This window comes from Chenopodium album, chromosome 12 (assembly GCF_948465745.1).
Source record: "Chenopodium album chromosome 12, dcCheAlbu1.1, whole genome shotgun sequence".
In the NCBI taxonomy this organism is placed as follows: domain Eukaryota; kingdom Viridiplantae; phylum Streptophyta; class Magnoliopsida; order Caryophyllales; family Amaranthaceae; genus Chenopodium; species Chenopodium album.
The window spans coordinates 13077872-13149960 of NC_137845.1; the positions used below are offsets into that span (position 1 = coordinate 13077872).

General features: G+C 32.4%; 6 protein-coding genes across 6 annotated transcripts in view; 4 read left to right on the forward strand and 2 right to left on the reverse strand.

The window, feature by feature from the left end:
- Positions 1-4588: 4588 nt before the first annotated feature.
- Positions 4589-18530, reverse strand: LOC145570898 (uncharacterized). The gene is made up of 5 exons (XM_081630021.1): positions 17768-18530; positions 11237-12102; positions 9129-9786; positions 8184-8668; positions 4589-5623 (listed from the first exon to the last, which is right to left on the reverse strand). The coding sequence occupies exons 1-5, from the start codon at positions 18528-18530 to the stop codon at positions 5039-5041; spliced, it is 3357 nt and encodes a 1118-aa protein (XP_081486147.1). The 3' UTR covers positions 4589-5038.
- A 3748-nt stretch (positions 18531-22278) lies between these two features.
- Positions 22279-26014, reverse strand: LOC145572042 (protein DETOXIFICATION 19-like). Its single transcript, XM_081631061.1, has 7 exons — positions 25522-26014; positions 23957-24501; positions 23749-23835; positions 23599-23655; positions 23245-23483; positions 22991-23109; positions 22279-22667 (listed from the first exon to the last, which is right to left on the reverse strand). Exons 1-7 carry the CDS (start codon positions 25789-25791, stop codon positions 22539-22541), a joined length of 1446 nt encoding a protein of 481 aa, XP_081487187.1. The 5' UTR covers positions 25792-26014; the 3' UTR covers positions 22279-22538.
- An 831-nt stretch (positions 26015-26845) lies between these two features.
- LOC145570899 (uncharacterized) lies at positions 26846-27694 on the forward strand. Its single transcript, XM_081630022.1, has one exon. It carries the CDS (start codon positions 26846-26848, stop codon positions 27692-27694), a length of 849 nt encoding a protein of 282 aa, XP_081486148.1.
- Positions 27695-40779: 13085 nt separating this feature from the next.
- Positions 40780-47774, forward strand: LOC145572043 (phenylacetaldehyde synthase-like). The gene is made up of 14 exons (XM_081631062.1): positions 40780-40934; positions 41141-41264; positions 43996-44068; positions 44157-44387; positions 44577-44740; positions 45256-45396; positions 45497-45556; positions 45705-45869; positions 45982-46038; positions 46273-46337; positions 46557-46680; positions 47035-47172; positions 47318-47465; positions 47582-47774. Coding segments are annotated over exons 1-14 (1503 nt in total). The 5' UTR covers positions 40780-40932; the 3' UTR covers positions 47593-47774.
- Positions 47775-49159: 1385 nt separating this feature from the next.
- Positions 49160-52298, forward strand: LOC145572045 (serine/threonine receptor-like kinase NFP). Its single transcript, XM_081631063.1, has 2 exons — positions 49160-50326; positions 51515-52298. The coding sequence occupies exons 1-2, from the start codon at positions 49160-49162 to the stop codon at positions 52247-52249; spliced, it is 1902 nt and encodes a 633-aa protein (XP_081487189.1). The 3' UTR covers positions 52250-52298.
- Positions 52299-71911: 19613 nt separating this feature from the next.
- Positions 71912-72089, forward strand: part of LOC145570901 (protein FAR1-RELATED SEQUENCE 5-like) — a 4061-nt gene continuing 3883 nt past the window's right edge. Inside the window, exon 1 of the mRNA XM_081630023.1 lies at positions 71912-72089. This exon is cut by the window's right edge and continues 286 nt beyond it. Within this exon, the coding sequence (XP_081486149.1) occupies positions 71912-72089 (178 nt within the window).

Sequence of the window (72089 nt, forward strand, 5' to 3'; positions counted from 1 at the left end):
GGTGTGGACTGTGATGAAACATTTAGTCCTGTGGTGAAACCGGCGACTATTCGCACTGTTTTGAGTATTGCTTTGGGTAGGGACTGGCCTATTCATCAATTAGATGTCAAAAATGCGGTTCTTCATGGTGACTTAAAAGAGACCGTTTATATGCATCAACCATCGAGATTTGTAAATCCCGAGGCTCCCACACATGTTTGCCGGCTTAATAAATCTCTCTATGGTCTGAAACAGGCTCCTCGAGCTTGGTACCAAAGATTTGCTAACTATCTTTTGCAGATTGGCTTTGTTTGCAGCAAAAGTGATAATTCCCTCTTTATTTTGCGACATGGTGCTACTGTTGCATATCTCTTGCTCTATGTTGATGACATTGTTCTTACAGCTTCTTCCGAACAACTCAAGTGTGATATTATTGCTCTTCTTAAGTCTGAATTTTCCATGACTGATCTAGGGAAGTTGAGTTATTTTTTGGGAGTTTCTGTAACCAGAACAAAGGACTCTATGATCCTTTGTCAGAGTAAGTATGCTGAGGAAATTATTCACAGGGCAAAAATGGACAATTGCAAGCCGGTTGTCACTCCAGTCGACACTAAGTCAAAACTTAGTGCTCATGATGGTGAGCTAATGAAGGATCCCTCTCTTTACAGGAGTCTTGCAGGTGCTCTACAGTACCTTACTTTTACCAGACCTGACATTGCTTATGCTGTCCAGCAGATCTGTCTGTTTATGCATGCTCCCAGGGAACCTCATTTTAACGCTCTTAAGCGTATTATCAGATATATTAAAGGCACTTATGATCATGGTCTACATTTGTACCGTTCTGCACCCACGAGACTTACGTCGTACACAGATGCTGATTGGGCAGGATGCCCGGACACTCGACGCTCCACTTCAGGGTATTGTGTTTATTTAGGTGACAATCTGGTCTCTTGGTCAGCAAAACGACATGTAATTTAGGCTTTCTCATTAATTGAATATATATAGGATTTACAACCTAATTATGAGATAACCTAAATTACACAAAGATATATTTTACAGAATATTCACAAGATAATATAAACATATTATCTAACAAGAAGAAAAAGGGACGGAAGGAATATCATTTTAGAATCCGATCTTTTGAAATCATCTTCATTTTAATTTGTTTGAACATAGCAGAAATTATTTTACAGGAATTAACTTATTTTGATAAATTTTGATTAAAATTTATTTTTACCACTGACTCTAATTTTAACCGTGTAAACTTATTTTATCCTAGCTATTTCTTTTATTTCCATCTTTGAAGCTTTTGATTTTTATTGATTCTAAATGATTCTTATTTGACGTAATCAAGCTATATATGTTTACAGTACTAATTAATTAAAACTTTTTATTTTGCTTGTGTTAACTTATACAAGTAATAACTTCGTAAAATTAATTCTATTTAATATGTTACGGAGTATTATGCTTTAGTTGAAAAAAAACAAAGTCTTGCATGATATGTATGCCATGTGTGAACAGTAGTACATACCGTCACCATACCCTGGTTTCCCATTTAAAGTCCTTGCTTAAATCAAAGCCTTAAACCACTATAAATACGTCTACGTATTCTCAAGCTGTTATATCATTAACTCATCATCAAATAAACCCACAACCAAAAACAAAAAAAAATCAACAATGTTAGTATTAAAACTAATAATCGCCATGATACTAACTTTAGGAGTCACAAATCAGCCATTTGTGAATTCTTGGGGTTTTTTCCTTCCAGTAGATTATTGGGTGGTAATACAAAATGAATTAAGTTTCGATGTCATGGATGTACAATGCGCTGGAGGTGGTAAGAAATTTCAAGATTTAGGGCTTCAACATGTTCCAATAAAGGGTAATTTCATGTTTACATTCAAAAGTGAAACGTGGAAAGTGGTTACCTATACATGTAACATGACAAGCCCTAGAAAGGGTGGGATAAGTATCGTAGCATTTGAAGATGATCAATCTTTTGTCGATAAATATTGTGGTGGGCGTCATTGTATCTGGAAAGGGGCCGAGGATGGAATATCCTTGTATCATGATAAGAAGAAGAGATACAGGTTTATGTGGCCATGGCAAAACCATACTATTGTTTAAAATCGTCTTGTCTATTTGATGGGTACGTAATTTACATGCCCAAAATCAGTAGACATGCAGCAATAATAAGTGGTAACCTATTGTCAAAAAAAAAAAAAAAAAAAAAAAAAAAAAAAAAAAAAAGTGGTAACCAACTCAACAACTCTATTTCTATTTTGCCAAAAAATTATTCTAATAAATAAAAATCGATAATGTAAGCAACTAATCGAATTTATTTCGAAGTAATAACTCTGGAATAGTCATATCCTTCTCCTTGAGTTTAATTTAGTATTTTGCTATGGTTTCTAGTGGTCTTTTAATCGATCTAATATAAATAAACTGAAGTATTTTCTAATTAAGATGTAGATCATGATGTGGTTCGATTTTACTATGATGCCAATAATGTAAACGCTAATGAAGATTTTCTTAATTAGAAATTCTGATCCTTTTGTAGTACTACCTTTTTCTTTTCTACTAACTCATTATGTTCTCTTATGTTAATGAGGATTTTCTTAATTAGAAATTCTGATCCTTTTGTAGTACTACCTTTTTCTTTTTTGACAACAACTTTGCAGTATCTCCATATATGAACACCTTATATGAACTCAGGGTATTTGGTCAAATAACTGAACAATTTAAGTAGCATTTAATTGCAAGCGATTGGTACTTTATTATTTTTAGTGTTATAATTTAATCAGTATATAGTTTCAGGCAAATTAATTGACTTAAATATAAAAAGATGTAGGGGGATATTAGGAGAGGTTGTTATATACATCCGGGTGTACAGTACACCTATGAGTAATTGTTCTCATTTTGATGATAGTTTTATTTTCATTTTATCATTGAACAAAGAACAAAAACTAACCTTAGGTGAACTACTACTAGATAGTGAGTTAATATTTTATTAAAGAATACTCATGGAATGTGAGATGAAATGGAATAATAAAAACTACTACTAGGAAATTTTGCATATAACCACCTTTTAAATCTTTTTTTTTTTTTTTGCAAAAAACCACCTTTTAAAAAAAATGTTCCTTTAACCCGTTTTACAATAAATAAACGTACACTCGTTGTATACAAGTCTTTGTCAAATTCGCATGCCAATTTATATATAGATAATAATAGTTTTTGATATAAAAGAAGGGTAATACTATATATTTATTTTTGTTTGTCTCGTATTTATTTATTTATTTATTTATTTATTTTTTTTAAAGATTTAGCTTGTTCATTAAAATTTTCAACTTATAGCAGTGACGATTCCAAGAATTGCTCGTTATGTGTTCGGACTCTCCAAACAAATACCGGATATCAAATAGTATCTTATAATTCAAAATAAAATTTGCATTTGCTAATTCGGGTGTGCACAATATATGTCATGTACAACAACAATAAAAAAAACACAAAAAAAAAATAAAAAAAAACTAAATTACAATTAAACTCGACTTTCTACGATTTTTGCGATTTTGATACACGTTCTTTCCAAAAATACTCTAATCCTTTCATCTCCAAACTATAAAACACAATGCCAGAATATATACACATTAACATTCTACTTTGTACTTCACGAAATCTGATTTCACAGTTTCACAATTCACATCATTTACCCAAATACCCATTTATTAATTAACAACTTTACAATTCCAATCAACACAACTTCAAATCTTCAATTAACAGTATAATTAAAAATATAATTATATAACAATTTTTGATTCAATTAACAATTTAAAACTTAAAAATAAAAATAAAAATTAAAAGCTAAACTTGAATTGAAGAACAGATACATGACTCCAAGATATGAAGAGAAGCCCACGAATTGAAGGGTGTTAGGGTGATGCTTCGTATAATTGGGATTTGGGGGGAATTGGAGATAAGTTTATTTAAAAAAAAAAAACAAAAAAAAAAAACGAATTCTGGGGTTAGTGGGTTTCGAACCCCTGACTTTTCTCCTTAAAAGTAATGCTCTGACCAGCAGTCCACATGTTTTATGTATTGAATAAATGCGCAAAGTTTAATATTTAACCCTTTATTTAATTAATTTTTTTAACAAAACCTATTCTTTTTTTTTCCGGATCCAGTATGGATTCAGCTGAACCCACTGAACCCATACTGAAATCGCCACTGACTTATAGCCCACTTGTGCTCTCCCTCTACTTTCTCATCAACTCCAAAAGGCACTCCATAATTAATATGGCCGGTTATTAAATTTTTTTTTTAAAAAAATCAATATCACGTCTTTCAAGGTGTATTTGCCGGAAGTTGTATTGAGGTGGGTGAAAAAAAGGGATCAGATCATGAGGATATAATTAAGAGTAAATTGCTGAACAACAACAACGAAAAAGAGTAAGCGGAAGAAGGCAATGTAATCGTAATATCAAGCCATCTAACATTTTGATTACAACCAACAATTCAATAATGTTGTATAAGTAACATAAATACAATACCTTTACAAACAACAAACTTATTACTCCCTCCGTTTTAAAATAGTTGCTCCATTCCTCCCTGCGTTGAGTTTTAGGAAAGATTGTATAAAGTAATAAAATATGGAGGTAGTGGGGTAGGTGGAAGAATATAAAATTGTAAAAAGCAAAAGTAGTGGAGAGAATTGAAGGAGAGAGAATATGAAATTAATAAAATATTATTCATGTTAGGTCCACTAGTGAGATAAATGAAATAAATATTGTAAAATCTTTCCAAATAAGAAAATAGAGCAAGTATTTAAAAACGGCCGAAAAAGAAAAGTGGAGCAAGTATTTAAAAACGGAGGGAGTATATGCTAAAAAGTAGTGTCGAGCAATACAAACTTATACAATCCCAAATAAAAACAAGTGTTATGTATGTACATACTATCAACTTACATATATATAGGACCGAATTGTCTGACTGGTCAATCGCGATGAGGGGTTGGCACAGAGGTGTTAGAGGCATGACAAACCACATCTTTCACTTTCTTACACTATTTAAGATCACGAAGATATCGAAAATACTTACGAGCGGTAGATGTCACAATTGGACCAATAGGTGCAAGATACCTGATGATAACATATTTTTGCATGAGCAGCATCAACGAAGAGCACATTACCAAAGTGTATATAGCAATCCAGGGCTTAACACGGATGGTTGTAGCATACACTCCTGCCATGAAAGCCAAAAGAGTTGTGTAGAATGAAATTAAGAGCATTAAGATGCTAAAATCCATTAATATCACCGATGTGCGTTTATTTTTAGTAGCGAAGATCCAAAGAAGACAAAATAAGACCATAGTTGAGAGGCACATTGTCAATATGTCAAAGAACATAAAAGTTTGGAAAGCTACCGCCTTTATAAGAAGTGGAGTCCCTACAACATGTTTATCTTTGACATCATTATCATCTTGGACTGCTCCACCTGGAACAGTGAATGCTGCTGTGAAAGTTATTGTTGTCAAAAGTGCTGCTATTACGCCCATAGTGTTCACATAGTCTTTCATCTCTACCGTAGAAACATACAAACTTCGAAAACCCATCATTTCTACAGGATTCTCTTTTAGAAGAATTTCCAACTACATCAAATGAAATTGATACATGTTATTTTTAAATTATCGAAGTAATAAGTATATATCTATTAAACTGTATATAAGTGAAGGGAAAGATTATGGTATCCACCTAAAAAGACATAAACACCCCTTTCTTTTATATATATAGAAGAGATAACTTAAAAAATAAATCAATCAATCAACAAAAATATAAAGGAAAATTTGTTCAAAGAGACCACTTAAGTGGTCTCTTTTGTTCAAAAGGACCAATTAAACCAAAAGTTGTTCAAAAGGACCAAATAACACAGTTTGGGTTGTTGAGTGGGTCCACGTTCTATTTCAGGCTACCGGCGTTGACAGTCACATGCTTTGCACGTAACTCATTTAGTTGGGTCAAAAAAAAAATTCTTTTTTTCCCCCTCATTTCCACGAATTCCACCACGAATTCCCAATTACCCCCCTTTTATCCCATTTCTTCTTCTTTCTCTCTCCTCGCATAAACCCTAGATTGATCGAATCCAATTGCACCCTCTTTCTCATATCAAAATCATCCTGAGTTTAATTTAGGACAAGTCGCACAAGGTAAGGTAAACATTGAATTTGTTTTCAATTTCTCAATTTTTGGGTATCTTGGTTGTTGTGGTTTGTTTTTGTGCTTTCTACAAAATTGGAATTGTAGCAAATTGAATCTGAGCAAAATGAAGAGAACTAAGTGCAATTGTGGGATTCCATTGGCGCAAAGGACATCTTGGACCCATGACAACCCTGAAGACGATTTAGAAGTTGTAAATTTTACAACTTTGAAACTGGGCAAAGGGGTTGCGACTTCTTCGAATGGATTGATGAAGACATGGTGGAAAGATGTGACTTCTTCGAATGCTCTAATCTCTCCAACAATGGCAGAGCAAACTATATGCCATGAACAGTCATTCGAGGAGAGAGGAAGAAGAAGAATTAGAAAAATTGGGGGAAAAGGTGAATTTTGGGGGAAATTCATGAAGATTAATGAGAAAAAAGGAAAAAAAATAAAATTTTTTGACCCAAATTAATGAGTCACGTGACTAGCACGTGATGGTCAATGCCGGACCGACGTTGACTTGCCTGAAAATGTGACATGGTCCCACTCAATAACCCAAAGTGTGTTTTGTGGTCCTTTTGAGCAACTTTTGGCTTAATTGGTCTTTTTGAACAAAAGGGACACCTTTCTTGGTCTTTTTGAACAAATTTTCCAAATATAAATAAAACATCATTAATAATCAGCAAAGAGTACGTTCATCATCAATAAATGTAGCATGCAATCAATTACTTAATTATGTCAATAAATAATAAACAGATTTATTTTAATTATGTCAATTTATACAATCAATCAATTAGTACCAGAAAAATAAGTTTTCAATCAATCAAATTCATGCTCTTTGTTTAAAATTGAGTCCAAAAATTTTGTTTCATTGAAACTACAATCATTTGCTACCATTGTTAGTTTAGATACCAAGCTCAACTACCTTTCTCCACCCTTTTATATTTGCAAATTAATATATTTATTTTCAATTAAAATTTATACTAGTATATGTAATAAAATTATATCAGACAGATGAAATAATTATATTTTCAATCATATCGATTGCACACCACAGGTGCATATAGTTATTTTTCTTTAAAACCACGTGCTTATAGTTATAGTAACAAAGAAATAAAGATATAGATAATTGCAAGTATTATGCATGATTTCATGGACAATTTTGCTGCAATGACTATAGTAATTTTGTGGCGATTATTAGGTTTAAATCATCATCGTACATTTGTCGGTATTAATTCCGATCCACGTCTTCCATATTGAGTTGAGTCCGTTGACTTGAAAATTGCATTACCTCCCTCCTTTCCATACTCCGATCCTCATATTACATTTGTAAATTACTCAATTGATTGTCTACCATGAATTCATTGTCTTCATAGGTTACCATACACAGTAGAACAAAACTAAAAAACATTACATTTGTCAAAATTCCACAGTTGATCATTTCTTCTATACCTTAATCCATTTTTGTATTCTAATGCTAATGTGAATCAATCTAATGATATTTCATCATATAATTTTAATTCTTAATGATTATATTATACGAGTATATGTGTGGAAATTGATTCTCAATCTTCCATCAATGGAGGAATGGTTATACCTTGTTAAATAAATCGATGGAGTTTTATTGATTTTTTAATTAATTGGTAAAATCAGATTTTATTTTATTTTTGGATTAAAAAAAGTTATGGTTAAATAAATGAATGGATAAGGTCTCCTCTAAATATTGAAGTGTCTAAATCAAAAAGTAATATATAAAGTGGCCACAATTTTAATATATCTATTCTATAGTCTTTCTGATTTCATACATTTTTTTTTTTTACGGGACAATGTAGAATGCTCTTAACACACAAGGCCGTCTAAAATAGTACGAGCAATGTTAGTTCTATAGGTACTGTAGTAAATTAGATTGAACTTCTTTGGATACCATACCACCCTTGAATGAATCAAAATCAAAGTAAACTAGTTGATCACACCAATATGCTAAAAACAACATAGTATAGAGTTACTTACATCTTGCGGAAGATCTGGAATAGATGCTAATAGATCACCGGAAGTGATACCATCTCCGTCTTTTATTTGTAGAAGTTTCTTCGTCCATTTCAATTTTTCTGCAGATGACCATTCATCAAATGAACACTCAAGAAAAAGACGTGCATGGGTAGAGCGTCGAGATTCAAGCGCCAGATGTAATGGCGTTTTCCCCTCCTTGTCTTGGATTTTTAACAGATCTATCAAATGCTGTTTTTTTCCAATATCATCAACGAATTTCTCTGTCTTGGATGATGGTTGATTCACCAAAATGTGCCAGAGTGTCTGGCCATTATTGTCAAGAATATTCGACGCTTCTGGGTTAAGATCATCCAATGTCTTAACAGTATCTATGTGACCAACTCGAACCGCTCTCATGACCGGGGTTAGACCATCCTGGTCTTTGCTGTTTGCCGCCTCAACATTATTATCATGTATTTCCTTTATCACATCACGCGGCCACTCCACTGAATCCATCGTGTTTGATTAAATGATTAGGCCCCAAATACAAAATAATAAACATATACTCTAATTAATTAATGAAAAAGAAGTAAATAAATCATATAAAAATTTTAATATGTAATGGAGGCATTTTTGAAATATTTTAGAGCATAAAACCATCAACTTTTAGCCAATAAAATAAACAAGGTTTTCGAGAGTTTAATTTAAATTAATAAAGAATAAAAAAAAATATAAATGATTCTAAAGATTTCATCTATATATCTTTTTATTTTGAAAATTTAATCTAAATATCTAACAATGAAACCACAAAAAATATACAAATTGAAACCATAGTAAAAAAATGTTAATCATCATCCGTCTATCATAAAATACATAATCATTAAAATATTATGTAGTCATATTTCAAACAACCATTATTTAAAAAATATAAATGGGTGAAAGATTGCTTAGAATATATATACTTACTCAAGGAACTTCCTACGAGAAGATGGAGAAGTGTTTCTTTACGTTTGTTACTCAATCCAAAAGCTTTTTTGTTATCCATCGGAAGATAATATTTTATAAATAATAAAGCAGGTAGAACATGATTTGCTTTGAGTGCTTCATGAATGGGTGTATTTCCTTCCATGTTCTGTATCACCATTGGTGAATCATACTTCAAATGACAACTCTCTTCCTTTGTTTTCCTGATATTGGCATAATATTGATCTCTAAAAAAAGAATACATACATGTTACTAGTAGCTCATATGGAAGAGAGAATTTAGTCAATAATGTATATGTAACATCAGAATTTAAGGATTGGATAGTCCTACGACGACAAATCTTTGTATCATCAGAATTTTGCATGAGAATATGAATTGGAGTGTCTCCGTTAATGTCTGTTTGAGCAATAAGAATCGGATGTGTATTGACAACTTGTATGATGAAATCCAAATATTCATCATATTCGATAGGAGTTCTCCGTTCTAACCGCATCAAGTTATGAAGCACATTTCTTTTCTTGGAATCTCGGGATGACAAAAAATTTATTCCAAACTTGGATATTTTCTCCCTTATAGATTGGATATTTACCCCCTCCATTACTCCATATTCTTCCAATGTCCTCTTCTTTTTTATTTTCATCTGCATTGTACAAGTCATCACCATTCCATGAAATTTCAATTTAGACTAATAATCCACAAATGATATATGGTGCATAAAAATAAAAATAAAAAAAATAAAAAAAAAACTTGAATTTATTTTTAGGAAATTTTTACATTTGCTACCGGTTTAAATTTTTTTTTTTTTACTTTGCTACCACCTAAATCAGAGTTTGTTAAAAATCACCACCACTTATCTTACACCGTTAGTATTTTCGTTACCACCACCCAACCACCATCCAGCCACCCAAACAACTCCCCTACTCCTTCTTCCTTTCCAAACAGCCCCAAAACACCTTCTCCGCCAATCAGCAGGCGCACCTCCAACCAAGACTCACAGTACCACCATCATAACCAGCCACAATTAACCACCACTTCGCATAGCCGCTCAAACCACCATCAACAACCGCCAATCAGCAGCAGAACCACAACGAACCACCATCAATAACCAACCCTTTCGATGCCCCTTTCCCCTGTTCCCTCGCATCACCACCAATCGGCACCAACAGCCACCATAACCAATCCCAGCCACCGCCAGCCGTCGCACACAGCAGCAACGCTGCCAACTCCGCAACCAATCAGAGAAGCCGCATCAATCGAACCCAAATTCGCAACCTCCAACGAAAGTGTCGGCGCCGGCGTCGCGATCCCAGTTCCGTTCGCAACCCCCTGCCCTCAAAAACCCGCCTCAATCCCAGCCAAAAACCCCAATTGAGCAAATCTCAAACCCCAATTGAGCAAATCGCAAAGCTAAATTCCGCTAAAACCCACCTTCAATCCAGTTTTTGTGGAGTTTTCCGGCAGCTGGGTGGAGGACCATGGGGAGGGTGATGAGGGAGTTGAGAGAGGTGAGCATGGTGCTGAGTTGGGTGGTGAGGGAGTTGAGAGAGGTGTGCATGGTGCTGAGTTGGGTGGTGGTTGCGGTGGGTTTGATGTTGAACAAGATGATGTGTTCGATGGTGTTGGTGGTGGTGGATATTGTGGTGCGGGTGTAGGAGAGAGAATGACGGCGAAGGTGAGGGTGGAGTCGGCAGGGGGAGGGGGAAGGTGGCTAACGAGAGAAGCAAGGTGTTTTAAGGGTGGCTTGTTTTTGTTTTTGTTTTTTTTTAATTTTTTTTTTAATAAACTTAACGGAATCCGTTTCCGTTAAGTGGTAGTGATTTTTAACAAACTATGATTTAGGTGGTAGCAAAGTAAAAAAAAAAAATTAAAACGATAGCAAATGTGAAGCGAGGTGTTTTCCCTGGTAGTAAATGTAAAAATTTCCTTATTTTTATCTGGAGGAAAAAAGGGGAGTATTTGCAATGTTGAGATTGTAAAAAAATATAAAAATAAAAAAATAAATAAAAATAAATAAAAAAAGAAAGAAAAGAAATAAAAAAATTGCAACGTTGAAATAATAATAATACGAGTACTTGGTAAAGCTAGCTAACCTGATCAAAATGAATGAGTTGCTGCGCGTGAGATGTTGAAGTAGAGAAATTATATAGAAGTCGCGCCATTTTAAAGTTAGACATCCAGGCTAAATCTAACGGTGTGTTTCCTTGATTATCCTTGACGTCCTTAAGGGGACCAATTTCTGGAATTTGCATCAGCTCTTTGCCTTGTTGGTAGCTATATACCCTATTTATCATAAAATGTAAGATGGTTTTGCCAGAATTTCTATCAGCCACCTTTGCAGACTCCGGGCAGCATTCAAGTATCGTTTGAATGACACTCATATAAATAGAAATGTCGAGGGAAGCAGCTCTATGCAGCGGGGTCAAACCTCCTTCATCATGCCAACATGCCACACTACTGTCTTTTTCTACCAGCATTTTTATCAATCCCATATCAATATACGAATATACCATCATAAAATATAGCAGGTCAAGCTTGGTATTTAAAATAGCAACCTGATAGGGCAAGTTGCCATCTGAATTTCTGACATTCCAATTCCCACTTTCATCAAATTCACGGAGCAGCTTGAAAATGCGGATGTTGCCAACCCCAGCTGCAACATGAAAAAGGGTGTCACCGTGGTTGTTCCTCTGATTTATCAGCATATCAATTATTGATCTTGGCAACAACTTCTTTGTGACTTGTTCTATAAATTCATAATGCTCTGATCTGATAGCAATGTGAAGGATATTGTCTCCACTAGAGTCGTTTTGCCCCACAAAATATTTGCCATTTTCAATTTCTTTGATTCGTGCTTCCATAAGGATCCCTACTTCTCCCTTCTCTGCGGCATTTTTAAGGTGCGCCTCCAAGGAGTATTTTGAATTGTTCTCGTCTTGCGGTTTTAGTATTTTTTGCCCTTACAAAAAAAAAAGGGTTAAAAATCAACTATAATTACTCAAAAAATATTAATTTTATGTTGGATTAAAATTTTCAAAAATTTTATTTGCATTGTAGATATTTAAGGGCAAATTTTATCCATATTATAATACGAAAAAATAAATCAATCATATTGTTTATCATTAAAATAATATGGTAGTCTCCTTCAAAAAAAAATAATACTCATAATAATAATAATAATATGGTAGTCAGATTTCATAGGACTGCTGTAAAAACATTCGAAAAAAAAAATATGTCAAATAAATAGATACGACTGATACAACCTATGAATAGAAACTTATCGAGTAATACTAAGAGTCTGTTTCAATTTACTGAAAACAACTGAACTAAACTGATTGAGGCTGAATTGAACTAAACTGAACTGAATAGCTACTGAAATGAATAGTTTATGAGAGAAGGAAATTAGGAACTTAACTGAACTTAATTGAACTGAAATTAAGCTCAACAAAATAGGCCCTATAATCATATGATCATATCACTTCACTAATAAATAAAGCCAGTCTCCCAGTCAGGCCACGAGACAGCAACACTTGTAATTTCAGGTTTCCGCCAAGTGTCGTTCCATATAGGCGACAAATAGTTATTATTGTCACCACTGGCGCATCCACCTTGACGCCCGGGGCAGGCGCTACCCCCACAAAAAAAAATGTTTTTGCTGAAAAAAGCGTCCTTTATATTTATATAAATATTATAATCTGTATTTATATTAAATATGTTCAGCATTGCTTCAGTGGTAAGGGAGATGGATGGGTGAATTGTGTTTTCAAGAAGATCAGGGTTCGAGCTGAGACCCTTTAACATCAATTTTTTTGCTTTTAACCCAAATGAATTTCCACTTTCCTCCTATTTATTAACACAAGGATAAGCTATTACTATCTTTTCATGATAAATTTCTTTTTTCCGTTTTCACACTTTTTATAAACAATCCTTATTAATATGAAATAGTCTCTCCGTTATATTTTATGACATTCTTCTCATTTTCATTACATAATATTTATTGCAGTTATTTGGCCATTATTAAATCTTGTTTATAATAGTATGAAAATTTATATTGAAATGAATATATAAAAAGATCATACTCCATCTGTGTTTAAATAAATGAAACGTTTTGACTTAGGGCCTGTTCTCATTGACTGAAATGAGTTGAACTGAACTGAACTGAACTTATTAGAGCTGAACTAAAATGAACTGAACTGAACTTATTAGAACTGAACTGAACTGAACTAAATTGAAATGAATATTTTATAAGAGAAGGAAATTAGGAGCTGAACTGAACTGAACTTATTAGAGCTGAGCTGAACTAAACTGAACTGGACTTATTATAGCTGAACTGAACTGAAAATAATCGTATGAGGAACAGGCCCTTTTTGCACAATTCATCTAATTCACTTTAGCTAATATTTGTGATTTATACATAACAATAAATATAGTCATGTGGGTACTTGTTGGAATCGTCAAATTTATTAATATTAAATTGTTATAAGTTTAATTATTAAAGATATTTTATTTAAGTCAAAGTTTTATGTTAGCATATGTGCACAAGGAAAAATTTATATACCAAAGTTTTCAGTATAAATTCATATGCAACTTTGACAAAATAAAAAATAAATAGGTGGAAGGTTTATAATAGTATAATCGATATCTACAATATAATTAAATTATTTGAAAAAAAAAACTTGTCAATATAAATGTTTGAATTTGATTGTTAATTATTATACGACTACACAATACATTAGATCCATGTTTGGCTAATTATATTATGTTACGTTGCAACAATGTTATACTTTTTCTTTTTATTATTGTCTAGTGCTACCCCTAGTTCGGATTCCTGGATCCGCCACTGATTGTGACACGTGTGATGCTAAGTAAGCGATTTTTTGATAGATTTTGTAAGAAAATATTTTATAAATTTTGTTATCGATATACTTCTAATGTTTTATATACTCCATTCATGTTTTAATAAGCGTTACACTACCAAATCCGAACGTGTTTTAATAATAAGTGATACATTTCCTTTTTGGGAAAAAACTGCAATTTAATATTATACTACCTCCGTTTCTTTTTAGTTGACACGTATTCCTTTTTAGGAAGTTTTTTTTAGTTGACACGTTTCCTTGAGGTGTAAATTTTTTACCTTGCATTTACAAACTACCCCACTTGCTTTTTCATTCTCTCTCACTCTCTCTTCTCTCCTTAATATATGTGCCTAAATCAAACGTGTCAACTAAATAGAAACGGAGGAAGTATCTCTCTCCTCTCATGGCCCCCACCCAAACCCACAACTACCTTTTTTTTTATTACTTCCTTCCTCTCACATCCATTAATTTTCATTAAACTATTAAGGAAAAATTGCACACAATAATCCCACCTTTAGAGCGTCCGCTAAAAATAATCCCACCTTTGGGGTTTTTTTTAAATAATCCGACCTTTATACACAATCCGCTCAAAATGATCCCAATCGGTCATGTAACCTGTTATAACAAGTTATCTAACACGTGGCGGTAAATGATTGGTCAAAAAAATAAAAATAAAATAAAATTTATAAAAAAAAATGAATAATAAAAAAATTAAAAAAACCACCCACCACACACCAGCTTGCCAAGCCACCGCCACTATGCCTGAGCCCAATCCCCTGCCCCGCGGCTCCGACCACTCAACCCCCCTCCACATCACCGACTATGGCGTCGCAACCAACCCCCTCCCCTCAAAACCCCTTTCCCATCCCGATCCCAGCCCCTTCCCCTTAAAAACCCTAGGAGAAGATACAAAAATGGCAGGATTGAAGAAGATGATTTCTAAAGCTTCACCTTCCTTCATTAATGGTGGTACTACTCTTTCTCCTTCTTTTTCTTATTTTCCTTTTTATTCTCGATTTTTTTCCTGTACCAAATAATTCCTAACTAATAAAAAATGATAATAAACTTAAAAATAAAACTTATAAATCTCAAAATTTAAGGAAGAGACCAACATAATTATATATGTGGACTATATATAATATCTGTTGACATAATATTAGTAGACCTATCAATCGGTGGTATAACGATGACGTGGGTTTTATAGATGCAATTAGTGTGTGTCGATATAATTGGTGTAGTAGGAGGTGATGAGTGTGAATTTGAGCAAGAGTTATATGAGATATGAAATGAGAAAGAGATGAAATGAATGTCCGATGGTAGATAAATAATCAAACTTACTCAATACAAATTATTTTTAATTCAAATAAATATATTTGTTAAAAAAACCCATAAATTAAAACCGGGCCTACAGGTTGGATTTGGGTTCGGGTTAGGGTTGACCCACAAATCGAAGGGTTCAACAGAATCAAATTTAATCAGGTTACGAGTCAAAAAACTTTGTTCAATTTGAATGTTGGGTCAAAAATTGATAGGTCTAATATGGAGTATTAATTAATCATTAAATCTACCTAGAAAATTTAAATAACCACCCCTTAAAACACTTTATTAGAACAAACTAATAACCATCTTTTTGTACGAATTGAAATTATAAAATACCACCCCTTATTTTTAAAATAAGGAGTGAATCTATTTTTATGCTAAAATTTTCCCTATTATGTTTCGTACGGTCATTTTATAGTTCTTTGGGATCAATTTAAAAGAGATTAGAATTTGAAATTTTTTTATCCAAAATGCCTCATTTTGTATTTTTAATGAAAGACGATGTAATTATTAGCACTTAAGATGCTCTAATTATTAAGGGTAGTTCCCTGTTTCTCTTCTTGATAAACATAAAATGTATTTCATAGGGTAATATTTGTCTTTTTTAACTAATAAAACTAGGATAAAAATGTAATTTTCTATTTTTCTTTTTCTTTTGCACAAATTACTGTACTTTCTGGTTGTACTATTGAAGCAGCTTCTCTCCTCCGTTGAAGCACCTTTCTCTCCTTCATTGAAGCAGCTTTGAGGTTAAATTAAAAAAAACAAAAACACCTGCCATCTAGGGTTAACAATGCCCTTTATTTCTCTACTTTTTCTTAGGGTTTTCAACTTTTCGTAGAATTCGGCGGCGAAGCCGTTGGAAACTACTGGAAATGGCTGTCGGGATGGTGGGTTAGGGTTGGTCTATGCAGTGGTGTTGGGTTGTTGTCTAAAATCTTGGTAAAGATTCCACCATTGCTATGTTAAGAAGCCATGGGAAGCTAGAAAAAGGAAGTAGGCAGGAGAAAAAAGGGAAGGAGAGAAAGGGGTGAGTCAGCATCCAAAAACTAAATAAAATATTGATTAAGTTGCTTTTATTTACATTTCTTGCCATTTGAGAAACGCTAAATGTTTCTCAAGAAGAGAAACTGGGGCTCAGCCAATTATTAACACGTAAAACGAGACATTTTTGATAACTTTTTTCCAATTCTAACCTCAAATCAAACTTAAAGGACCAAAATGGCTCTAAACATTGTGTTTTGAAGAGCGGTTATTTACAAATTTCCAAGAAATTAATATGTAATACAAATTATTGAAATTAGTATAGTGCACCCGGGTGCATCGGGAAAGAACATTAGACATATTCTAAAGAACATGGGCGAAAAAAAAAGAACATTCTAGTGTTTGAAAAAAAATACATGTGTTTGACAAAAGAAGATGTTTGTGTTTGACAAAAGAAAATGTTTGTGTTTGACAAAGAACATGACGTTACAAAAAACATAAAGTCCTTATAAAAAGAACATGTTTTTTTTTCATGATTACTCAGGTGGTTGAATGTGTTTGAAAATGAACCATATCTTTGTTAAAAAATGGCATTACAAAGAACATAAAGTCTTAGAGGTGATCATTGGGCCAGCCGAGCTGTGTTTAGGTCGGGCCTAGAGCAAAAAGTTAGCCCAAGTCTCTGGCTGGGTTGGGCCAAGATTCGGGTTGGAATTTTTGTGCCCAAACCCACCCAAAACAGCGGAGCCATGAGGGCTTTTGGGTCATTTTCGGGTTTAGCCAAAAAAAATCAATTAAAAATGCATAAAAAACATTCCTAAACCCGTCCCAAAAATTTATAATTTTTACCGGGCCATGCCCGACTCGAGTTCGAGCCAAAATAAATCTGCCCAAAATCGGGCCAGGCTAAGTATAATCAGGCCTATAAAGTCCTTACAAAAAGGACATGAAAATAAATTTTAAAAAAACATGTTCTTTTTTTATGGTTACTCAGGTGGTTGATTTTTTATTTTTTTTTTATTATTTTTTTTTGGTACATACATTACAGAATATATTGTATAATGTAAGAACATATAATTCAAACTTAAAGAACATATTTCGCTCATGTTCTTTTTGTTAGTTATTAGTGCTCCAAAATAGTGGAACTAGTTGTATATTATTTTCCTAAATACCAGTTTATTAGAACGTTATTCATAGTACTTGGGTTAGTGGTCTGAGTGCTTGTTACTCACTTGTTTATTAGTTCCTACTTTATAGCTTTGTAAGTTTCTAGAGTTGTAAGCCTATTTATATGGGCCTAATATCTCTATTTTAAGTTAGTTAATGCAAATAGATTAATCAAATATATATCTCTCTTCTCTCTCTTTTAAATATATCTAATGTTCTTTCTGGTACACTATGCACATGGTGCATTAACCACGCATTACAAATGTATTAAAGAGAGCAGAGAGATCGAGTAGTTACCAAAAATTGGATACTTGATAATTGCAAGGTGAAGAGGCGTCTCCTTGGAATAGTTGGTAACATAAGCAAGCTCAGCATCAAGTTCCAGCAACAATTTAGGAGTCTTTTTCGAATTGTAATTGATAATTGCAACATGTAACGGCGTGTTGCCTTCTTTATTCTGCACCCTCCATGTCGGCTGCCATTTTACATTATCATCACGGAGCACCTTCAAAAAGCTCCAAGCGTCCACCGCTGCCGCAACATGAAGAGGGGTGTTCTTATCATTGTTGGTTACACCAGCCACCTCAGGTTGCTGCTTCACCAACCATTTAGCAACCTTAAATTTGCGTTTGAGAAGTGCAACATGCAAGGGCGTGTTGCCATCTTCATTCTTGACACTCCAATCCAGCGGCTTCGCCTCCTTGTTGGCCTCCGGCTGCCCCTTTCCATATTCAAGGAGCTGCTGGAATGCCTCGATGTGGCCTTCCTCTGCCGCAGCATGAAGAGGGGTATTCCCGTCATTGTCCCGCTGATAAACCAGCTTATCAGTTACTGCTCTAGGCAATAACCCATCTACAAATACTTTCTTAATAAACTCAAATTGCCGATATTTGATGGCAATGTGAAGAATATTGTACTTATCAGATGCGGTTTGCCTCAAAAAGTAGCCTTCCTCACAATTTTCAATCTCTCTGTTTCGTGCTTCCTCGAAGAAGCCTACGTCGCCTTCCAAAGCGGCTACGAAAAGCTTCCGCCTATCAATCGCCTCGGAATCTTCCATGGATGACATGATCAGTTTATAATTGTTTGTTTGTTTATTTGGTTTTGTTAAGGGGAAAAAAAGCAATTAAATTGGTTGATTAGTATATTGATTTCATCTTCGCATGTTTATATATACTACTACCTTAGCTTGCTCATATTCTTTACGTAATGATCGAGTAAGATATGTTTCTTTTTCAAGGAAGATGGTATGAATTCCTTTTAACAAATTAGTTTGTAACTTTATTTTATTCCTCAATATAATCTACTTTTCATTTTTCTTTTGTATTTTTTCATCAATTATGTTGTTTATAACTCTACATATTAATTCAATATCATCATTAATATATGGTGTGCATTACGTTTACATTTAAATATCAATATATTTTCTTCGTTCTCCATCAATCTTCCCATTTGTCATGCCAAAAGAAAACCTGGATAACGCAAGAGTAAGACATTAAAAACGGGGTTTCTTTTAATATATAATACTCCCTCTACACGTATTAAATAGTTGCATGTGTACAATTTTGGACGATTTCTAAATAATTGTTTTATTATCTGCTGGCCTTAAGAAAATTTTCATTCAATCTAAACTAACTCTAATGATTATAGTTAGGGAGTTGTTTGCAATATTAAAAAGTCCCTAATTATGAAAGTGACCATTAGATCGATCAATCAATCAAAGCCTTAATCCCATAAGTGGGGTTGGCTAACATGAACCAAATTTAATTTGATTATTCCGTGTAGTCATCGAGATAAATCTTCCTCCTTTATCCCTTACGATCCAATGCTTCATCCTCATGCAAATCCATATACTTCATATCCTTCCTAACCCCCCTTCCAACCAAGTCATTTTAAAGTGACTATTAGAACTAAAAATAAAAGTAGGTTGCTCAAACTAATTTACTTGAGAAAAACAAAGTTTCCAAAATATAGGAGATTGATATAATAATATCCAATCTGAATTTTTTAATTCAATTTGGATTGGATTTTGGATTTTAATTATCCGACATATGAACACTCTAAGACAGTACAGATGAAGATGTTTTTTGGTTAATATAAGTAGTGGTGGTTTTGTGACAATATTATTATTACACAATATAGCTCTATCAATTGTGTGGTGAAGCCAAAAAAAAAAAAAAAAAAAAAAAATCAAATTTAGAAGATTAATTAGATTAATACTTCCTCTATTTTTATTAGTTGACACATTTTATTTAGTAACATTTGCAAGCACATATTTTTAAATGTAACTATCTTTAGTTATATATTAGAAAAAATTATGAAATTTTGATATTTGGAAAATAGACATTGAGATCAGATAAATCTAACAAGATTTCATATGATTATGTATTTATCTAATACTAAAACGAAGTCAAAATAGACTATGTGAATAGTACACAAAAACGTGTCAACTTAAAAAATAATGGAGGTAGTATATGGTATTTTAATTTTTAAGATCATTAATTAACAAGCATGTGAAAGGAAGTGGTAGTATATGAAGCCGGCCATACAATCATTCAGTCTCTCAAACTTGTTTTTCACTTTTGCTGATGCCAAACTTACCAAGGTGAAAAGCTTATAGAGACCTCATTTAAGTTTTGGTTTTTTATTGAAAGCTTCTAACATGCCTTGCCATCCTTTTACAGTTTTACTCCTTTAATAATGTTCTTTGCTGCATTAACAATTATTGAATATTGCCTCACGATGCTGACGTTTCTTTATTTTGCTTGTCTTAGTCCATTATATTATTCCGTCATGTGACACACATTTACTTTAGTCTTGCCAAGAAAAGGGAAAGAAAAAAAAAAAAAAAAAAAAGGAAAAATCATTGGACTTTAATTGCATGATCAACAAAAATAAAATTATACATGTACTTGTCATATACTTCATAGTTTCTACATTCTCCTAATATTGCAACATAGGAGTGAACACTGATTTTAAGAAGAGGGGAAAGATAGAAAGGAATATGATAAGGGAAAAAAATGAAAAAAAAAATAAAAAATAAAAAAAATTTGATGTACTTTTTAGTTTTATTGCATGTACCATATGTGTGGTTCTTACTGTAAGAATAGTTCGCACCAGGGCTGTACACAGTTTGGTCTGAATCGTAACCAAATCAAACCAAATCGTATTTTAGCGGTTTGATTTGGTTTACGGTTTATAAAAATTAAATACGGTTTTATTTCAAATTTTTTGTAAATACAGTTTACGGTTTGGTTTGTTTTTCAAAATTTATAAACCAAACCGTAAACTAATAAACCGAATTTTAATATTTATATAACTTTTAAATAAATAAAAATAATTTAATTATTACATATTAAAAAAATTAAAAGAAATAATAATTGTAATTTTTATTGTAAATTTGAAATACAATTTAATCATTTGGGCTAATTATTTAAACTTTATTATAAGTTAATGTGGTATTATTTAGCATTTTTAAGAAAAAATGTCATCTCAACATAAACCACACCAAACCGTTCGGTTTGGTCTGATTTCAATACTATTATATTTTGGTTTGGTTTGAAAAATTGACTAAATCGTATTTTGCAGTTTGGTTTGGTTTGGACTCAAACCGCACCAAACTAGACCATGTTCACCCCCCTATTTCGCACCATAAACACGGTTTTCACATGAACCTAAATCATATGTGCAAATAAGGAATTATTTCAATATTTGTGAAACTTTCAATAAGGTAATTTTGCAATATTTGTCAAGCGAAATAAATATAAATTTTACTTTATTAAATTATGATTGGATGAAATTAATGAAAGGGAAAAGTAATAGAACTTTTTTTTTTCTTTGTCTCTTTTGTGTGAAAATAATATAGTAGAGGAGGGTGTACCATGTGCATGGTACACCCGGAAGTACATTACATATAAATAAAAAAAAAAAGCATTGGGACAAATTTAATGTTCTTCTATTTTTATGCAATGTTCTTTTATTTTTATGTAATGTTCTTTATTTTATATGTAATTTTTTTTCAAAAAACATGATGTAATCCATGTTCGATTGTAATGTATAATAAATTGTTATAACTTCGATTTTATTTAATGCTCTTTTATTTATATTTAATGTTTTTATTTTAAATGTATTGTTTTTTTTTCAGAAAATATGATGTACTCTATGTTCGTTTATAATGTATAATAAATTATTATAACTATAATTTTTATTTAATGTTCTTTTATTAAATGTAATGTTCTTTATTCTATATGTAATGTTTTTTTTTCTTTTTTTTTTCAGAAAACATGATGTACACTATGTTCGTTTGTAATGTATAATAAATTATTATAACTACGATTTTTATATATGTCCATTATTATATGAATTCAAAGAATATATTTATATGTAATGTTCTTTTATTATTATATTATTTTATTTATAGGTAATGTTTTTTTATTTATATGTAATTTTCTTTTAATTATAAGTTATTTTCTTTTATTTTAATAAATTATATATTATAACAACGATTTTTTTATATGCCCATTATTATATAAATTCAAAGAATATATTTATATGCAATGTTCTTTGATTTATGTAATGTTCTTTTATTTAAAAGTTATGTTCTTTTATTTATAGGCCGGATGTACCATGCGTATGGTACACCCGCTTGTACGAATCACAAACTGCTTTTGTGTGTGTGCGAGTGAGTGAGAGAGATACATAGAGTGACATTTGTAGCATGAAACAATCTTTGAATACCAGCTAAAAAGAGGGGGGGGGGGGGGGGGTGGATAGAGCAAACAAATCAGGTCATAGGGAGCATGAAACTATTTCTTCATTATTTTTTCCACCAAAGAAAAATGCAAAAGACAAATCATAAATCAAATTCAACATGCTAAGTTAGTGATGTAAGATATCCCGTTAAGCAAAAGCAATGTCCAGAAAAATCAATCATTAGAAAAATATGTATGCGTGCGTTAACTATTACTCCGTAGTATGCATGCTACATATTAGCCATTGTTGAGAGCTAAAAACTAAGTTCACATCTTCTACTTGATGCATCGGGTTTGATTCCATTAAGTTACACCGATCAAGGTACTAATGTTGAATCTTCGACGTTAGGAGAAAGCTTGATTGTTGTCCATTTCCGAAGTCGAGTAATAAGGAAAAGTGAACCATTTTGAGCTGTCAGCCCACATACCAAGCCTACCCAAAGGCCCTAAAAAAAAAATTGTTCAGTTTACAATGATTCTAGAAATATATTTCACACCTCATAATAATCAATCACAAATCAAAAAATTCATTCTATAATAATGATTCATATTTTTATTTTATGTAATTTTTTTATATATATTGTACAAGTATCGTAATATGTTGTTGATGCATCAATCACAAATCAAAAAGTTCATTCTATATAATTAGCTAGTTATCCATTCACTTATATAAACGAATGTATACACAGATATGTCCTTGTTCAAGCCCTTTATTAGCTAATAGAGAGTTCAAATAATTAGTGCACAAAGAGAGAATTGAATACATTACCTTGACATACAAATCAAACTTGAAGGCAAGTAAGCATGCGATGGGCATGCCAATGAAGTAGAATGTACCCAAATTTATGTACACCACCAAATGTTGCCAACCACATCCCCTACACACCGCTATTCATCGTCGAAATCACAATGCAATATCAAAAACGAACCATTAATTCATAATTAACGAGGAAATGTAATTTTTTTTGTAAGCAAATTATATGTGAGTTTTGAGGAAAACTATGTAGATGATTTAGTACATACCTGATAGTATGCCTTGAATTGAGTCAAGAAATATCGTAATGCAAACAAAAGGTGTCATAGAAGCGAATGAATGCATTAAATCAGTGTTGTCACTGAAGAAACCCGCCCACACATCGTGTCCAAAACCAAGAGCAAGAAGAATTATAGCAGTCAACAGGACTGATAGCTTCAGTGTTACACCCATTGCGTGTTTCGCTTCATTCGGCCTCCCTGCTCCGAGCTCATTCGATACCCTCGTGCTACCACAAATAAAGAATCAAAGACTATGTTAACACGTACTTACAATTACTATGAACTTTAAGGTACTATAATATATACGAAGTACTTTGTAACGTTGATTTAGGGAGTAAGTACCTTGCTGCTGCACTTAAGCCATAAGTAAAATTGAACGCAATTGCTTCTGTATTAACACTGGTAAGACCGTATAAAATAAATTTCTGTTGATCAATTATTGTAATAAACATATAATCGAGTAAAAGGGTGTACTAATGTGATTATTTTTACCACATTGCGATTAGAGAATTTGTTATTTCCGAGTTTGGAAAAAGGCCAGCCAACAACACCAAGATCTCGAATGCCCAATACTCTAAACTGATGAAAAATCGCGCATATAATTGATCAATTGTATGTTAGACATGAAAAAATGGTTAAGAACAATAACAAATAGATGACAAATTAAATTAAGCAATAATGGTACGTATGTACGACGTACCAAACCATAGCAGCAGAGGGTAACGCTAACTTCAAGTTGCCAACAACATAATAAATCGAGTCCTTAGAAAACCCGGTCCATGTATGCTCGCAATCTTTACTATAATTGACATAAAGAAGCAGCATAATAACGGAAATCCAAAATGTGATGGAAGTAGCCAACGCCGCGCCACCAAGGCCAAGGGTGGTGTAATAGACCAACAAATAGTTGATAACAAAGTGCATAAGCAAAGGTACAACGGAACAAACAACAGTAGGCCAAACTATAGATTGTGTTTGAAGGTATCTCAAGATGTTTTGAATTATGCCGAATGCGAAAATTCCTGGTATTTGAAATCTAAGGAAAATAGCTGCTTGTTTTGTGATTTCAGGGTTTTGTTGTAAGGAATTTAGAATTGGTTCAGTAAACCACCATATTATTGATATGATTATGGCGAAAAAGAATGTTATTACGCATGATGCTTGGAGATAAATTCCCATCATTTTGTATAGTTTTGCACCATAACCTTGTCCACAAAGTGTCTCAAGTGCACCACTTAGGCCAAGCTACAATAATTCATAAAATGGTCGCAATTAATAATTAATTAACATTTTAACCAAAGAAAATTAAGCAAATTTATATATTGATCACGGATTTTCTACAAATAATTAAATAAACATTAATTTATCGAGGGTTACTAGAACAGTCATCATACTCTCAGTTTAGGAAAAACAAGTTTAGGCTAAATTTTAATAAAGTAGATGCATATAATTAAGTCTCAATTGAAATACCTCATATAGATATTTATAAGCATTTTATAGATAAACTCGTAAAAACAAATAATTATACGAAGTATAAATAAGTGGGGGTAGGTATAATTCTAAAGGCATAAAATAGACAAGCTAGAACGAAACAAACAAATTTAAGATAAAGAAAAATCATAGGATGTTCCCGCCTACATAATTACAAATTGCACATGCACATATAATAAAAATTAAATGTTATACAATGTGATAATAATAACATGATAATAATTTAGATGTTCTTAATTTCTAGTTGATTTTTTTAGGAAGCCAAACATTCTTCCTGAATATCCAAACTCAATTACTTCAGCTGAAATATAATCTTAAGCCAATTCTAACTAATTAGAACTTTTTTACTATTATGTAAACGATGTTAAAAAAAAATTAAAAATTAAAAATTAAAAATAAAATAAAAAATAAAAATAAAGGGATTGCTCCAAAGAGTTAAAAACTTAAAATTAATGTTGTCGTCCTAAACTCCTAAAGGTCCAAAATTGAAAATGTACCTGATTAATTTCTCAAATCTACGAATAAAAGCACCAAAGTCGATCAATTAACATCATTAAATTTTAATTTATATCCCCTAATTTTTCCAATGCACATTTTTTTGCTACTACCTATGATTTTGAGAATTAAACCTTCAAGGATCTGCCTGATAATAAGATACAATTACGCAATAATGTTACATACTAAGTATATGTCAAGTTTAGCTTTTTTATAATTAATACTTCGTAACAACTAGAAAGAAAAAGAAAAAAAATAAGGGAAGAGTAGAATACGAACCATGAAAGCGAAACCTGTAACATAAGCCCAAGAATTAGCAAGAGTAGCACCAGCAAGTTGAAGCTGACCAAGATGACCCGCGAACATAACCGAAACCAATGGAATGAGATAGTAACACACATTTGTTAGCACCAATGGCAACGAATACAATATTTGTTCCTTTCCTTCTTTGCAATCCATCATCTTCTCCAACCATTTCTTCTTGCCTCCTCTTTCCATCTCCAGCAATGGCGCCGCGCTATTATTGCCATTGCTGCTGCTCTTCCTCATGTACACAAATAGCTTAGGGTTCTGTTATTACTGTTTTAGTTTTGGCTTTGTGAAGTAGTGAAAGATGCTTATTTTTCTTATGTGCATCAGTATGGTTAATAATTGCCTAAAGTTCTTTATTTTTTTTTTTTTTTTTTTAATAGGTTGATAATAGGTGAATAAAGTATATATGATAAAGTGTTCCACTCGTAAGTCATACAATGACTATTGCATTATTGCATACAATCACTATATATACAAGTGTTTGTTACAAGTAGATATAATAAAATTAATTAGTAGCAACTGAAGTAGCTAGCCTATTACTAGGGTTAGTTATAAGTCATCGTCTCTGGTTTTATTATTCAAAGTGGATTTGTTGGTTATACTGACCTACTTGACAGCTAGGCATTAGTATTTCTGTTGTAACAGAATTCAGTTATTGGGAATGCTGAGTCAGCTCCCACTTTGTATTATTACAAGTTAGTAGGTAGTTGAGTTATAAATAGCCCCACCTGTAATAATATCAATTATTCAGAAATAAACACATTTTTTCCTTTTTCTTCATTTTACTCTTCACATATTTTCTCTCTCTTTTGCTGCCATTAACATGGTATCAGAGCTTCTTTCAGCTCGTTTTCCTGCAAATTTTTGTTGATGATCTTGCGTTTGTTGATCCTGCGTTATTCTTCCGCGACTTTCTGGTCTTCTTGCTGATAATCTGAGGTTCTTTTTCTGATTTTTGCTGAGTTTTTCGACTTCGAGGGTATGATTTTGTTCGCTAATTGTTTTGTCGCAATTTGTTGTTGTTGAGTTGCGATTTGTGTTCTGATTGTGATTGTTGTTGTGATTTGCTGAGTTTTGATGAGTTTTGTGCTCGATTTCTGGCATTGATCTTTGATTGTTGATTTGCTGGATTTTTCAATTGATATTCCGATTGATTGTTGAGGTTTTTTTTTTGATTGAGGTAGAGGTTGTTGATCTTCTTGAGGATTTGTTGTTCTCGTCTTCTGGTGAGGTCATTTGTTGTTGAGATTGTTGATTTGTTTCTGTGATACTTTGATTGTTGAAATTAATCATGCCTGAAAACACAAATCCTAATGTTGATTCCACCGCAATTCCTGGAAGTGTTTATTATATTCATCCATCGGATGCTTCAAACAAATCTCTGGTTTCTGATGTTTTCGATGGTAAAGGATTTGGAGATTGGAAGAGGTCGATTCTTTTGAGTCTGTCTTCTAGGAATAAGCTAGGTTTTATTGATGGAAGTGTTAGTCAACCTGCTTCTACTGATCCAGATTTCAAAGCATGGTGTAGGTGTAATGATTTAGTTCTTGGTTGGTTGTTGTATGCCTTGGAGAAAAGTATTGCTAAAAGTGTTTGGTATTGCAAGACTGCTAAAGATCTTTGGGAGGATCTTGAGGATCGCTTTGGTCATTCCTCTGCTACTCAGCAATACAGTTTGGTCCAGCAGTTATCTGACTTGCATCAAGGTCCTAATGAATCTATCTCAGTGTTTTTTACTAAGATTAAATCTCTGTGGGACGAAATGGATAGTAATGAGCCATTACCAATTTGTTCTTGTGCTAATTGTACATGTTTGATTACTAAGAAGATGCTTAAGATTCAACAAGATCAGAGACTTATGATGTTCTTGATGAAATTAAATGAAAAGTATGCTATGGTCAGGACTAACATACTAATGATGCAACCATTACCTACTATAAGCATTGCTTATAGGCTGTGTATGCAAGAGGAGAAACACAAGGAAATGAGTGTAGGGTCTACTGTTCTTGAGCCTATGGCTTTTGCTGCTGGTAGGAAGTATAATGATAGGCCTCCTGATAGGTCATATAGACAGAATTCTGGTGGAAATTATGCTATGAACAGACCTCAGAACACTATGACTGCTGGTACCAAGAGATAATGGTTCTGTGATCATTGTAAAATGTATGGTCATGGAATTGATAGGTGCTTTAAGTTGAAAGGCTATCCTCCTGGTTGGAATGTCTGGAGCAATAATAACAATAATTACAACAACAATCAAAATCCCAACAAGAGAGCTGCTCATCTTGCTCAAACTGGAGATACTGAATCTGATCATTCTCAGCAAAATATTTCTTCCAGTGATGAAGTCTTGACTCCTCAGATGGCTATGGAACAATGTACCAAGATCATGAATATGCTTGCTAAACAGCAACAGATGCAAGATAACTCAGAAAAAGGAGAATACACTAAAGATGGTGGCAATGCATTTTTTGCAGGTATTCTGCCTTATGTCTTTACTTCCAGCTTTATGGGTTATAGACAGTGGTGCAACTGACCATATCTGTCATAGCTTAGATGTTTTTGATACCTATAGAGAGGTGTCTGATCTAGACAACACAATAACTATCCCTGATGGGAGTACTGTTGCTGTTACACATGTTGGAGATGTTAGATTGTCTGATAAAATTGTCTTGAAGAATGTTCTTTATGTTCCTGATTTTCAGTTTAATCTGATATCAGTTCATAAACTTTGTGAAGACTTGAATTGTTCTGTGTCTTTCTCTCATGACTCTTGTGTCATTCAGGGACTTCACATGACCCAACAACTGCATCTTGGTGATCTAAGACATGGTTTATATTGCTTAGAGGTCACAAAGCAAAAGGAAGCTTCTAGTTCAGGTTCTTTAAATAATAATAAGCAAGTTGTTTCTGTGTCATGTACTGCTACTGCAGTTTTATCTAAGTTTGATGAGGCCAAATTATGGCATTTGAGATTAGGCCATATTCCTATTGATAAGTTGAAGATTATTAGGAATAATGTTGATGTAAAATCACTTGACAATTGTATTTGTCAAGTGTGTCCTGCTGCCAGGCAGCCTAGGTTACCATTTCCTGTCAGTCACTCTGAGTCTTTGTTTCCCTTTCAGCTTGTGCATCTAGATATATGGGGACCTTTGTCTACTCCTAATCATAATGGTTGTAAAATGTTTCTTACAATAGTGGATGATTTTACAAGAACCACTTGGATTCATTTACTGAAGTTTATGTCAGATGCTGTCAGTGTCATACAAAACTTTGTTGCTTATGTTGAGACACAATTCAAAACTTCTGTCATGACTGTTAGGAGTGATAATGCAAAAGAATTAACAGAGGGTGACATGTTACAATTCTATAATTCTAAGGGCATTATTGTTCAAAAGAGTTGTGTGGATACACCACAGCAAAATGGGGTGGTGGAAAGGAAGCATAAGCATATTTTAGAGGTGGCTAGGAGTTTGTATTTCCAATCTCATATTCCTGCTCATTATTGGGGAGAGTGTGTCTTGTGTGCTGTTCATATCATCAATAGAACACCTCTAAAAGTTCTAGGTTTTGTTTCTCCCTATGAAAAGTTATTTGGGTATCCTCCTGTTGTTGATGACTTGAGAGTTTTTGGTTGCTTATGTTTTGTTTCTACTTTGAAACAACATAGAAGTAAATTTGATCCTAGGGCAGAACCTTCTGTCTTTATTGGATATTCACCAAATCAGAAGGGTTACAAAGTTCTAAATTTGAAAACTCACAAAATTTCAGTGACTAGAGATGTTGTTTTTCATGAGAAAGTCTTTCTTTTCCATCATTCCTCTCCTTCTGATCCTGATTCTTACTCATCACCTCCTTTCTCAATTTTTTGTCCCTTTCTCTACTTCTCTGGATGATGTAATTTTCCATGATTTTCCTGATATTTTCACACCATCAAACATTATTTTTTCCCATTCTATTTCATCTCCTACATCACCACCTTCTTCCCCTCCTCTTTCTATTTCTTCTCCTTCCTCTAGTCCTATTTCTTCTCAGTCTTCTGATTCTATTCAGCCTGGTATCTCTGAATCTATTTCTCATACACTTCCTGTTACCAGAGTGTCAGATAGACCTGTAAGAGTTCCTAAGAAGTTCTCAGATTTCTATCTTACTCTTCCAAATACAAAAGCTATTGCTCACAGGTCTGCTAATGTCAGCAAACATTGGTGCAATCTTGTTCACTTTGGAAATTTGCCTGCAAGACAGAGAGTTTTTATTGCCTCTTCTTCTGATTTTCATGAACCTACATCTTATAAAGAGGCTTCTCAGAATCCTCATTGGGTTGCTGCCATGGATAGAGAACTGCAGGCTCTGAAGTTGAATAATACTTGGGATCTGGTTCCACTTCCACCTGATAAAAAGCCTATTGGCTATAAGTGGGTTTACAAGATCAAAAGGAATGCTGATGGTTCAATAGAAAGGTACAAGGCACGTTTGGTTGCTAAGGGGTATTCTCAGAAATATGGCATAGATTACTCAGAAACTTTCTCTCCAGTGGTTAAAATGGAAACTATCAGATGTATTCTGGCTCTGGCAGCTTGTATGGGTTGGAATATCTCTCAGCTTGATGTCAATAACGCTTTTCTACATGGGGATTTAGATGAAGAAGTATATATGACAGCACCAGCAGGCTTACATAATCCTCAAAAGTTGGTTTGTAGACTAACGAAATCCCTTTATGGCTTGAAACAAGCTTCTAGGCAATGGTTTGCCAAGTTGACTACAGAGCTTCTTTCTCAAGGTTTTAAACAGAGTAAAAATGATTACTCTCTCTTCATAAAGAAAGGGCATGGTCATATCACTCTAGCTGCAGTGTATGTTGATGATATGATTTTAACTGGGACGGATGATGCTAGTATTCTTTCTCTCAAGCAGCATTTGGATTTGATGTTTGGGATCAAAGATCTTGGCAGGTTGAGCTATTTTCTTGGCCTAGAAGTTGGTTACACTCCTGCTGGTATCACTTTGTGCCAGCATAAGTTTACCAAAGAGCTTTTACAGTCTGCAGGACTTCCTGATTTAAAGCCTGTTGTCACTCCTCTGCCTTTGCATTTGAAGTTGACTGCTACAGAAGGTACTTTGTTTAGGGATCCTGAGCTTTACAGATCCTTGGTAGGGAAGTTGAACTTTCTATCCCACACCAGACCTGATATATCCTATACTGTCCAAGTTCTCAGTCAATATATGCAGGCTCCCAGAGATCCTCATTTTCAAGCCTTGGTTCACACTCTTAGGTACATTGCTGGTACTGCTGGGCAAGGGATTTTGTTACAAGGCACTGATCACATTACACTTCAAGCTTATTCTGATAGAGATTGGGGTTCTTGCTTGGATTCTAGGCGATCTGTATCAGGTTATATTCTTATGTTAGGCAAATCTCCTATTAGCTGGAAGAGTAAAAAGCAAAGCACAGTTTCTAAGTCAAGCTCTGAAGCTGAATATAGGGCAATGGCATCTGCTTCTTCAGAGGTTGCTTGGATGGTTCGTCTCCTAGAAGAATTGGGAGTTTCAGGTCTCAAACCTGTCACACTGAGTTGTGATAATCAGAGTACTCTTCATTTGGCTAAGCATCCAGTTCTACATGCTAGAACTAAGCACATAGAAATAGACTGCCACTTTACTCGTGACAAGGTCCTTGAAGGTTTGTTGGAGCTCACCTATTTGCCTACTACAGAACAGTTGGCTGATATCTTGACTAAAATCTTACCATCTCATCAGTTCAACTATCTCCTTTCCAAGCTTGGAATGGTTTCTCCCCTTCCCAGCTTGCGGGGGGGTGTTGGTTATACTGACCCACATGACAACTAGGCATTAGTATTTCTGTTGTAACAGAATTCAGTTATTGGGAATGCTGAGTCAGCTCCCACTTTGTATTATTACAAGTTAGTAGGTAGTTGAGTTATAAATAGCCCCACCTGTAATAATATCAATTATTCAGAAATAAACACATTTTTTCCTTTTTCTTCATTTTACTCTTCACACATTTTCTCTCTCTTTTGCTGCCATTAACAGGATTATTTATAGATCCAGATTGTGTGTGGTGTCTAGAAAAATAGATTGAAACTTAAAGTGACAAGTTTAATCTCTTTAGTTTTTATTTTATAGTAATAAAACCGATCACAATTAATAGAACAAATAATTAAAAAAAAATCTCAAAAAATTTATTGCCCTTGTTCTCAAGATGAACGGTGATTAGAATCCTTGGCAGCGCACATTGTCAATATATTGGACTATTGGAGAGGTTCCATTTAGGGCAAAAAATAATAATAATAATAAAAAAATAAAAAAATAAAAAACCTTAGAGAGTTAAAGATATTTTATTTGCCCAAATTTGGAATATGGTTGAATGGGACAAAGAATTAGTATCCAAGAACTAAATCCGTATCTACTCTTCTTTTACTTTATGATTTTTTATACTACTTGCCGTTTCACACAACGTGGTCGTTATCATAGTGGAGAATATTTTGCTGAACATTTAGCTATTGTTACTAACTTTACTAACTTTATATTATAACAAATTGCAATGCTAATTCAATAATACTTTACGTAAATAAAGTTATACAATTTATTTTTTTTAAATAAAGTTTAAGGTCTATAAAATTTTTTTATTAAAAAAAAAATAAAAATTTTGATTAATATTTGTGCTATTATATATTAATACGAATATATGTAGTATGCATATATAAGGTTCTAAAATGAATTTTCTCTTTTAAATTGAAATAAAGTTCAAAAATAGTAAAGTGAAACAAAAAAAAAAAAAAAAATTTGATAATATTATATAAATCTTTGATAGTGGTATTGTTTTGATAATGGAAATAATATTGTTGTCAATTGGGAAAGAATATATTATGGGTTATAAATAGTTTTCTTGAAGTTTTTGGAAAAAGGAAAAATAAAGGGAAAATTTTTAACCAGTAAATGACATATGTCATTTCTGGTTTTGCTTTTAGTATAAAGTTATTGATGGTGAATGGATTATATTAACACTTTTTAAAAGAACATACATAATTTAAAGATGTATCATAGGAATAATCGATGTCATTATCATTGTCAGAACGTTAAAAAAATGATTTTGAAGCTTGCAAACTTTTAGTTTTATACTCCAACAAAATCATATACAAATAGTAGGGCAAATACAAGATTATGGACATTGGGTGGAAAGAGGTTTGAGGTATACTAGATGTTAGAAAATGCAATTACAGAAATGAAACTAATTACAATGAAAATACAAACTGAATAGGACGAGATTAATCTCTATCCTTAGGATAGTATTAGCCCCCCACTATGATGCTGATGGGAAAACCTATGCTAATTTATCCTCGGATTCTCCTAATTCTTAGAATGAAAATACAGCATAATTTTCACTCTCCATGGACATGCTTTTTGAGAAAAAACGTTGTGTAAGAAAGAATATGAAAAAATTGATTTTCCACTGCCAATTAATCGACTAATTTTCCACTGTCAATTAAGCGATTATATAAAAGATAAGTATGGCACCAAAATAACTGTCTCCTATATTATCCGAAAAATTAAAAAAAAATATTAATTAATTGACACGTTTTAGTCATAATTAATTAACTGCGCGAGTGCTAAGTGCTAGTCTATGATTAGTAAATATTTTGATAAAATACTACTAATCATCTACTACCAAGCCCATAATCAAGCCCACACAAAAAATCCCACAACTGATAACACACATAGCACACACTAGTTAATAAACAAGTCCAACCTTTCATATTCTTCCCATGTAGGACAATTCTCTCACATAAAACTCACAAATTAAAGACTACATACAACACTAGATCATCTTTGATATTTAATACTTATAAGCTAGCTAGTTAATTATATTCTATATTAACAAATTAAAGCTGGGGTACGTTTTATCCTCACATATCTAACGGGAAGTGAGCAAATTTTGTTAAAATATTACAGCTCCCCTTTGGTGATGACGTGGACTTATATGTCATCATCATTCCGTCAAGTAACGTCTGTAAATGATCTAAAGAGAAGCTAGACCCACCTTCTCCCTTTAACAACGAAGGAAAGGAGCCAAATTAAATAAAGATAAAGACATAGAACACTTTGACAATGGAGGAGCGAAGCCAAAAAGAGAAGACACACCTCTCTCTGACAGAAGCATTCTCTCAGCTCTCCTCTGCCTCATTAACTTCCACTGTCACGGCCATTAGTCTGACCCGCCCCTATACTCAAACAACATGGTAATAATCTCAAACACTGCCATATCTAATGGTGTTGACGCCAAAATAAACAAAAACCTTAAGAAATTAAGGGTATGATTAACCCCGGCCAAAATGATATAGGTGTTTCACTCGAGTTTCTCGGTCAAGGGTTACTCTAATTACTCGGTTAGGAATTACTTGAGGGGTTACTCAATTAGAGGTTGCTCAAGTTACTCGGTCAAGGATTACTCAGGTTACTCGGTTAGGTGTTATTTGAGGGGTTAATCGGTCATGGGTTACTCGATTTACTTGGTCAAGGGTTACTCGAGTTACTCGGTCAAGGGTTATTTAAAGATATACTAATATTGAGACGTCACTACTAATGGTTTGAAAATAGATTAATCTAATAAATTCTTACATGACTATATATTTCTCATGTATAATTCACAATTAATGGTCAATGAAAGGTATGTAAATAGTGAAATGTCCAATCGTTACGATATTTAAAGTACAAGTGCGGGAGAAATGTATTTTTATGTTTATCTTAACTAACTTTATTTACATTAAGTCTTGTATATATATTATGTACATTCTATCTTAGAATATATCGGCCCCTAAAAGAAAAGGTATGAAGATCCGTCACTGACTCTAACATTGATCGAGTAATCCCTGTAACACTGACCGATTAATCCCTATAACACTCACGAAATAATTAACCCCTGTAACATAGACTGAGTAACCCCTATAACACTAACAAGTAATCCCATGATGGATGAGTGGATGGCCACACGGTGTACGTGGCTAGCCATATATAAGAATTTATGAATAAAATTTATTTGTATTAATAATAGCACGGTGTTAACCTAAATTGTAATGAAATTCTCTGTGGTAACCCTTTATTTTTTATTGGACTTTTTGTGAGAAAGTATCTGATAAAACCTAAATTTTGTGAGAAACTACGTAATTAAAAAAAAAATTGTTGTAATAAACTACCTAATATCTGATTATGTATGTATGTGATGCTAGGGTGATTTACAAGCAAATTGCAATTGATTTGGACTTGATTTGAGCATGATTGAGTAAATAAGAGCCAAAAATTCAAAGGGGGTTGGTGGTCAGTTGGTCACCAATGGGGATAAGGGGGAAAGGAAGGGTCAACCGGAGGTAGAGGTAGGTCGCTGGAGGAGGGGGAATCTGGGCGGCGGGTCTGGTGGGTAAGGGGGTTGCTTCCAAGGGAGGGGGGGAAGGGAGGAAGAAGGGGAAGGGGTGGTTGGGTGGTGGTAGTGGTGGTGGTTTTTTTTTTATGTATAAATTAAATTTAATTATTAAGTAATAGGGTGGGTTAGAGGTTAATCAGAAGAAATAAGAGGAAATTAGAGTCTAATTAAGTTAATTAGAGGATAATTAAGGAAATGGATTTCCTCTTTGCAAAAAAAACTAAACGTGGTGGTTTTTTTAACCAAAAAGCTTTTAAAAGGTTTTTTTTCTCAAAATTGTACTTTTAAAAGGTTTTTTTTTGACAAATTTTCCTAAAATATAAATAAATTTTGTATTCAATACCACTAAATATCCAATGGTATTATTTGACCACCCATTGATACTACTCATTATTCATATATAGGATAAATGACATATTTACTTCTAAGAGATGTATTCTTTGCGGTTCACCGTTAGGCATTTGAAATGCCTCCTAAGTCCTAATGACTCATCCAAAGCTCCAAACCACTAGAAGATAATCAAGCCGCCTTTTTGGAGTTAATTAATGGTATGGTTAGTTGTAAGTTGTACGTCATAGTAGCCACAATATAAAGGAGCAAAGAGAGTACATAAATAGTTAAATACATTAAAGGGTTATCACATACTGTATTAAGAATGACATGATAGCTATTAGTCCTGTTATTTACAAATATCATAATTAGTCCTGTTATTTACAAATATCATAATTAGTCAATGAGAAAAGTCAACGATTCGATCCATCCATCCATGGAAAGATATGAGACATAACGGCAGAAGTCGGGTTACAATTTATACACTGCTCGGTCATTTTTTTTGGGTGTGCTAAAAGCAACCTAGGTTTACTTTATGCAATCCTTTTTTTCTTATTTTTTCAATCCTAATAGAAATATAAAGTTTATTTTTTCTCCACCTCTTTCAACTTGGTAAAATATATCAATAATTTTAAAATTTTCATCACAAGAGTACGGAATTCGATTTAAAATACTAATTAGGATTGCAATGGATGACAATTTTCACCTAGAAGATCTCATAATTGATGTAAATTTTTCGTTTTTTTGTTATTATTTTTTAGTATACTTCTTTCTAAACGAGTGAAACAAACTGGTCTATTTCGGCCAAATTGAACAAAACTAATGCCTATATTTCGCACATATTGAACATAATAGTATACACTATTTCATACACATTGAACAACATAGTATATTCTATTTTGTACATATTGAACGAATAGTATACTCTATTTCGTATATATTGAACAAAATAATATACTAAATTTCATAAATAATGAACAAAGCTTGTTGTACGTGCACTAGTAGGAAGATAGCTACCTGATATGATTATGTATGCTAATAATCAAACTTACATAAATTAATGCACTATGGTGGAAACGATTATATTCTTTGTAAAAGAAGGCATATCCCTTCCAAGGACCCAAGACTTCAGAGCCAAAAGCAAGAATCAAGGTTATTTACTAGTGTGTGTGTGTATATATATATATATATATATATATAGAATCAAGTTGTATGGTTCTTCAAGTCTCATTAATTCAAGCAGTTGATTTACTAGTATATAGGTATACAGATTCATGCTAATAATCAAACTTTATAGGGTCCACGGGGGATTGCGGCCTCTCGACGTCAGCTGGAGGATTGTTGCGGGGCACTCTGCTCCATGACCAAGTGAGCAGCAGCAGGCCGCAATCAGGCTGCGACAACACTCACCTAGTCGCAGGCAGCTTGCGGTGTAGGTTGTAAGTGTAGGCTACATGACTTTGTTAGCAACCAATCAACTTCAATTTCATGATGTAAGTGTAGGCTACATGACTTTGTTAGCAAAAGGATCAAGAAGCATGGGATGCATTAAACAATTTCAGGGGATTCAAAACACCTAAAATTGGAAACTGAATGAAATAATATAACAATTTCGAATGACCCATATGAACTAACAACACTTGTTTCATATCTACTACAAGAAATAGTGAACAGATTACAACCACGTTATACAAAGCAGCTACTACTATTACATCACATTTATACGAATTAAATTACTCTGTTTTAGCCCAACCATACAAAACAGTCAAATCCACTTCATACCAGTTGCACAAAATAGTTGAAATTGCATTACCCAATTCATCTAATACTACCCAATTTCAATTCGATTTTTTCAATTGAATGAAAATTCGATCCCAACAAAGATTAAACACCCACAAATATAAAGAGTATACAAAAACCCCAAAATTCATCATCTTCAAGCGAAAAAAATCGAAATTAAACACTAAATTAATTTGTAAAATGGAGCAACAAAAATATGAGAGATTGCGAAGATTACTTACAACAACAACAAACAATTTAAAGGGAAGATCAAGCGACAAATTTTGTTTAAATAATAGTATCACAAGTTATTAAATTGATTTAATTGGGTATTGAATGAATTTTTTGATTGAAAATTTTGGGTTTTTTGGTTGAAAAAGAGGAGAACGAAAGAAATGAGAGTGAGTTTGAGAGTGAGGGTAAATTTGGGTTTTTAGGGGGTGTTGCTAAGTAGATGAAGGTTGTATTTAGAAACCATGTTTTTATTTTTTTATTTTTGAATTAGAATGCACCTGTACGTGTGATTCATCAAACACGCAAAGAAAAATAATATTGGAAGTTAGGAAAAATTAATACTACCTCTGTTTTTAATTATTTACAATAAAGAAATATTATATCTCTCATAATAAATTTATACCCTTTCATTACAAATAATAAGAAACAGAGGTACTAAATTATACGCATGATTTTGTTTCTTATGTCATTAACGACAATCTATACTATTATACTATATATTATTATTATTATATTAAAAGGTGGTCCTTTTAGGTGCCACATGACGCTTTCCTCAAAACGTTCCTAAAGAAGTTTAGGTGTCACGTGACGCTTTCCTCATTTAATCTGAATTTTACTCTCAAGTTTAAACTCCAATATTATAGCCACTAAGCTATTACCATATTACATGTCATTAAATAAAAATTAAATATTTTTATCGCCCGGGCCTAACACTAGTTTTATAATTATATATCTTCACAAATACGGAATAATAGTAATTTTTTGCCTTTTTTTTCTCACTTTTTAGTCTTCTTTTCCCACGAGCAAATGGAGACCTTTTATTTTTCTTCTCTCTTTTCCCTTTTCCCACTTTCTTATTTTTTGTATCTTCAATAGTTCAATCTCCCAAGTTATAATATCATTGATACAGTGTAATTAATGGACAGTTTTACAATGGCTACAATAATTTCATAGCCATTGTAACTTTTAAATATGGACTATTGATATGCAATATTAAATCATGGCCATTCGTTTATTTGACTATACAATTCTGTTAGGAATAAAATAAAATTTAAAAAAATACAGATCATCTTCCCTCATTTGCATCAAAATTTAGATCATCTTCCTTAGCGAGAAACTCTGTTTTTAAATGCAGTTTGTAGTATTACATAATTTCTGCTTTAGGACTATTTTATGCAGAGTTCGTCTTTCCTAGCCATCTAATATAATTCTTAATTCTATTAGAAAAGAGTTAGAATTAGTGACTAGTGTAAGTGAATGAAAGATCATACAATACCTTCTTTGATATTCTTCCATCTTTAATTTGTGTTAGTTTATGATTTTGTCTTTATATACTTCAGGAAGATGATGGTTCATTTACTAATTTTGATGGGAAAATAGTAGATCTTAGAATTCCTATGTTAATTATTAATAACACAATAATCAACAATGGAGATTCAATTGTAACAAACAGTTTTTCTTTTTTTTTCAGTAAAAAATAATTGCAAAACAGTTTTTTTTTTCTTCATATTTTATATTTAAATAATTTTTAAAGTCAATTAAATGGATGGACAAGATTGATCTTTATAAATAAAGGGTCTAAATTGAAAATAATTACAATGGCTATAATTTTATTGTAGCCATTGAAAAGTCTTCCATAATTAATTTCATGTATTTCATAATACATAATTATCCTTTCAAAAAAGCAACTACGAAGTATAATTCAATTTTCTTGATCATTTGATGAGGATCAAAAAAGTATTTGATCTTATAAAAATAAGCTACAAAGGTTGTCAATTATAATTATAACTAAATGAAAGCCCGTGCGATGCACGGTTTTCTATATATTAATCTCAAGAAAAGATATTTTCGTATTTGATTTTTTTTTTCTATTTAATAATTTCAGACATAAAAAAAATAAAAATAAAATTAATTTAAAGTGTTATTGCCTATTACAAAGGTATTATTATTTTTTTTTAATGTAATTTATAATGCGACTTTATTTATTATTGTTATGTATTTTATTTGTGGTTGTTAGGTATATGGTAATTGAATTTAAAAATATAAATAAATTGTAAACATAATATCTTTCAAAAAAAAATTGTAAATATGTTAGTTTATCGGTTATATAAGGATAAAATCTTTAATGTGAAAAGATTTTTTTTTTTTACATATTTTAATCCTAAATCATTATTCGTTGGATTTTTTAAAATAGAAATATTTAAAAAATATAAAAACATGTATACTATTTATCTTCTAGTTCTTCATCTAATAAAACTGGATAAATAAAACATGTTAGCAAAAATAAAATTTATATAATATTAATCTTTATAGTCTTATAAAATAAATCAATAAAATTTTTGTAAAATTGATCTAAAAATTGTAATTGTACAAAATAAAATCTATGCATTGGAATTTTTTAATCATCCCCAGTCGCCGCTTCTTATTTGTAATGATTGAAAAGTAACTAATGGAGTAAAATTTTCTTTCAATTAATTTTGGACGAAACTGTACAAAGTTAGCTTTAATTGATGCATGAACATTAATTTTTTCAATTAAGTTAATTTGATGACTTGATTAAGCTACCTAAATCACAAAAGAATTGTTTTAATCATAAAATTAATAAATAAAAACTAAAGAGGTTTATAAAAAAATTTAATAAATGTAAACGATTTATATAGATACAATACCTTATCATACTTTGTTTTTCCAATCATTTTTGCTCGAATTTAATTCGTTGATTAATTAAATTAAGCAAAACATAAACATATAATCATTAAGCATTCCAAATAAACACAATGTAAGCAATAATCACAAATATACATTTAAACATGGATTTTTAAAATAAAACTAATAATTACGCAGCCACTGATGACCTAAAACTGACACAAAATTCGCTTGATTTGATTTTGTATTGATATGAAATTTTATTGGTGTTGTAGGATGTGTCAATTTATAGTGGTAGGCATCAAAATTTTTAATTTAATTATTATTAAGGAATAATTTTTATTTCTTATCATAAACACTATCAAGATTATCTTAGATATATAAATCCTATATCTAAAGATAATTGTTTTCTTAAAAGATAATTTTTAGTTTTTTAAATAAGTTAAATCCTTATAATCACTATTCGTTATTTTTAATTACGTGGCAAAATTCTTAAATCTCATTCGCCACTTTTGTTTAGGTGGCAAGTGAATTTTTTAATTCTAAAATAAAATAGAAATCTAATTTTTAATTGGTCAAAAATATACCTTTGCTTATGTGGCGCGTCGAATGCTCTTCAAAAATGCCTACTTTATTTATATATATTTGATTTGATTAGATTACTATTTATTCATGTTTGATTTTTTTTTTTTTTTGACAAGATTCATGCTGACTTGGTTACACCATGCAACGGATTAGTTGGTACTTTGGATGTTAGGTTGCTATTTAATCGTTTTCATAAAAATAAATACTGTATAAAAAGAATTTCAAAAAAATTAAAAAAAAAAAAAATCTTGCTATATAAAGTGTCAAGGGTGTGAGTGTATTCCTGCGTCAGAACGTTCACAATCGATTTCGAATTTTCGATTCCATCACAAGTAAAAAGACCAGGCGTCCACCACCAAATTAAAATGTAAGTCCCTATTATTCCTTTCTCTACATACTTTGTTAAAATCCGATCTGTCAATTAAAAAAGAACGGAGGTAGCTAGTATTAATCGTTACAATGCTTATATCTAAAATTTGTGAAGATTACCTATTGATGATCTCTTGCCATTGATGTACGGGTATATATTAATTTGTGATTGCGCGATTTTGGTGATGGATATGATAATAATAGGGAGGGAGAAAAGTTGAAGGCCATGGATGCAGAGCAATTGAGAGAATATGGACATCAAATGGTGGATTTTGTAGCTGATTACTACAAGACCATTGAAAACTTTCCCGTGCTTAGCCAAGTTCAGGTTCATTTCTTCCTCTTCGGTCATTTTCACTTACTCGTATGTATTTAATTTATGGGGACATCAATTTTTTAAACTGCTTTTTTTTAAGGTAAGGATACATAGGCCTTCATCTGCTTTTTTATTTTTTATTTTTCTTTTTATTTTTTTATTTTTTTTTTATTTTTTGAGGGGGAGAGTGAGTGGAGTAGTTAGACTTCACATTGAAAGTGTTTTTATAATTGTTAAAAAAAAAGTTTTATTTAAGTGAAAATAGGTTTTATATACATGCAACAATAAATCAGTAAACTTCCAAGTTACAAATTTATTCCTTCATAATTTATTATTATTATTATGATTTTCTATAGGTAGTATCCCCGTTTTGTCTATGGGATGCATGTCTAATATTGAAATGTAGAGTACTCTGAAATGTAGTGAAATTATTATAAATAAATAAAGGCTAATTAATGATTCTTTTTTCGTGTCAAAAAAATAAAAATCTTTTGAACGGTGAACAAGTAAAAATAACAGATTCCTCAAAAAAAAAAAAAAAAATAAATAAATAAATAAAAACAAGAGAGGGATAGGTGGTTGGGTGGATTAAAATTTGCACTTTGATTTCTCGCTCTATGTGGACAGTTAGACTTCATTTGTTTTGATAGAAAATAATAAAAAATAATTTTCATCGGTAAACATAGTTGTGAAAATGGGAAGCATAATGGTGAAAAAAGATTTTCTTTCGTTGTTTGATCATGGATAATATAATTCATTCCATATTCGTAGTATTGGATAGAATGTACTTGTATAATATAATTAATAATGAAAGTAACGTTTCTAGAACAATGTTCATAATTTCCTTGATATTCCTTTTTTTGGTGTAATAAGTTGTGATATGTAAGTTTTGCCACCGAAGGGGAAATGTCACATATTTTGGGATGAAGTTGTTGGAAGGTAGAGCATTAAGATAGATAGAGAATGCCAATTTTGTTTAAAACTTGATCTACTTGACATGTTGTATTTCAAGTGATTGGTGAGTAATAAATGGCCTCCTAAATTTAGTTAGATTGATGATGTAAATGCTACACAATCCGTTGAACTTGTATTTTCTCTTCTTGTAATCGCAACATTTGGACATATAAAGTATTAATACATAATCTTTAACCTTCTTTCGTAAAATGTACATTGTACATTAAATATATAGTCATTTTCACGTAGGATTCGTCTCGATATAAATTTTCAAAATATCAACTTTTCATGTTTTATTTTTTAAAAAACTTATATATTAATGGTATAAGATGTGCGCTAACAAATATAAAACTTCATATTTTACAAGTAAATAAGAATTAATGAAGAACATTTAAAATCGTTTTACTTTTATTTACTCAGTTAATAATTGTAAAATTTGACTGATTTTTAGAAACATATACTTTGTGCAAGATAAACTAAGAATTCCATGTGTGATCTTAAGTGGTAGAGCTCAGGTGGGCAGTGGTCCCATATTTTGTCATGGGTATGAATTATTGTATGGAGTTTAGATAGGGAGAGGGGGCACTACAACTTGAGATAGGTGGGCTGCGCAGCTGCGCTAACACGATAATGAGCGCTAATCAAATAAAGAATGGTTGCAATTAATAACAAATAGATACAATACTTTTTAAAAATAAAAAGTGTTGCAATTAATCTGAAGTGAAAAGGCGACATAACTCATAACTTTGAAATTTTAAAATTGCTCTAATTAAATGTTACTGCTTTATTCAATTAATTTAAGTGGCCTGGTTACGGCTGGACTGAAACTACTACTCCTAGTCCCCACTATTCCACTACTTACCATTATTGGTGATGTAGCATTCTTCAAATTTCTTGCATAGATTCAACTAAGACTTCGTAAAACTTCTGTCATATACTCTCGTATGTATCTAAAGTAAGTGCAACATGGGCTTATGTGCATTTTTGTTTGATTTTTTCGTGGTTTTAGCAACTTACATGATTTTTTATTAGTACGTAATCACATGTATTAACGGTGGAAGTTATGCATTTGAGATCGTAATATCTATAGTACTATCTTATCTTACCTGTGAGTTCATGGCAAGGCCCGTCACATTTCATGAGCAAAATGTAAACATATTTGAAATTAAACTTGTTTTAGTCTCATGTTCCTGAAAGTTGATGTCTTCAAGATTGTCTATTTTCGTATTAAAACCATAGTAAAATGATAATCCCTAAATTTTAAACAACTACATTCAAGGACATCAAAAAGGTTACTTTTCTAGATGTTAGTCACTAAGTCATTGGTGTTGTTGCATTGACATATAAAACTAACAAGTAATAATAAATTGATTGTACTACCTCCATTACATATTATGTGTACTTTTTGAATTTTTTATACCTTACAAATAATACCCTAAAGTTGCACATAATATGTAACAGAGGTAGTATATAAAAGGAAACTGTAGTGCATTTTTTCTAAGTAAATACTTGTAGATAATATGAATGAAACGAGAAATTTTTAAGCCAATTTGGTCTTGGAATGTTGGTGATATCTGTAAATCTTCGTTTCATTTTAGTCCTCGCTCGTATGATGTAGTAGAAAATTGTGAGCTCACACGATTCAGCAAGACTAATGAGATCATGCACACAATATCCCACATACCGAATCAATATATAACTCAGCAAGACTAATGAGTTCATGTACACAATATCCCACATATCGAATCAATATATAACTCGTCAACATGGCGTTCTCTGTGCAATGCAGCCAGGGTATCTTCGTGAGCTTGTACCGGACTCTCCACCTGTTCAACCGGAATCCTTACAAGATGTTCTCAATGGTTAGGCCATTATTTCAGCTCCATTTTTAGACTGTCTTATGTTTTTTAAATCATAATCGACAAATTTTGAATCATATATATCCTGCAGATATAAAATCAAAGATATTTCAAGGGGTAACACATTGGCAAAGCCCTGGCTATTTCGCATACTTCCCTTCTAACAGCAGTATCGCCGGGTTCCTGGGGGAAATGCTTAGTGCTGGTGTCAATATTGTCGGATTTAGCTGGGTTACCTGTCCTGCAGCAACAGAACTCGAAGTGATTGTTCTAGATTGGCTTGCTAAATTGCTTAAGCTACCTGATGCCTTCCTTTCTACAGGTAAGTCTGACTGTCGTGACTGATGCAGTGCTGTTACATGCTATGTAACTGAGACGCGTCCACAGGTGTTGGACACTTGGACTCAGATACGAGTTCAAGTGTCAGACACGGCCATCTAAAGAACGTGACTTCTAATTGTACTTGAAAGGGGGTGCATTGAAAACTGATGCTACTGGTATGATATTACAGGAAAAGGCGGTGGTGTCATACAGGGAACTGCCAGTGAAGCAGTTCTGGTTGCATTAGTGGCTGCGCGTGATCGGATGTTAAAAAAAGTAGGAAAAGATTCTTTGGGGAAACTAGTTGTTTATACTGCTGATCAAACTCATGCTTCTGTAAAGAAAGGCTGTCAGGTATTTGGTAACTGACTCTTTCTTATCCTCATCTTTCTGTCATTTAGTTTGAAGTCATGTGCTCAAGGTTTCGAATTGTTTAGTAAAATAAATTACTACTTCGAGAATGAAAAACAGAGGTAGCAGTTGAAAGATGAACCTTTTAGTATGAGATTAATTATCAGAACTAATGAAACAAATTTATTTAGTACTGGTAATAAGAATGCTTTGAATTGCCATTAAATTTGCATTTTGTCTTTCGGGATCTTAAGGGTCAATGTTGCAATTACGATATGATAACATAAGATCATTTTTATAGAAGAGTTGAATACATAGCTATGTTACTTGGATCCTTTACATGAAATACACAAGTCTTGCCTAATGTAACACAAAGTACCTAAGCTCGAGTATTGTGAAGAAGAAAGTTGACAATATAACTAAATGTAATCACTAGCAAATCATATAACTTAATATTTTCTATGTATCACTTGTTTTATTCTCAATTTTGATGTTCTGTCTTTGCTGCCTGGTATAAGATTGCAGGAATCTATCCTGAGAACATAAGAATTTTAAAGACGGATTCATCAAGTGAATATGCTCTTTCTCCTGAATTACTTTCTGAAGCGGTATCACATGATGTTGCTTCTGGTCTCATTCCTCTTTTCTTATGTGCTACTGTAAGAACAACAATCCTTGTTACTCACATACCCCATATCAAACCTTAATTTGCTTCTGTTCATAACTCATAAGACTAATAAGCATTATGATTGCTTGCAGATTGGGACAACCTCGTCAACTGCAGTTGATCCATTGCTTGCTCTAGGAAAGATTGCTAAGGTATGTAATCAGCTAAATACTGAAGTGACTCACTAGTCACTAATAATTCTCAGAGTTTGAATGGTTACAGGAGTTCAGAATAAAATTTTACTAGGCTTGTTCTAATCATAGTGTCTTAAGAAGATATTCTTGTTTAAAATGGCGACAGAGTAGTGGAATTTGGTTTCATATTGATGGTGCATACGCTGGAAGTGCCTGTATATGTCCTGAATTTCGCCACTATCTTGATGGTGTGGAAGAAGCTGACTCATTTTGCATGAATGCGCATAAATGGCTCCTTACAAATTTTGATTGCTCAGCTCTTTGGGTTAGGGTATGTTACTTCATATTGTTTTGCATATATATCTGCTCAACTCATTAAAATTTGTCACTGTATATATCTTCTCAACACACACTTTGGGTCTTACAGTGTTTCATGTTTACAGGACAGAAGCGCTCTGATTGAATCCTTGTCCACTTATCCAGAGTATTTGAGAAACAAAGTAAGTTCAAGTGTTGCCGATGTATTTGCTTGAATTTTTTTTAAGGATGTATGTGAGAATTATATTCCAGGCCAGGTTGTCTGCTGAATGATTGTCACTTGGCAAGATTTTTCAAAGCATGATGTTCGCCTTAATTTTGGGGCCTTTAATGGCTCGAAATACAGGCATTTCTTAACAATTCTGTTTACATATGATTTTCTATTTCTGACAAGCACTCTTTAAATAAAATACCAGGCTTCAGAAGCAAATACAGTTGTGGATTACAAAGATTGGCAAATTCCTCTTGGTCGTCGATTCAGGTTAGCCTCAGACATTAATTGTAAAGTTTAGCTGTTGTAATTTACTGTATGAGATATGTATATATTTGGTAATAGAGTGTACATACACCCATGATGACACTCTGATTACTGATTCTGGCTTCTCATCTTTACAAGAATAGTTGCATCATTATCTACTGCTAGGCGCTTCAATTGATTAATTCATTAGGCTTCATTACAGTAATGATTAATATTCTGCAGATCCTTAAAACTTTGGATGGTAATGCGGTTATATGGCCAGGAGGGTCTGCAGTCATATATTAGAAATCATATAGCATTGGCAAAACGATTTGAAGAGCTCGTTCGTCAAGACTTGAGATTTGAGGTAATTTCTTACACCAAGTTGCTCGCTTCTCTTTCTTTCTGTGATGCTGGTTGTGGCATTGTAGAGCAGAGGAAGCAGTTATTAAGTTACTTGAAATGACCAAGGTAGGGCATGATGATATTGATATACAAGTATCTTACTAATTGAAATTTATCCTGCTTTCATAGTTTCACCTCAATATCATGAGTGCTTCTGCATGCTTTTCAGTTAATTTATAACTGTGTTTTGTATCAACTACAGATCCTTTTGTTACATTATTGATTTTGTGCCTTCTCTTTTCTGTTCAAAATTTCAATCACTGTCTCACTGAACATAATTTTTCCAACATAACAACTTAAAAACTCGGATGGGCAGGTGATTACTCCTAGGAAGTTTGCATTACTGTGTTTCCGGTTGCTGCCTCCTGGCAGAGACGAAAACCAATCTGATAAGCTCAATCGTGAGCTCTTGGAAGCAGTCAACTCTACTGGAAAGATGTTCATTTCTCACACAGTATGTATATGTCATACTTTATTCTACAAATATATCGTTAAGATTATTTAGAACATTTATTTCACCCTCTCTAAGTTGCATTATTAGCCAGACGTAATGGTAGCATTGGCAAAGCTCTTAATCATACTGCTCTTCAAACATATAGGTTCTGTCAGGCAAGTATGTATTACGCTTGGCTGTGGGAGCTCCACTTACAGAAGAGAGGCATATCGATGTAGCATGGGAGGTCTTGCAAGTAAAGGCCACCGCCTTGTTGAAGCCATATAAAAATGGCATTCAAATTTACTCAAATGGTATACCATTATCTATTAATCTGATTTGTTTCATTATTATTTCTTACATATGTTCAAGTCATAGCACTTGTTTACATATCTAGCTGAGCCTTTGGGCTGTTGCTTCTCCTGTACAGGTTCTGTCTAGCACGAGCTCTACGTTGGACTAGAGGCAACATATGCGCCATGGAAGTTCATTCTAGCGATCCTACTCAAAGCCATTTAAGTTGTACCTGTTTCTTAATTGTACCCAAATTTTCAAAGATTGATGGTTACACTTTAGGATAACTGATTGTATTCAAGTTGTATAAGCAAGAACATACAAGCAAATTAGCTAGGTAAAAACCCGACTACTGCTGTAAGGACATCCCAAATACACAAGGCAAATTAAACTTGGGATAAAAACACTTCAACAACCCCAAAATGCTAGCACACACTCAAGCAAGCCCATTTAAAGGGCTCGATCCAATTCATGTAGTATTATTAGCACATGTTGAGTTATAAAAGCATCTTGTTCCTACTAGTACCATATGGGACAAACATTCAAAAAATATAAAACTCCGTTGAAAGCTATATACGACCAATAAAGTGTTAAATTACTTATTCTTACCTAATATCTTAAAGGTTTGAGGTTCGAATCCTACCAAATAAGGGTGCTTGGGGTTAGAGATTCCTTTACTCCTATACATGGAGTACTTTGTATAGAACATGACCTCAGTCCACATATCTTCATTATGCAGATAATTGAAGTGCATCTATGTACCCTACATTACTACAGGTATCAATTTGCATACCTGGATCAGGTTCGATTAAGTTGAATCTATTTTTAAAATTGATTCATATTAAATTATTATCTCCATACAAATCAAAATTAGAATATAATTTTTTAATCGGGTTGATTGGATCAATTTTTGCCACCTTTACGGCTTTACCATACACCCCCATTAAAAGAAGCCACTTTTGAACTTCAGATAATTCAACACCATACTATACCACAAGCCCCCTGAGTTGGCACACGTCAGAGGTGATTTATTATACTGTATTCTATCTAATTATATACCATCTCATCATAAAAGTTGTAAATTAATGCAACATAAAGGGAGTACGAAGTTTTTGACTCTTTCTAAGATGGATCATAATATTCCTCTACTCCTACCTCACAACTATAGTAAATGTTGTTCATTTGTTCCAACTTTCTTAAATAAAAAGGAAAAAAAAAAAACCATCAATTTCAATTACTACGTCTGTGAATAAGCTAATAAGAGATCTCTAGTTCCATCTTAAATAGAAGTCTTGATTTATGTATAAATTGCAATAACTTATGCGAAGTACATATTATAATACTTTTTCTATATACGTAATATACAAGTTTGACTCTTATATATTGTGCATAAGCATATAAAAAATAATGCCATAGCAATAGCGTTTCCGAACGCCTATCAACTCCAACACTACAATATTTATTCAATAAAAAGGCCCCTCAAATCAATGAAACTCTAAATAGTACATACCATGACCCCATGAGCACTTGACCAATACTCTAGTAATCCAAATTTCTTAACCAAATACTAGTAAATAAAACTTTTTCAACTTCTTCCTCAACCAACAACAGTTACAACACACTCTCTTATATATGCATCCTCATTTCACCACCCAAAAAACCTAAAACACACTAAACCCTTGAACCAGTCAATCCCACAAAAAGCACACACAAAATGTTACCAAAAATCCTCCATTTTCACTATCTAATTCTTCTCCTATACCTCAACAAAATCCACCATTCAAACTCCCAACCAACCATTAACGAAAAACACACATTTGGCTACACTTGCAACACCAACACTAGCCAATACCCATGTCAAACCTATGTATTATACAGATCCAAACCCCCTGATTACCTTGACCTAGCCTCTATTGCTGACCTCTTCAACGTAAGCCGGCTAACCATCTCCGAACCAAGCAACATAGCCAACCCGTCTTACGGCCTCAACCCAAACCAACCCCTTTTCATCCCCATCTCATGCGGATGCAACCCGGTTCGTAACCAAACCCTAAAGTCCATTTCCTTTGCTAACATGACCTACAACATAAAACCAGCTGATACTTTCTATTATGTTTCATCTAATCATTTTGGCAACCTTACTACTTATGAAACTACTATGATTGTTAACCCTACTCTTGATATTTTTAACCTTACTATTGGTAGTAATGCTTATTTTCCCATCTTTTGTAAGTGTTCTAACACTACTCAGCTTCGAAATCGTGTAAATTTCTTAGTTACTTATGTTTTTCAACCTAATGATAGTTTGAGTAGTATTGCATCCTTGTTTGGAGTAACAAGACAGTCTATTGTTGATGTAAATGGGGATGATGTTAACCCTTACGACACGATTTTCGTTCCGGTTTCGAAACTTGTTAAGCTAAATCAACCTCCTGGAGTTCCCACTAATCAAACTGTTGTGGTTTCTACTACTATTGATCATGATCATAAAGGGGTTGTTGTTGGTTTAAGTGTTGGTTTAGGTGTTTGTGTTTTGTTGCTTGTTTTGGTTTCAGGGTTATTGGTTTATAGAGAAGTTGACAACAGGAAAAAGTCAAAGGAGAGAGATTTTGAAGGAATAAAACAGAGGAATTTAGGAAAGCAGGGTAGTGAAAGAAGGATTGTGAAGCAATTAGAACAGAATATGTTGTTGGCTGATGTTTCTGATACTTTGGATAAGTATAAGATTTATGAAATTGATGAATTGAGAAAAGCTACTGATGGATTTGATGAGAAGAGTGTGATTCAAGGTTCTGTTTTTAAAGGTTTTATTGATGGAAAGTTTCATGTGATTAAGAAGATGAAGTGGAATGCTTATGAAGAATTGAAGATTTTGCAAAAGGTTAGCAATTTGAACTTATATCCTTATTTAATTTTTTTTTTAAAAGGTATTTTAATTTATATTTATTGATTTGTTGTACATGTTAATTTACAAGAATAAATACTTTTTAGTGGTGAAATTAAATGATGAATAATATAAATTGTTAAAGGAAAGTTTATAAACTCACTCATCTTTGTACTTCGTATTGTTAGTCTAATTTGATGTAAAATGGTTCTTTTATATTATTTGTTAGAATAATTTATATATATTATTGTGCCTAAAACATAAAATAAAAAACCTCATAAATTACTTCGTATTTGAATAAATCCGATCCTAGATATTACTATATATTCATACTTAATGTAGAGTTGAGCTCGTTTTTGTCAAAACTACATATATATTTAGCATTTTAGCTGTTAAGGTCAATGTTAAAATATGCGTAATTTGAGTTAACCATTTTTGAATAGTTACTCAAACACAAAAAAGGATTAAGGATAATTACATTCAACATGTTAGTTAACTTATGAGTGATCACTTAAAAAATTAATACGAACTTAAAACACTATGTATAAATGCATAATAAGCTTGTTGACTAACCGGCTTATGCAAGATACTTTTTTTGAAAATAAGATCCCCAATTAGTTATAATTTCTTTTGAATAAAAATTAAACTCCTTGAAGAATAATGATGCCAAATTGCCAATAGAAAAAAAACTTGCATGTGTATTGTGGAATAAAAATAGTAATAAAACAAACCCTTGTAATATGAGTGGATGAGAGACTAATACGATTTAAAAAGGTAGTCTTTTTAAATTAAACGAGGTTAGTGAAGATATCATTAGTAAACATAGTGGTTAGGTGGTAATTGTTGACTAATTATTGACTATAGATTCCATTAAGAAATTGTGAGTTTAAAAATAATATTGGTGGCTCCATTAATATAATAGGAGTATTTTTTGCTATGATTGTGGTTATTAATCATTTCTAAGGCACCAACTAGTGGTAAGTGTATGATTCTTTGCAAATGGAAATTGCTAGCACAAACTAATTGTTACGAGTACTATTTTTTATAAATGTCATCTTGACTCATACTCAAATAGGTGTTATAGGCTGTTAGATCTTTGTATCAAGCACAATAATTTTCAATATTAATTATCAATTTAGCATTATAAAAACAGTATTTAAGACAATATCCTCCTATCTTTTGCAGGTGAATCATGGAAACCTTGTTAGGTTGGAAGGGTTTTCCATAGACCCTGAGGATGCTAGTTGCTACCTTGTCTACGAGTACATCGAAAACGGATCTCTTCATTCGTGGCTACACGAAAACAAGGGAAAATTAAATTGGAAAGCTAGACTAAGGATTTCAATCGACATTGCAAATGGTCTTCAATACATCCATGAGCATACTAGACCACAAGTGGTTCACAAAGACATTAAGAGCAGCAACATTCTTCTTGATGCCAATATGAGAGCAAAGATTGCCAATTTCGGGCTAGCAAGGTCCGGGTGCAACGCTATTACAATGCACATTGTAGGCACCCAAGGATATATTGCACCTGAATACTTGACTGATGGTATAGTCTCTCCAAAGATGGATGTCTTCTCATTTGGAGTAATCTTGCTTGAGTTGCTTTCAGGAAGGGAGGCCATCGACGATGATGGAAAAGTACTTTGGGCTAGTGCCCATGAAATTTGGGGCTACACTGAGGATACCGAAAAGGTGAAGAAGTTGATGGAGTGGATAGACAAGTTCCTTCAAAAGGAGTCATGTTCGGTTGATGCCTTGGCACACATGATAAATGTGGCTATTGCTTGTGTTAATAAGGATCCCTCAAAGCGGCCGAGTATGGTAGATGTTGTGTATGCCTTGTGCAAGAGTGATGACCTCTTCTATGATATTTCAGGAAATGACTTTAGTACATCTCCTATTAGAGCAAGATAGAGCAAAAGTTACAAGTTAAAATAATGCGAGTAGATTGTATAATTGTGGCTTATTTTTTATCCTCTCAATTTCTTGTGTGTTCCTATGTTATTTGTAACTTTGTGTTGTAAGAAGATAACCTGCGTTTGTGAGTTGCAAGAAATGATACTTAACTTGAAGCTTTAAGTTGTGAATTAGGCCACATTTTGGTAACATATAGTCCGTGGTTTAATTATCTTAACATGTTAGTAGGGGATTTTGTTGAGGTGTGAATATAGAAAGAATGTGTTGGAGATATTTGAGGCTTTAAAGCTAAGAATGGGCCGAGCTAAGCAAGTTTTCATGTCGGGCTAGCAAGCATCATGCTTTAGTGAGCTATGCTATGAACTGACCAAGGAACACTCGTTTGGCTTAAATTGATTAATTGGCCTAAATTGTTACTCGTATATATTTATATTTTTGTCTTGTCTAGTATTCCCTCTGTTTTATTTATATGTCAATACTCCTTATTACTTCCTCAATATATTTTACGCCAAAAAAAAAAAAAAAAGGTGTTTAGAGAGCCATAAAGGCGGGGATGAGAATCGATTATACGATCTCTTGAAATCGGGAAGAAGCTCTAACCACTTGAGATATCCCCTCACTCTCTCTATGTAGAAAATATGAAAAATATTAAAATATGATAGGATGGGACACTAGTGGGAAGAAAATACCAGTAGTAATATTGTCAAAATTTTCCATAAAAAGAAATACAACAAGTAATCAAATACGGCTACAAAAGAAAAGTGAAACAAGTAATAAAATATGGAGAATTTTTACACACTGCCGTTTCATATAATAATTAACGCAACTCTTGCTAATCCCTTATTTTGGCCTAAAATATTAGGGTTTTTTTAAATCTAAATATTAGTTAGCATTAATTAAAAAAGTTTTTTAAAAAAAGTTAACATTAAGAAATTTATATAAATATCTACTTCAAAACATTTTTGTATGATTATTACGAAACATATATTTGTTTAAATGAATAAAATAAACATATTAAATGGTATCAGATATTATATTTGTTTAATAAAATATGATTATTACATGGTATCAGAGCAGCGAAGATCTGCATTTTGATTTGTTTTTCGCAATTTTTTTATTTGTTCTGAGATTTCAAACAATTTGGTTCTCAGATTTTGATTTTTGATTACTCAAAAAGAGTATCATATTTTGTTCTGAATTCGAGCTCAAGAAGAGTTTGATTTCATTTTCTTTGATAAGATTCAAGAGGAATCTATTACATCTGCAATCAACAATGGCAAGAGCAAATACTCTATCATTGATGCAAGATCCTTCAAGCGTTTATTTCATTCACCCTTCTGAAAACCTAACAAATCCTTTGGTTTCTAAGAAATTCAATGGTGAATGCTATTTTGAGTGGAAGAGAGGTATTATTCTGGCATTGGTTATCAAGAATAAGGTCTGCCTTCATTGATGGTTCTTTACCACGACCTTTTGATGTTACTAGTTCTGAGTTTAGAGCTTGGGATAGATGTAATTCTATGGTTATGTCATATTTGCTCAGATCTTTAGACACAGGTCTTGCTAAGAGTGTGTTGTTTCTTTCTACTGCTAGAGAGATCTGGAAAGATCTTGAAATCATTATTCTGTGACTTCTGGCCCTCAGTTCTATGGCTTATAGTAGAATCTGAGTGAGATATCTCAAGGAGACAGCAGCATTACTGATTTTTTCACCAAGTTGAAGGTGATCTGGGACGAACTGAGTAGTGCAAGTCCAATACCAGCTTGCAATTGCAGAGGTTGTACTTGTAATTTGACCCAACAATTCTTGAAGATTCAGCAGGAAGAAAGACTTATTCAACTATTGATGAAGTTGAATAACAAGCATAGTTCAGTTAGAACTAACATTTTGATGATGAACCCTTTGCCAAGTATTTCTGTGGCTTACAGACTCTTGATCCAAAATGAAAAACAACATCAGATGACCCTTCAGAATGAAGAAAAAGCAATGGCATTTGCTGCAGCTGAAGAGAGGAGTTGTGCTGGGAATCATGGCTACAATAAGAATTACAGGAAAAAGATAATAGTTGGGTTTGATAACAGTAATTTGTAGTACAGGAAAAGCAATCACTCTTTTGTGATCATTGTAAGATTGGTGGACATACCATCAACAGGTGCTAGAAGCTATATGGGTATCCTCCCAATTTTGGTAACAAAGGCAAAGGCAAGAAGTTTGCTGCTATTTCTTAGAGAGAGGATGATGATGATGATGATGATGATGATGATGATGATAATGTCAGGCATATTACAGCAGATCAATACCAGCAATTCCTTGAATACTGTAAGAAGTCAGAAGTTGAGCAAGTTGAACACACTGCAAATGTGGCAGATACTTGTTTGATCACTTGTTCTAATTCAAAATGGATAATAGACAGTGGTGCCACTGATCATATTTGCAGTAACTTAGAATGGTTTGTTGATTATTCTGTGTTTGATAAAAATGTCAAAAAAATCACTATAGCTGATGGGAAGAAAGCTGAGATTAAACATATAGGTGATGTCAAGATTGAAAATGGTATAATCTTGAAAAATGTGCTGCATGTTCCAGGATTTCAGTTTAATCTAATTTCTACTCATAAGTTGTGTAAAGATCTGTCTTGTGATACTATTTTCACACATGATAAATGCATGATTCAGGATCATTCTCAGAGATGTACATTGGTTCTTGGTAAGCTAGATTCAGGCTTATATGCAGTTTCTGATAAAGTTAATGTAGAGAATAAGGAGTCTTGTTTGCAGAAGGATCCTGAAGCCCTTGTGTCAGTGAATGATGAAGTTAAACTCTGGCATTTGAGGATAGGACATCTGCCTTTTGAGAAGCTACATCTTGTCAATAAAGCCCTGCCTACAATAGGAAAGAATTGTGATGTTTTGTGTCAAGTTTGTCCTAGAGCAAAACAAGCTAGAAAGTCTTTTCCTATTAGTGTTTCTAAGACTAGTGAATGTTTTGAAATCATTCATGTTAATGTATGGGGACCTTATAGAGTGAAAACTCACGACAGTTGTACTTATTTTCTTACAATTGTTGATGACTTTTCAAGAAACACTTGGACATTTATGATGAGAAATAAAAGTGATTCTGTTGATATTTTGTCCAATTTTATGATCTTTGTTAATACACAATACAATTTGAAAGTTAAGTGTGTTAGGACAGACAATGCAAAATAATTATGTGAAGGAAGGATTTTGCGTGTGTATCATGGAAATGGAATAAAACACCAAAAGAGTTGTGCTGATACACCTCAGCAGAATGGAGTTGTGGAGAGGAAACATAGGCACTTGCTTGAGACTGCAAGGGCACTGTATTTTCAGTCTAGATTGCTTGTCAAATTTTAGGGAGAATGTTTGTTAACAGCTTCCTATCTAATCAATAGAATGCCTCTGAGCTCTATTGATTCTAAAATCCCATATGAGAGACTTAATAAGGTCAAAGTTGATTACAGTTATTTGAGGGTGTTTGGCTGTCTTGGTTATGTTTCAACACTCAAGACTAACAGGTCTAAGTTTGATTCTAAAGTTGTACCTTGTGTTTTGGTTGGTTATTCCCCAAATCAGAAAGCATATAAGATGTTGAACCTAGAAACCTCTATCATTGTTTCTAAGGATGTTACTTTTCATGAGAAACATCTTCCCTTTCATCTTTCCACAACCATTCACAAACCTAATCCAATTTTTCTACCCTCAAACACAAACCTAAATCTGGACAATTCATTTGAATATCCAGATGCCTTTTCTTTCCCTCAACCTGAAACTGAAACACATTCTAGCACACCTGATATTTTACAGACTGATTCTGAGCCTGAGTTACAAAGTCCAACCACTTAATCCATAAACACTACAACACCCAATCCTATTCCCACCCCTAATATCATCAGATAATCTTCCAGACCACAAGTTACTCCTGCTTGGATGAAAGATTATGTGTGTCATGTTCCCCTTGGAAGACATTGGTGCAATGTTGTTCATTATGATGAGCTTCCTAGTGTTAACGAAGCTAAGGTGACTGAGATGGTTAAGGTGGTTGAACCAGTTAGTTTTCTTGAAGCTTCACAAGATCAAAGATGGGTTGAAACTATGTAAAGGGAGACAAATGTTCTAACAGCTAATCAAACATGGGTGCTTACTGATTTGCCTAAAGGAAAAAAGGCAATTGGTTGCAAATAGGTGTTTAAAGTCAAGTTAAAAAAGGATGGCACGGTTGAGAGATTCAAGGCAAGATTGGTTTCTAAAGGATTTACTCAGAAATATGGGATTGACTACCAGGAAACCTTTTCTCCTGTTGTTAAGTTACCTACTGTGAGGTGCTTAATTTCAATTGTTGTGAGCAATCAATGGATTGTACATCAACTAGACATCAATAATGCCTTTTTGCATGGAGAATTAACTAAGGAAGTTTATATGAAAGTTCCTAAAGGGGTGCCTAATTCTGACAACAAAGTTTGTATCCTCAAGAAGTCACTCTATGGATTGAAACAAGCTAGTAGACAATGGTTTGCTAAACTGACTTCTAAGCTCACTTCTATGGGTTATGTTCCAAAAATAATTATTCATTGTTTCTCAAGGATACTCAGGCTTCCAAGACCATTATTGCAGTATATGTTGATGATATACTCATTACTGGTCCAGATGATGCTGAAGTACAGACAGTTAAAAACACTCTTCACAAAAAGTTCAACATTAAAGATTTGGGTGAGTTGAATCACATTCTTAGGATAGAGGTGTTCAGGCTTGTTACTGGTGTGGTTCTTACACAAAGAAAGTTCACTAAGGAATTGCTAGCAGACTGTGAACTTGATGTGTCTAAAGTTGCTAAAACTCCATTACCTGTTTCTATGAAAATGAGAGCTGATGATTCTGCACCTTACAGTGATCCTGCTCAGTACAGATGTTTAGTTGGCAAACTTAACTTTCTGACTCATACTCGTCAAGATCTGTGTTATGCTGTACAAACTCTAAGTCAGTATTTGCATAACCCTACCCTTTCTCATTTCAAGGCTCTGCATCATCTACTTAGATATGTGGCCTACACAGCAGGTCAAGGTATTTTGATTCAGTCTACTAGCAAGCTTGTTCTGGAGGGGTATTCTGATTCAGATTGGGCAGCCTATTCTGATACTAGAAGATCGGTCACAGGCTTTGTTATGCTTCTAGGCCAGAGTCCTATTTCATGGAAATCTAAGAAACAAGGGACTGTTTCTAAGTCATCCTCAGAAGCTGAATATAGAGCCATGGCAGCTACCTTTTCAGAGATAACTTGGTTAGTTAGACTGCTACAAGAGCTAGGGGTTCCTAATTTGGGTCCTATTTAACTGAAATGTGATAATCAGTCAGCAATTCACATTGGGAAGAATCCAGTCCATCATGAAAGGACTAAACACATTGAGCTTGGTTGTCATTTCACAAGGGAGAAGGTGTTGGAAGGCTTGATTGAGTTGGTTTATGTGCCAACTAGAGAACAGTTAGCTGATGTTTTTACAAAAATTCTAAGCATCCATCAGCATAATGAGATTTTGTCCAAGCTAGGCATGATTGATCCTCAATCACCCACTAGCTTGAGGGGAGGTATTGGAGTATGTGCTACAGCTGCTAGTCAGGATCAGCTCATCACTGCCTTGGTGCCCTGCTTACTGCACACAGTTGATTTGGATGGTGTGCCATGTCAGCAATCTGAGACTCAAGCATTCTTGCCAAGTCATCAATTCGTGTATAGCATTACAAGTCGGCTGGATCTCTAACAAATTCTGTTATGCACTATAACATAATTTGTCCTGTTGTGTAACAAACTTTCTAGTTGGTTGTTAAGAGTTTGTTATTAGCTTGTAATATTTTAGAAAGTTGTATTGAGGTTGTATAAATACACAAATAGATCCTCTGATGTAATCTGATTGATTCATTTTCCAATTTTCTGGAATTAATAAAAATCTACTCTCTCTCTAAAATCTTCTTCTGTTTTTGTTCAAAGTTCTTTTCAATTTTGAGAGAATTAACAAATAAAATAAAAAATAAAAATCATAGTCAAATTTAATACTCCGTATATATAAATGGTGAAAAAAAATATGATACTAAATATGTGAGTTATTATGGAACAAAAGGTATACAGAACAAAGGTGGTAAAATTTGTACTCCGTATAATCGTACTCCTTCCGTTTTAAAATAAATGGTCTTAGTTTGACTTTTAAACTATTCACAGACACTATTTTTTCTCTATTATTTTCTTATGTATTAGATTAAATAAAGTCATGTTGGCATTTATTATAATTGTTTTAATCTATGGTTTTAAAATACTCGTATCAATTTTCTAAGTATGACATAGAGTATAATTTATAGTTGATGATAATTAAATATAATACAATTTAATAAGCTATATTGACAAATGTGCCGATAAAAATAGATATTTATTTTAGAGAGATACTTACAAAAAAAATCTTGTACACCTTTGATATGTTGTCCCTACATACAATACTATTAGAAATTTGACACATCAACCGAAAATGGGAGAAAATTAGGAGTCAAATATAAATTGAATTTAGTGGAACTTGTGCCTATTATTTTAGCCAATAGAAACATGATAAATTAGAGTTGTATACTTATATGTGTAGCCTTTACCCACCTTTGAAACATAGGAGCGTTTGTTTGGGAATTGGGATGACATCTCGAAATTAAAAGACCAGCTAATACTAACCCAAAAGACACGCAAGACAAAGTTGAAATAGAAGCGTATAAATTCAATGCCCTCTCTTGAACGCCGCCTTTGATAATTCTACACCACATGAAAAGCCAGCCACATGAGTTGGGCAACAGGTCACAGGTGATCTAATACCCCTCTCATCAATGCAAAATTTGTTAGAAATCATCCTAGTACCTTTTTTTATATATATATTATTGTTGACTAATTAACTCCAAAATAAAATTAAAAAAAAAAAAAAAAAACACAAATTTGTAATACGGAAATTAGAGCTATTACAGACATGAATATCCTTTTTTTTTTTTTAATATTATTATTTTAACAGCAACTTTTTGTTGTAGCAGGCTACACCATGCGACAGGGGTTATTCGAGTATTTTTGCTATGGGTTACTTGAGTTTTTCAGTCAGGGGTTATTAGGGGTTCACTCGGTTAAGGTTACTAAGTCAGGGCTACTCGAGTTTCTCAATCAGGGGTTACTTGAGTTTCTCGGTCAAGCCGCATACAATAAATTGTGATTCAAGTAACCCCTGATAGAATAACTCGAGTAACCCCTGACCGAGAAACAAGTAACCCCGGAAACTCGAGTAACCCCTGACCGAGAAACTCAAGTAACCCCGGAAACTTGAGTAACCCCTGACCGAGAAACAAGTAACCCCGGAAACTCAAGTAACTCCTAACCGAAAAACTCAAGTAACCCCTGACCGAGAAACAAGTAACCCCGCAAACTCGAGTAACCCCTTACCGAGAAACTCAAGTAGCCCCTGACCGAGAAATTCAAGTAACCCCGAAAACTTAAGTAACCCATGACCGAGAAACTCAAGTAACCTTTGCCGCACGGTACAGCATATAAAAATTTGTGTTATTTTAAATGTTAAGGGGAATAACTTTGAAATGACCTCAATCCTTACGATTTTTTTATCTAATACATGTAAGCTAATTACTTTGAAAGTAAGAGATTCCTACTCTCAAAGTGTCTCTGATAGGGAATGAATCCCTAAATTTAAGACTATAAAGTACAATATGTCCTACTCAACCAAGATTAGCTTGGTAATATCCAAATTATGTTTCGGTAGCTATATAATTTGTTGCTCAATCTAAGAATATTTTAATGAACAGGACCTGTATGGCTGTATTGAGAGGCAACTCTCATACTTCTAATTAAGATGAGAAAGAAAGAAAAAAAAAAAAGAATAGAAAATTCTAGGACAGTTTTCAAATGGCCACAATAAAATTGTGGCCATTGTATTAGATTAAATCACAGCCGTGCATATTTTTTGACTAATATAAACCGTTGATATAGTTGACTTTCTGATTTTATTTTTGGAGATCATTAATAAAAAAAAAAACATTAAAATTCAAACACGTTCTAATCCACTATCAATCAGTTTCCATATTTCACAAAGTAGTTTTCTTTTTCCCTTTCTCTCCTGTTGATTGATTTCGGTACATTCCCCTAAATTTTGTGTTGCTTCAATTCAATTCTCATCCACTTTGCATGTCATCTCTTCAAATCGGTTGGAATTGATTCGGTAAGTTTAATCTATGTTGTATTATAGGCTATTTAACTCTTAAATTTGGATGAATTCATGATTTGAATAATGTTTTAAAGTATTGTTACTGTAGATTTTTATGATCTTGATGTTTTATAGCTCTTAATTTCACTTTTTCTGCATCAATTGTTCAATTGGGTGTTTAATTCTAATAGAATTTAAGTGATAATTTTTAAGGGTTTTTCTATGGTCTGGTTCAAGAGTTATCAATTGAATTTGAGTTTGATTAACAAGTAATTATTCCTCTTTCATTGGTTTTTATATGGTGAGTTTGATCTATGACAATGAGTTTTAAGCGTAAACTAGACGGGATTATGACTGCTTATATATGACTTTAATTTTCCTGCTTGAGGTGGGAATCTTTTTAGAAGAGGTATTAGGGGCGATGGTGAAATTTAAGGATATCTCTATATTTTGCATTGATGCAGCAGAGTTTTTTGTTTGTCCGCATATTCTGTAATACTCTTATACATTCCCGGTCGGTCTTGAGAACCAAGATAATAAGGGGAATTGGGTTTAATTTCGGTCGGTGGAGGGGGTGGGGGTGGGGGTGGGGGTGGGGGTGGCGGTGGAACATCATCACCTGCCATTGAAATTGGTTGTTAGAAACTTTGGCCTGATACCATGTAAAATTGTGATAAAGCTTTGGCTTGATTCTCATTAACATATGGCAAAGCCATTAAATAGAACAAGGCAGCATGATTCCTTAGTCGTATCAAACTAGGAAACATGATAGCTAAATATGATAGCTATGGAAACTAAATATCTAGAAGATAAAATATATTTTCCCAATCTAAATATTTCCTAAATATATCGTAATATACTGTGAGACTACTACATCATCGTCATTGTTTGAACAGTGTTATGAGTATAATCTATACTTTTGGGCTGAACTATGATTTCTCCTATCTATACATTTCACTGGAATTGCTACCAATATGATCAACTGCCAATAAATGATTGATTCAAATTAAAACCTTTGGATTAATAATTTGATGGTAGTATAGGCTTTGATATTTCTTCTCTGGTTCTTATAATTTTTAGTAGTATAGGCTTTGATATTTTTTCTTTGTTTCTTTTAATTTTTTATTTATGTTGTATGTGTATGTTAACTGTGTTTTTTTCTATAGGTTTTGCTTGGAGGTGGTCAGGAGGCATCACATGTGATAACTACAGATCATTTATTTTTATTTTCAACTGTGATAACTACATCACTCTTTTCCACTTTAATATCCTTCAAGCTTTTTTCACCAAGGTTTATACACTCTTCAAACCTTTTTATTCGTTTGAAGGATATTAAAGTGGAAAAGAGTGATGTTCATGACATAGTGTTGATCGGTGGCTCGAGCAGAATTCCCAAGGTTCAGCAGCTGCTGAAAGACTTTTTCGGTGGTAAAGAGCTCTGAAAAACATTAATCCTGATGAGGATGTTGCCTGTGGGGCTTCCATCCATGCTGCAGTCTTAAGTGGTCTGATTAAATAGGACTTCGGAGTAGTCGATGTCTCTCCATTGTCAATTGGTTTACCGAATTATGTTGGTGATATGCTGTTTAGTTTTTTCCTAGCAAATTTAGCAATTACTTTATGTGGTTGAAAATAAAAATAAATGTTACGCTCTAACTTGATGAATTTAAGATTTTCCTTCAGTAATTATTTTGATTGTAGATCCTCACAGCAGATATTGGAGGTGTTAAGGGGAATTTCGGGCCTGTAAATGCATTGGCGTTCAATCCTGATGGTAAAAGGTAAATAATCTCCTTAAACTACGTCTGTATTTAGTGCTTTTTATGCAGCTTTGCCAGTGGAGGTGAAGATGGTTATGTGAGGTTAAATCACTGGCCCAGATTATTTCCATATCAAGCTCTAACCATCTTGAATTAGCCTTTTTATCATGTGTGGTTTGCAACGAAACAAGAAAATATTCCAAAGTAATTATGAAGACACTGCTACTAGTTTTCATAGAATAGCCTATACAGTAGTGTGTAGAGCCAATGTTGTCCAGAAGCAGCTTATGTATCTTAGTCTGGTTTGAGCCAACCTTTATTTGCTTCTTGTGGCTTTGTAGTGGTATTCTTCTGTCTTTTGATAAGAAATCTTATTTAAATTGCCAAACAAAATAGCCTTGTATTGTTTATTTATTACGAAGTTATATTGTTGGACATCCTGTATTTTTGGTGTATCAGTTTTCAATGTTTTCTTCTATCAAATAAGTGATATCTCTATAAAAAAAAAAGTAACTCAATAATATGAATTTCATTCGTACAGAGAGTATGGTATCTATCATCATTTAAAAAAAAAAAATGATATCTCTATTTATTTTACAACCCTACGTTGACAAATATATCCCAGCACTTTTTGCTTTTTTGTTTTAAAGAAATCCCAACACTTGATATATTATCCTAATCCTAGGAATTTATTTTTTTAAACGTGATATTATCAATCATAATATCATAAGTGATTTGGATATTAATGTTATAGACTTATACAACTTGTAAATTTGTAATTCCTTCCTATCTTCTACAAGTATATTATAGTTTGAGTGACATATTATTTACAAAAAAAAAAAAAAAAAAAAAAAAAAAAAAAAAAAAGGTTTTTTCTACATGGTACTCTTGAGTTTTTGGGTTTTCTACCTTGTATCCTCCTAAATTCAAATTTCTATAAGGTGATCTTGTGTTATTAATTTATTTTACATTATACCCTTGAGTTTTTGGACTTTTCTATATAGTACCGTTGAGTAGTAAAATAAATGACTCTAAATTAATTTGACTCAAACCAACACCATCTAAATGACTTATTTAGTACCCTCAAAGACACAACTAGCATGTTTGCAAAAAAAAAAAAGGACTAACAACTTGAGTCCCCTCTAAAACAAGCTCTTTTAAATAAAGTAGGAGCAAAAAAAAGTTCTTATCTTCCATCTTAAACAATCATACAAAAGTTCCATTAAATAGCGAATAATGAAGATTGGTGATTCCTTCATCTAATATAAATATAGAAGTGGTAAACAGATTATTTAGATGGTGTCGGTTTGAGTCAAATTAAGTTAGAGAAATTTATTTTACAACTCAAATAAAGGTACCATGTACAAAAATACAAAAACTCAAGGGCACCTGGTAGAACTTTGGATTCAGAAGGATACAATGTAGAAAACCTAATAACTTAAGGGTATCATGCAAAAAAAAAAAAAATTATGAAGAGATTATAATTTATGAAAGATTTTATTAATTTATGGAGAGATAATAAAAATTATGAAAATAATGTTTTAAAAATAATTATGAAGATTCTCGTCAAAAAAATAATAATAATAATTATGAAGATTCTCGTCAAAAAAAAAAAAAATTTATGAAGATAAAAATTACCAATGCAAAAAAGAAAAAACGGTGAGGGCTAGGATTTATTTTATTGTTTTTTATATTTTAAAAAAAATCAAACAAATTAAGGGCTAATTATCATTCTCATTAGATTCAATACATACAATGATAATTGCATGACTAACACCTAATACCACGGAACAACATAATAGTATCATGCAACCTAGGCTAATTACTGGGAAACATACATTGATTACAGTTTAGCAACTGCATTGTTAATGTGGGTAGTTAGTTTCATTGATATTTTTTTATCAAATATTTTTTTTTTTTTTGAATAATTGTTTACTTCCTTAACTGTATTTTCTAAATATTTTTAGTAAATAAGACTTTTTTTTAAGGGCATATTCGTAAAGGAAAAATTCCCAATCAACAAAGCGTATTCCCTTTAAGATTAAATTAATAATTAAATAATACTCCCTCCGTTTCATAATGATGTTCTTGTTTCGTAAATCGATGCAAATTTTGACCCAATTTTGACCGCAAATATCTTTAATCTCACACTAGCAAAAATTATAAAAGTTAGATATTAATAATCTACTCACTAAGACGAATCAAACTAGATCCCACATGACTATATTTATTCTTATAGATTAAGAGAAATTTAGAAGATTATCTCTTTCTTAAAAAAGTCAAAAAGTCAAAACAAGAACATCATTGTGGAACGGAGGGAGTAATTAATACGGAGTAATAATCAACATAGATCTATAGATAGAAACATAGATATCGTGTGGTGTGAGGTGTCATCCTAATTCGTAAAAAAATGTATAGTAGTAATATTTCTTCAAAAACAAATAATTTAATAATATTTTAATAAATTAAATTATGAATGTAAAAAGAAAAAAATTAAATAATGGAGATTCTCGAATAGTCTAAATAGATGATAACTAGAAACGTTAAAAATAGGTGGTGGGAGGTACATTTTAAATAACCTAATAAAAATAAAATTTCATGCCATAACAACTTGCAATTGCTACCAATACAAATTAAGAAAATTGGTAACTTGAATATAAATACTAAATTAGAAAAGAAAAATATATTTATAGATTAACACAATTAATCTATTATTTCAATGGGCTCCTCTCCGGTTATATCAATGTAAATCGATTTTCTCTTCTTGGACGACATTTCTTTAGGGGTATCCTCATCTTTTTTCATCATCACACTAGTTAAACATTGCCTTTTAAATGCTGCTTCAATGGTAGGCAGTACCCGAGCGCATCCATCCAACAGTTGTTGCGTTTTCTCCGTTCCTAAATGAATGATCAAAGATCGCATGAATATGAATAAGTCTCTTCTATGCTTGATTAAAGACTTGTGTAGGTCATCTGAGAAAAAAAAATATATCAATTAGATATATGGATTGAAAATAATTCTTAAAAAGGAAACAAGAAGCACCCAAAATATGAACATCTAATACCTCTGGTAGCCATATTTAGCAATAATGGAAATGAACTTTAAGTAGAAATTAGAATTGAATAATGATTTATGTAAAACCTTTTTATATACTTCATGTACTCCAAGAATTTATGGTTACAATTGGAGAGTGGGGGGGATAGTGGGGAATGTGGAGTGAAAAGAGTAACGTGAAGATATACTTCATGTACTCCTAGAATTATTTTTGTTTTCACTTTTATTTATTTACTAGTTTTAAGTCCCGTGCCATGCACGCCTATAAATTTTAAAAAAAAATCATTTTAAATTAATTATATGTAACAAATAAAATTCAAAAAAAAAAAAAAAAAAATTAAAGCAATAGTTCAATATATTAACTTACTCAGTTTAAGACATATATATTTAAATAAATAAGTTCAAACATGCGACATTTTGGACTTTATTGGAGCATTCACATTGTATCTCTTTCATTCCCTTTGGTTTTTTTTTTTTTTTTTTTTTTTTTTTTTTTTTTTTTTTTTTTTTTTATCATCATCTTAAATTATTAGCCCTATATCGAGCTATATCCAAAGCCTCCTTTTATTTTTCTTCTTCTTCTGATTTGATCTATGAAACTATTAATTATTTTAAATGTAAAGACGAAGTTATATTTAGCTAGTATTGATGTAGTATGCAAAGTGTTTAGTATAACAAAATTGTTGTCAAGTTTTAATTCAACTTTAAAATATTTAATATTTTGTACAGATTTGTAAACCGTATCGTTGACTTATTTATATTACTTATATAATATGTTATTATAAAGAAAATAAAGAAAGAAACCCCTAAATATGTGGTACGTATTATGATTTCTGAGTGAAATTATAGAAGAAAATAAGAACATTGTAATTAAAATCTAGTGAGAGAAAATATCAACTGATTTCTTATTGGTAGTGAATAACGTTATTACACATAAAGCTAAAATAACAAATAATTCACAAACTATATTACAAATTTACAACTTAGGGCCTGTTCATATTTACTGAACTAAGCTGAACTGAACTAAACTGATTGGAGCTGAACTGAACTGATTAGAACTGAACTGAACTGAACTGAGCTGAAATGAATATTTTATGAGAGAGGGAAATTAAGAGCTGAACTGATTGGAGCTGAACTGAAATGATTGGAGTTGAACTGAACTGAACTAAACTGAAATTAAGTAAACATGAACAGGCCCTAACTTGTTAGTTGCTATTGTATGTCTTTAACTACCTGTAACAAACTACTCATAATATTCTGTTACAAAAGCGTCTTAAACATTCTAGAAGAATTTAGCAGCCCTAGGTCCTGTTCTCTTCAGCTTAATTTCAGTTCATTCCCTAATTTTCTTTTCTCATAGACAGTTCAGTATAATTTAGTTTAGTTCAGATCAGTTCAATTCAATTTAACTCAGTTTAGTAAAAAAAAAACAGACCCTTAGTCTTCTTCTTTTTTCTATCAGCAGAATATATGCCGGTATCAACCCTTGATATCTTCTTCTTTCTAAATACTTTCCAACTTTATTATCGGAGTCGTAATCTTCGGAATCACCCCGGGGTTAGTCGATCCTTATTTTATGTGTAGGTGCTTAGCTGGACGATAGGGTCTTCACAGATCTTGGATGCGGGTTGTCGGATCCAATTTGGAACATGATCTTTAATTCTATATTAGTAATTCACGAATTTGAATTGATGACATCTTATAATAAAAAAAAAAAAAAAAAACCCAAAGGCTTTAGCAATGTGCTACAACAACTATCTAATAAATGTATAAAGTGAAGAGGAGTTGAGTGGTCCATGTTTGACCTATCTAGGGATGACACGTGTCCCTCTTTGATTGGGCCTATCCAGCTATGGCTTTGCGACATGCCTTGAACATTACTCTAGAGTCGGGTTTTCTTAATACCCTAGACACATGGACCAATCTGGTACTGGCACAAGTCACCTTAAGAAACGCCTGAGAGGGCCAACTAGGATAAGACACGTGGCACAAAAAACATGAGGCCCTTCATAGGCTCAATTGTCGAGACGTAGTAAAAACGGAGTATCCCAATTACATAGGTTAACTCCGCATTTTTTACTCAACTTTAACATTTATTAACTTGATCGTCGGAGGCGAAACTCCGGACACCGGAGCTTCAATTTATTACAGGTACAAGCACCGATAGATCTAGTTTTGGAGTTGTATCTCTCTCGCAGAACACATCAAAAGACCCCGAAATAGCATTCATTGTTAACAATCTATTTTAAATATGAACTAGCTATTGACCCAAGCAATGTCCTGGATCATCATAATTTCATAAGTTTGATCAAATTAATTTAGAAGAGTTGATGTTGAACAATATTCATTACTAAATGAAAATATATTAAGAGGAAACATATGAAAAGTTTTTCAATTAAATTAATTACTTATTATTATATAGCATTACAGTTAAATCAATAAAAAGGAGACTATACATTAATACAATTCATCAATATGGTGAGAGAAACGGGATGATACGTAGAATGACATGTAGTGCATATGTGGTATATGGGTGACACATGTCGTTAGCATGATGTCCTCATGAGTTTTAATAATGTTGATTATTATAGATTTTAGACATTATATTCGTAACAATTAGGGTCTGTTCTCTTACGTTGAAATTCAGTTCGGTTTAGTTCAGTTCACTTCAGCTCCTAATTTCCTTCTCTTATAAAATGTTCATTTCAGTTCAGTTCAGTTCAGTCAATGAGAACAGACCCTTACTCTATATAATGTTTAATTTATTAATTATTAATGATTTCTTCGTCCAAATTTAAGTGTCTGGTTTGTAATTTTCACGAATTTTAATGCAAATGGATAAGTAATTATACAATGATTGAAATAGTTTGAAGCACACATATGCAAAAATATAGTACGTTTTCCCATCAAAAAATTAAAAAAATAAAGTACATTATTTTCTGATTTTGCTTATATCCTACAAAGAAATGCAAGGTTGGTTGCTTCAAAAAAAAAAAAAAAAAAAAAAAAAAAAAACCATAATAATGCAAGGTTGGCAAATCCATGCCTATCATTATGAACCAATGAGAAAGCAAGAAATATTTTTTAATTAACCAATAAGAGACAAGTACACGGATTACAAATAACCACGATATTAAAAACTAATTAGTTACAAAACTTCCATTAATTTATTTATAAAAAAAATTAAATTAAAAAAAATATCTTAAAAAAATCGTTTGTTTATTTTATTTGAAACAAATTTTTTATATGAATGAATCAAAAGAAATCTAATTTGTTACGAAACTCCCTAAAAAAATATATTTATGTGCCCCATTATTTAACTGCATTTAAATTTGTAATTTCAGTAGTTACCTCTACTGAAAGACTTTTCTCGTAACAAACTATGGCGACGAATTCAGAAAAAGATTCAAGCAATCAATGTGATTGTTATGAGCGTATAGAAAAGTTAGAAGAGATAGTTTCATCATTAATTTCAACATTAGATAAATTTGTAGAGCAGTATGGAGGTTGTATTACAATGAATCATGCTTCTATGACACCACCGGGTGAGTTAGGAGAGATTGGGGTAAACCATACAACTCCTAATATGAAACATGTGCAAGAAGTTGGATCGCCATCCAAAAAAACTCGAATATCAAATACTTTGCACAAAAATGCCGATAGTTTGTTACCGATGACCAAAGTATCATGCAAGCGGTCGAACCTCATGGAAGCGGAAGATACGGTGAGATTGAATTTGATCATGGATCACGTTTTTCATCACACATACATGTTTATTAGTTTGTATAATTGATTTATCATTCTCACAATAATCTATGTAGGTTGATGACTGTGAAAATGCTAAGATAGCACATACATTACAAGTTCTCCAGCAAATATCAAAAAATTCCACGAGACATGGAATTGACACAATCGAGATGGTTCGTTTATCAATTTCTCCATTGTTTCCATAGTTTTGATATTTCATGATTCAATATCTCATGTATATGTATATTTCGTATCTTAAAAAAAATATTTTGTATCTTGTGTTAATTAATTTAGAAATAGCATTTTGATGTTCATAAGAATCATAAAAATTGTTTAATGATTCAATACCCTTTATTCATCGCTTTGACAGTTTTTTTGATCCAGTTTTTTTTTACCGTTAAACTAAAATTTCAAAACTGACCAAATATCCTTTTTTCGTGTAGGATCTAGAGGCAACAGATAAGTACAAAAACTACTTATCTTATTTGACTTCAGAAGAAGCCGAATTTTGTGATCTACTATATTCTTGGAGGAATAGCCCATTAGAGACTGCGTACTCGAATATGGAACTTTCAATTCATTTATCTGTGAACGAAGTTTTATGCATGTTTCCAGATGGATTCATTACTGATGAAGTATGTATATCTTTTTTGAAAAGTATTGTTGCAAATAATATAATTAACATTATACTAACAAACAATAAAGTTCCTTTCAAAAAAAAATAAATAAATAATAAAGTTGTACTTCATTTGCCATGAATTTCTATAAAGCTAATACATTTATTTATATTTGTATATATATGTTGATTGACAGATAATTGACTTGTATATGCACAATCTTTATTTGGATGCTCTTGATGCCAAAAGTAATAATAAATTATACTTACCCGCGATGTTTCAGGTTAATCTATCTGTTATGAAATTTCCTTCATTTATTTTTTCCACTTAACTCATTAACCTTACATTCATTTATTTTAATTTAAAATCTTGCTTGCAACCTATTGTCGTATAGAGTCTTGTTACTGAGGTGAATGTTATGAATCAAGTAAAGATGCGTCGAAATGAAGTGCATACTATAAGAGAAGTTTGTGATAAATATATTCCCAATGATACATCTGCTATTCAACAGGTACTACAAAAAATTTAATGTTACGGTGCTTTTATATATATATATATATATATATATATATATATATATATATATATATATATATATATAATATATATAGATTTTACATTTTAGTTACATGTGTCTAATTACAGGTTTACATTCCAATATTTGATTACATCAATGGTCATTGGTTTTTAGTTGTTATTGACATGGCGGAAAAACTGTATTTTCTATTGGACTCATCACATACTACTGATGTAGCCATTCAGCTGACTAACGAAATTGTAGGTTTTCTTCCCATACTTTTTCATCAAAGTCTATTTTTTTGATACGCCTTATCAATCATCGTATGAACTTACAAAAAATATTTTCGTTTAAATAGTTGAAAAAAGCATATCTCATTTATACCGAAGATCCAAGGGTAGGTCGATTTTTTGATACCGTGATGAACTTTGACATAGAAATTCCAATAACCAATAAGCAAGAGCACAGGTAAATAATATATATGCATTTAATCTCATAAATGTTTTATTTCTACTTAAAAAACTATAATAAATAAAAAATATAAATAATGTTTTATTATTATGTAGGATTGAAAGCCCCGTATATATGATTAAGTATATTGAAGCATCCAATCGGTCAGAATGGAGCAAAATCAAGTTAACGGTATATTTTATATATTTACATGAGAATTATGTTGTGGCCTTGTGGGTGTATTTATGTTCATTACAACTATTGTATGAATGCCCCTTTTTATGTAGAGAGATGAAGTTAGAGTTGAACGCCTTAAAATCATGGTGAAAATGGTGAACTCAAAATATAATTACGCTGTTCCATTTGGAAAGAGTGGAGAACACATCAAATGGCATGCCGTGTAAGAGTAAATGGAAGGTCAAGGTTTTTGATGCGGATCGCGAAATTTATTTCCTATTATTAGATTTATAGTAGCGCATTTAAAGAGCGTTTGACATTTAATTTGTACTCCGTATTACAATTTTTTAGACATTGTATTTGTATTACATTGTTTATTTATATATATACTCCGTATCGTTTTTTTTTTCTTTTGATAATAATTATTTAATTACATTGTTGATTATAAAACGATGTGTAACTAGGTTTTTTTTTTATATATATATATTTTTTTGTTTAACACATACTATACATGTATTGTATTAATGTTACTATTAATCGGATATATTCCAATAAAAAAAAAAGGAAAAGAATGACCCCTTTTCTAGTACATACTGCAGTGGCGGATCCAGGAATTAGGTAATGGGGGTACGGAAATTACACCTATTAAAATATACTTTAATTTATGAATGAAGTATTATTTATCTGCCATATAAACTTTGAGTTTTTATTTTCAATATTAACAACGTATATTGAGGCAAAATAAGTTATAAGTTAGTGGGTTTATTTGTTTAAGCACTTTCTGTTAGTGGAATCTTGTTCTTATCATTATATATATACACAAAAAAAAAGGTTGAAATTTTGCCAAATAAAAAACCAAAAAAAAAAAAAAAAAAAAGACAACGTTGAAATATATAATTTTGAAAAAAATCTACAGTTTTTTTAAATTTTAAAAATACACATGGATGAAATATATATTCGAATTTTAAAAAACCAAAAATCTACAGTTTTTTTGAAATATAAATTTAAAATTTTTTTAAAAAATCCATCTCTCTTAAAATAACAATCCATCTAAACAAATCAAAAACATGGATGAATTCTTTCAAAAAAAAACCATGGATGAAGATAATGAAATTTCTTTGCCAGTGGAATCAAGTGAAAAGACTCTTGACTATTTTTTTGATGAGAATACATGGGATTCTTTTAAAAAACCTCTCAAGGATTTTGACGAAACAGACATGAAATCATTGGAGTTCCATTCCTTGGAAGCATGTGAAGAATTTTATTCGATCT

Excerpts from the sequence above, each read along its gene's own strand:
- LOC145570898 (XM_081630021.1), bottom strand. The coding sequence starts at position 18,530 with ATGGAAGATTCCGAGGCGATTGATAGGCGGAAGCTTTTCGTAGCCGCT. Across the intron at positions 8,669-9,128 it reads TCTCGTAGGAAGTTCCTTGA|TGGAGTGGCCGCGTGATGTG; the intron begins GTAAGTATATAT and ends CGATGGATTCAG. Across the intron at positions 5,624-8,183 it reads TTCCAGATCTTCCGCAAGAT|TTGGAAATTCTTCTAAAAGA; the intron begins GTAAGTAACTCT and ends CATTTGATGTAG.
- LOC145572042 (XM_081631061.1), bottom strand. The coding sequence starts at position 25,791 with ATGAGGAAGAGCAGCAGCAATGGCAATAATAGCGCGGCGCCATTGCTG. Across the intron at positions 24,502-25,521 it reads TTACAGGTTTCGCTTTCATG|CTTGGCCTAAGTGGTGCACT; the intron begins GTTCGTATTCTA and ends GAATTATTGTAG. Across the intron at positions 22,668-22,990 it reads AGTTTGATTTGTATGTCAAG|GGCCTTTGGGTAGGCTTGGT; the intron begins GTAATGTATTCA and ends TTTTTTTTTTAG.
- LOC145570899 (XM_081630022.1), top strand. The coding sequence starts at position 26,846 with ATGCCTGAAAACACAAATCCTAATGTTGATTCCACCGCAATTCCTGGA.
- LOC145572043 (XM_081631062.1), top strand. Across the intron at positions 44,069-44,156 it reads CTTACAAGATGTTCTCAATG|ATATAAAATCAAAGATATTT; the intron begins GTTAGGCCATTA and ends TATATCCTGCAG. Across the intron at positions 45,557-45,704 it reads CTCTAGGAAAGATTGCTAAG|AGTAGTGGAATTTGGTTTCA; the intron begins GTATGTAATCAG and ends AAATGGCGACAG.
- LOC145572045 (XM_081631063.1), top strand. The coding sequence starts at position 49,160 with ATGTTACCAAAAATCCTCCATTTTCACTATCTAATTCTTCTCCTATAC. Across the intron at positions 50,327-51,514 it reads AATTGAAGATTTTGCAAAAG|GTGAATCATGGAAACCTTGT; the intron begins GTTAGCAATTTG and ends TATCTTTTGCAG.